Source organism: Erigeron canadensis, chromosome 2 (assembly GCF_010389155.1).
Source record: "Erigeron canadensis isolate Cc75 chromosome 2, C_canadensis_v1, whole genome shotgun sequence".
NCBI classification, from domain to species: Eukaryota; Viridiplantae; Streptophyta; class Magnoliopsida; order Asterales; family Asteraceae; genus Erigeron; species Erigeron canadensis.
In genome coordinates, this window is record NC_057762.1 from 23,733,386 (window position 1) to 23,805,474 (window position 72,089).

At 34.4% G+C, this 72,089-nt stretch overlaps 2 protein-coding genes, 1 long non-coding RNA gene and 1 pseudogene across 4 annotated transcripts; 1 reads left to right on the forward strand and 3 right to left on the reverse strand.

The window, feature by feature from the left end:
* The first annotated feature begins 23,547 nt into the window (after nucleotides 1-23,547).
* On the forward strand, nucleotides 23,548-29,581 carry LOC122589559 (annotated as a pseudogene).
* On the reverse strand, nucleotides 25,377-26,558 carry LOC122589560. The gene is made up of 3 exons (XR_006322285.1): nucleotides 26,461-26,558; nucleotides 26,017-26,136; nucleotides 25,377-25,733 (listed from the first exon to the last, which is right to left on the reverse strand). It is a non-coding gene; the product is annotated as an uncharacterized LOC122589560 (long non-coding RNA).
* A 12,288-nt stretch (nucleotides 29,582-41,869) lies between the features above and the next one.
* LOC122587911 (protein TRANSPARENT TESTA 1-like) lies at nucleotides 41,870-42,835 on the reverse strand. Its single transcript, XM_043760062.1, has 2 exons — nucleotides 42,437-42,835; nucleotides 41,870-42,253 (listed from the first exon to the last, which is right to left on the reverse strand). Exons 1-2 carry the CDS (start codon nucleotides 42,833-42,835, stop codon nucleotides 41,870-41,872), a joined length of 783 nt encoding a protein of 260 aa, XP_043615997.1.
* A 3,198-nt stretch (nucleotides 42,836-46,033) lies between these two features.
* On the reverse strand, nucleotides 46,034-53,899 carry LOC122589052 (RNA-binding protein 38-like). 2 transcript variants are annotated; one of them, XM_043761295.1, is made up of 6 exons: nucleotides 53,348-53,899; nucleotides 52,206-52,326; nucleotides 51,865-52,009; nucleotides 51,136-51,172; nucleotides 49,705-49,981; nucleotides 46,034-46,323 (listed from the first exon to the last, which is right to left on the reverse strand). In XM_043761295.1, exons 1-6 carry the CDS (start codon nucleotides 53,531-53,533, stop codon nucleotides 46,250-46,252), a joined length of 840 nt encoding a protein of 279 aa, XP_043617230.1. In that variant the 5' UTR covers nucleotides 53,534-53,899; the 3' UTR covers nucleotides 46,034-46,249. The 2 variants fall into 2 exon arrangements, with proteins under 2 accessions (XP_043617230.1, XP_043617229.1); XM_043761294.1 differs by having other exon boundaries at nucleotides 49,705-49,984.
* Nucleotides 53,900-72,089: the final 18,190 nt, after the last annotated feature.

The window sequence follows — 72,089 nt, forward strand, 5'->3', positions numbered from 1 at the left end:
TTTGAGTAAAAACATTCACACAAACTTTCTTGGTGTCTACATCAATTAATTCATTTTCTAAACTTTGATTTTGAGACTTGAGATGATCAATGAACTTACATGAAGTATTTATAGCGTCATAGTTGACCAAAAATTCAGTTTGAGGTATTTTCTCAACATCATCAGTCTCAAATTCGTCATCCAGTGGACGAATAAATTGTTGTACCATACCAAGGCGAAGAAATTTTTCATCATACAGAGGTTCAATTTGGTCTTTTGCCTTTTGTAATGGAGTGATATTCTCAAATCCCAACCCATGAAGAAGTTCCGATTTGTCAATTTTTGACTTGTTGAAATAGGCGGTAAAATCCAAAAAAGGGTTTTGTTCAACTTTATATAACTTCTCTTGATAGAAAAGTATATTCTTTTTGAATTCCTCAATTTGGTTTTTAAGATTTTCAATCTCAACACTTTTCAAAAAACAAGTATGATTTAAATCAGAAATCTTTCTTTCTAGGTTAATATTGTTTGGTTTGGATTCTTGAAGCTTTTTATTAAGAATATCAACATCCATTTGTCTAGCATTTGCCCGAAGCCACTCATTGGTCTTTTGAATTTCAAGATCTTGATTGGCTTTTTCAAGATCATGAATGGTCTTTTCAAGATTGTGACATTTATGTAATAACTTAGAATCAGGAGAGACATTCAACTCACATTCTTTAACTAACATTTGATCTTTGTATGTTTGAAAATCTTGTTTAATAGTATCATAATCAAAAAGTAATTTTGAATATTCTTTAAAGAGTTTTGAAAATTCACTTTTAGAAAATGAAATACTATTTTTCAACTTCTTATTTTTGTTGGTTAAAGACGTAATATGAGTTGTCAAATTTGATAAAGCTAAATCAAACGACTCTTTATCTTTAACTATTAAAAAAGCAGAGTGTAGATTTACCTCATTATCCGGGTACTCATCATCAGTGCTTTCAGCCTCAAGAGCTTTGTCCTTGGCCAACCTCGCCATGAAGCACACATTTGCAGAGAGATCTTCATCTTCATCATCCGAAAGCAACAGCCATTTGTCATCTTCAGCAAGCAATGCATGACCGGCTTCCACTTGCTTTGCCAACAACATCTTCTGCTTGTAGTACTCATAGTTCTGCTTACGAGGTTGCTTGCAATTAATAGCAAAATGACCAGGAATCCCACAATTGTAGCACTTTTTGTCTGATGTTTTCCCTTTCTCAACAATTGGTTTCTCAAATCCTTCTTTCTTTTCACCATGTTTTGATCCACTTCCTTCACCATGCTCATAACTCTTTGAATGATATTGTTCCTTCTTGGGAAATGCAATTGTGGAAGAAGTGCGGAGATTGTTGTTTGTTGACCTCGTTTTGTAGAACTTTTTCTTGAAGTGCTTGGTAACCGCAACAAAAGCTTGATATAATTCGTCAGGAACACCATCTCTTGGAGCCAACATATCATCACCCTCCTCATCAGACGAAGAAACAACTACCATTTGCTTTTTAAGAGCTTCAGAAACCTTCTTTTCAACAATCAATGCCAAAGGATCAGAAGATACAATTTCTGGCATTTTGTTTGATGAAGCTTTGTTTAGAACTTGATGTTCATTGAGTTTGAAGTATTCATGAAGATTATGGATGGAGAACTTGGCCAGATTTTGATGTTGCTTAATCTGTGTTCCATAATCTTCCCATTCAGGACCAAGAGCTTTGATGGATTTGATGTTTAACTCAATCTCTGATTTCTTGACATTGTTCTTCCTAAGTTCATTTATGACATTGCAAATTCTACAGTAGACAGCGTGTAGAGATTCATTTGGCAATTTGCTGAAGTTGTCAAACTCAGCCAACACATTTGTCAATCTAATTGTTGAAGTTAGGTCAGATCCTTCCATTTGTCTTGCCACCTCATCCCATATTTCCTTGGCTGTATCATAAGAATCAATAGAACCATAGATTTCATCTGGCAGTGCTTTGTATAAGCATGATCTAGCTCTGGTATCTGCAGTTGTTCGATCTTTTTGTTCAGCATTCAAGAGATCAAGAGTGAGTATTGCACCAGTGGTGGGATGGCGATGAACTGCAAGTCCATTAAGGATGGAATCTTTAAGAAGGTGACCATTTGGTTGACATTCCACATAATCAATGAATCTTTTCTTCCATAGTCCATAAGAAACACGGTAGAGAACTGGAGGTCTTGTATCAGAACCTAATGCCAATGCTTCACGAGAAGCCATTTGAAAGAGATTTGATTTGAAACTTGGAATGAAATAAGTGTTGGGAAATTCAGGAAATGAAACGATCTTGATGAAGATCGTCCTTGGTGAAGATCGTTTTGGAAGATCGTTCTAGAAGAAGAAAGAAGCAAGACAAATTGAAACAAATCGTCTTAGGTTCTTAAAAGAATGAGACGATTCAAGAAAGATCATCTAGAAGAACTTTGGATTAAATTTGATTAAGTATGGAATGAAAAGTGAAATTGAATGATGATTTTATCTTTTGGAATTTGAAACTGAAACTAAAAGAAAGTGATTGAAAGTTGAAAATTGAAACTGAAAGAATTGGAAATGAAACGATCTTGTGGAAGATCGTTTTGGATTTTGAAGAAGAAAATGAGACGTTCTTGTATAAGATCGTCTTGAAAGACTGAGAAATTTTCTAAGTATTTTAAGAAAATTTGGACAGAGTTTAGTTATGAATTGGTAGAAATGAATTTGAGCAAAACCAATCAAGAATGATCAGTTACCCAGGAAGTGTGTGATTCCCAATCACAACAACTTCAAACAATCAACCACACCAACTCAACAAACAACAGAGACTGAGACGATCTTGGTCAAGATCGTCCTAGAGTCAGTTAACTGAGACGATCCTGGCAAGATCGTCTTAGTTTTCTGCCAATAGTTTTCAATGTATTAACTTTGATTTTGACCAAAACCAATCCAAAAAGGATTAGTTAGTCACAACCAACACTTCACACCACAAACACTTGCTAGAACGATCTTGTGAGGATCGTTCTACAAGTCACAACACAGAAAGTGTGAATGAATAAAAATTCAAGCATTGAGACGATCTGCAGAGGATTGTCCTAGTGAGAATCGTTCTGATATCGTCTTCTTCATCAAACCAGTATGAACAAACTCCATTGATGACTTTTTAAAGCATCAATATCTTTTGATTTACTTGGAGTTAGAACCTGAAACCACTTGCAAAACGTTTGTAATTACGTCCGCAACAAATCCTTGAACAAAATTCAGCTACAAATACAACAAAATCAAATCCCGAAATTTGAGCGCCAAAAACTCAACATTCAATTTTGAGTTTTAGATCGAATTGGAACTTGAAACTTGACAAGATTATGTTTAAAATTATCAGGAATCTAATAGTGAACAAAAATTGATGATTTTATGTGATTTTTCTGGTGAAAAATGATGAAACAGTGACGGTATGAAATATGATTTTTGATATGAAATTGGATGAAAATTGAGATCAAAATCAGTTATGGATCGATATCAAAGTGATTTTATGCTCTGATACCAAATGTAATAACACGATTTCTGCTCTTGATTCGATCTCAACAATGGCGGTTCAAGTGTGTGTGTTCTTGGTGTGTTTAGTGTGTGTGATTTCTAGAGAGAGAGAAAGAGAGGATCTGGATATGTAAAAATTGGATCAAAAGGCTTATGATTTCTAAGGAATTGAGGGTATTTATAGTCTAAATCTACAATTAAGCTAATTTACACTCCTAGTCCCTCAACCTTAGAAATCATTTCACCATGTCTTAACAACAACAAAGTCCACTAACTAAAATTACAATTTATCATTATTTTTGGATTTCTAACAGTTCTAATCCCGAGCAGCCGGCCTCGTCTTCCATGGTAGCTTGGGTTTTGAATAATGTTTTTTGTGTTTAATAGGTAAATGATGAAACCGGAAACTTTGTTGGCTCTGATGCCATGTTAAACTGATTAAACGAGAATTGTATTGATTTGTGATGATTTTACAATTCTGAAATCAAGAATCTATAGGCTATTCTATGAACTAAATAAGGAAACATAATAAAGTCTTTTCTTTTGGTCCAAGTCGATATCTTCAATTTAGGGAAGTGATGACCAATTTCTGATCCCGTGATTACATCCGTAATTTTTTCTATTTCTAACACCATCAACCTCCCACATCATTTCTTTATTCAAAGATATGATTACTATTGGAATGATAATTGACACCATAGTTTTTTCATTAAAAATGAGAAAAAACTGTTTGTGTGTCAAGAACAACCCGTCCTGTCCCATTCCGACTTGTAATAGAAAATGACGTGTTTTCATACAAAAAATTCAGTTTGACCAAACCCACCCATCGTACCATATCGAGCATGGAGTAATATTATGATTTTTTCCGTTGGCATATGTTTGATGTCTTTTGTCTCGGGCTATGTTTGTGCACCTGGATAACATGGGAAGTCCGATGGCCAAACTTGTATTTTTTCTACAATTTCTTTCGTTCTTTTCAATACAAAAAAAAAAAGAGGGACTATGGTGAGCACCAAATAGATATCTAATTTACATGATTAAATGTACACAGTATATTTGAGGTGTTTAAATATTGTTTTACTTTCATGTACAGAGTATATTTAAGTGTTGCTTATCTCCTTTTTTATATATTATGCAAGTGCTTTAAAAGAAAGTATTGACTATGTAAATACTTCTCATGTGTGTGATATTACATGAGACGTGTAAGATGAAATCTAAAATCACCCATCACATAATTTTTTGTCTTAATGTGCATTGCACGGGGCTGCACTCTAGTAGAAATAAAAGTGGACTATAATTACTCAATAAATTAATGAACGAATTGCATTTTTAGTCCATGTGTTATCACACTTTTTGCAAGTTTGATACAAACATGTGCAAAGTCGCTAAAGACATCCCTGTCATATCATACCCGTTGCAATCTTGGTCCAAAGTTAACTTTTAGTCTAATTTTACCGTTAAAGACATCATGTGCCCCTCACGTGAGGGGTAATACTGTCTTTTCATATAAACGAGGACTATTTCTGCAACTAACCAAAATACAAATCTCATCATCCTCATCATCATCAAGATCTGTAAATGAACGTTTTTTGCAGGAAGGGTTTCTTCAACAATCACGGTGGTCAAAAGTACCACACAGCGGCCGGAAAATAATAATCACCTCGTCGGGAAACTTATAATGCGGATTTCTCACTTTTACATTGAATTTTCATTAATTAAAATTAAAAAAAAACATAAAAAAAACAGCAAAATTTTCTTGAATTTATTTCTTCCATTCTGTCTTCGTTTTTCATTAAATCGACCTGAAAATCACAAGAATTTACTCGCGATCGTGTGTTGATCATTCTCATCTTTTCAATTTTTTGATTCGTTGAGTTTTGTTGACAGTTAATTTTCCGGCGATTTGATTCCATTGTTGATGCTGATGGGAACTGCAATGATGGTGATGGTGTGGGTGCGGCTTTTGTGGCTCATTATAAAGAATTTCTTGGTTCACCAGGTATGGTTTCTGATCTTGATACATTGGGTTTATTCGTTAACAAACTTACTAACGAACAAGCTGATTTTATGGTGAGGCCTATTTCAAATTAAGAGATTAAACAAGCCATGTTTGATATGGGGGATGATAAGTCACCGAGACCTGATGGGTTTAGTGCAGATTTCTTTAAAAATGCTTGGGAAATAGTGGAAAAGGATGTTGTTGCGGCTGTTCGGGACTTCTTTTCTAGTGGTAGGTTATTAAAGGAGGTAAATCATACCATTATTACTTTATTGCCTAAAGTTGAATCACCAAGTAGAATAACGGACTTTAGACCGATCTCTCTTTGCAATGTGCTCCTTAAATGCATCACTAAGATTATTGCAAATAGAATTAAAGATTGATTAACTGATCTGGTGGGTTTGAATCAATCGTCCTTTATTCCTGGAAGATGTATTTCTGATAATATCCTAGTGACTCAAGATTTGATGCATAACTATCACCTTAACCGGGGCATTCCAAGATGTGCACTCAAAGTTGATATTCAAAAGGCATATGATACAGTAGGTTGGAGGTTCTTAAAGAAGATACTTATTGAAAGGTACCCTATTGTTGCGTGGATCGTAATAAGACGTGATTTGTTATGTCAAGAGTGCGGAATCCTCTTGAGATAACTAGATTGCTATTGCCTTCCGTCGATTAATGAGCAATTAACCAACCCAAGGAGATACACAAGGCTTGTGGTTCGTGTAGGAGATCACACGAAGGAACAATCAACCTTAATTCGTAGATTTTCCAAACGATTCAAAACGATTTTCTAAGATTAACCTAATTCCGTAGATTAGGTCTTGTATTTATACTAGTTATGTATTGGATCCTGTGGGCTTAGGCCTTAATTGAAGGATTAGGCCCGAAACAATAATCAATTGATCTGCCTCGTGCTGACGTCAGCACGAGGCCAGTCCTATATGCTGATGACGTCAGCACGAGGTTCGACCCTTTGATTCTTTGTTTTACTTCGTTTGGCTCGTACATAACATCCAACCATCGTTTAAGTGTTCTACGACACTTATAAACCTTGATTCTATGTTCTTGTACCTACAAAACAATATATAACACACAAACACAATACAAAACATAAACAGATATAATATTGAAGTTCAAACGTAATCATTAAATATCAACACAAGTTCTTATTCAAATGATTACAAACATAGTTTCTAAAACATAAACGATAATCAAATCTATGTTGCAATTGTCACAACGAATCTGCATCTACAGACTCCCCCTTGACGATTGAAACTAGATTTCTTTAAAGTCTTCGAACTTGAACTTCAAAGCTATCTATTGAACAAAAGTCTTGTGCTATTCGCATGAATTCTCTCTTGCAAACAATGTGCGAGAATGTTGCGATAGCGCCTTTCTTCAACTCTCCAAAATTCCACCGCTGAACAAGGTGTATCCAAAAGTCTTCTCTGATCACCTCTTGACAAGTTGACAACCTGCATTGGATCATACATGCGTAGCAACATTTGTTCCTATGAATCATCAAGAAAAATCTGTGCTTCGTCTGACTTGATATCTATTTGCCAAATCTAACATATCGGAATCACTAAGAGAGTGGAAATGTCTTTGACTCATTGACATATACTGGCATCCTTCTTTTCTCTTGATAACAAATAACTTGATTCTTTGATTATAAAACCAACTTTGTATCACTGAGAAATACTTAGGTGCATCCTTGTCTAAGACAAACTCCCAAAACATCGATGGCTTATATGTATCACGTATTACTAAACTAGTATGTCCTCTATAACCTGGAATCAGTCTATTAATAATAAACTCAGGATCTTGCTGCACCGGAGGTATATTAAATCTTCCAAGATCAACCTCTCGCGTAGCATCTATATTCCAGTATAACTTAAAAATATTGTCATGTCCTTCATCAATAGTGTTTGCAGATACAGCAAACCTCAAATTTGCTGCATTCCTAGGTTCATCTGGACTGTCTCTGATTGGATTAAGATTGAGATGTTCTACTTTAGCTATTGGTTCAACTTGAATAACTTCATCTCCATTAAAGACACGATCAAAGTCATAAGGTATATCAAGCAACCTTTTCTATCAGCTTCTGAAGTAATGAACTCTCCTTCTTCCATATCTTCACCATTGATACTTTCTAAATCATCTTCAGCATCAAGATCGTCCAATGCACCTATCCTTTGAAGCTTATCTGCAATTCAAACAATTTACATATACAAAGATAAAGAACATAAATCATAAGTCAAGACATAATAAAATAGTATAGATACATAGAAGAAATTAAAATAAATAATACTATATCATAAATATAATGCAACGATTACATTAATATTTATCTTATAATCTTTATCTATTTTAACTTGCAACAATAATATATATCATAAATATAATGTAACAAATTCATTCATATTTATCTTATAATCATTACAAAAACAAAAATCATTAGCACTAAGGTTCATAATCCGAATTTGACTCTGACTCTGAAGATGTATGAGTTAAACCTGACCGTTCTTTCATTTGATCCCAAAGTGATCCTGGATCATAATAATCATCATAATCCATAATCTCTGCTCTAGCTCCCATATGAGCTTGTGGATCATATCCCAATCTCTTTTCTAGTCTATGCACAATTAAAGGGTGCAAATCTGACTCTGTAGAGGTATTGGTAGTAGAATCAGTCTTAGTTGACTCACTATCCTGAGTAGATTTTCCTTTGCTAAGATTTTCTTTTTTCTATATGATTATGAGGATCATTCACTAGCTTTTCTCGAATCTCCCTTTCTATTCTATTAGAATTAGAATCGGAGTTACCTGAATTGGAATCTTCCTCATCATCATCATTTGGATCATCAGGATATGCATCTGGAGCAACCATCACAACTTTACCTTTATCTTGAGTCCTAGAAGTACTAGCACCAGCTGTACCAGCAATCTCTGACTCAGTTTGTCTTGGCGACTCCCCTTGAATATCTGCAGTCTCTGTATCCATAGCATCATTAGCAGCATCTTGACCTTGACTTCTATTCTCTGGCTCACCATCTGTTGGTTGTCCATGGTTTGGACCTTGAGCTGGATCTTGATCTTCATGATCATCATCTCTTGTCTTCTTAGCAAGCTCATCATCCTTACAATCATCTTTATCTCCCCCTTGAGCCAAGAATTGGTCAAGTCTAGAACCAAGAGACTGAACAAGAGCTGTCATCAAGTCCATCTCTTCTTGATGCTTGGCAGCTTGGAGCTTTAGCTGATTCTCCAAAGCTGTGACTCTCATCTCTAACATCTTCTTCTCAGAAAACAAACGACTCAGCTGCACGTGAACAGCAGCAACTAGACGTGATGTAGAAGCAACATTAGATGCAGAGGCATGAGGTGGCATCGTAGCTTCAAATGAAGGCATACGGGCACTAAAAGTTCCTGTGGGAGACATCTGAGGACGTTGCAAAGGAGCCAACAGACGTCCCATGACAGTAGAAAAAGGAACTGTAGCCTGAATAGGAGCAGAAGAAGGCCTAGGAGCAACAACTGTCAGCTCTGGCTCTTGACGAACTGTAGATTTCGGAGCAGTAGGAATCGTAACAGTTGTAGCCTCAGTGACAACTTGTGCGCGAGAACCAATTCCTCTAATAATAAACTTTGGTCTCGACCATCTCTCCCCAACAACAATACCAGCAGAAGTAGTAGACACAGAAACATGAACATCAACAACTGAAGCTCTTAAAGCAGCAACTAATGGAATAGCTTGAGATCTCTCCATAGCGGCTTGATATGCATCAAATTCTCTATCAACTTCAGCCTGAGATCGCTGAGAAGTTGGAAGTCTTTCCACAACGTCAACACCTTTTCCTTGTCTTCTTATTCGCTTCGGCAAACGTTCTTCCTCTTCTTCATCATCTTCTGAGTCATCACCAGCATTAACAGTAACTGGTAGCTCAGAAGGACCAACATCATCACCAACTGGAGCAGAGGTAGAAATAGAAACTCCAGAAGTTGGTGGAACAAGATTTGTAGGATCATCAATATCCTCCATAAGAGCATCCATATCTAGATCATCCTCCAGATTTCCAGCAAACAAAGGAACATCATTAAGTCCCTCAAACTGATCAGCTCGCTCTTCTTGAGGATTATCTTGAGCCTGATCATCATCATCAGCAACAACAACAGGTTCTTCATCTTCCCAACCTTGTAGAGGAGCAACATAGTCAGGATTTGATGTGCGAAATCTAGCTTTAAATTTATAACACGATTTACCGAAAAGTACTGATAACTACACTCTCACAGGCAGTGTACCTGATCGTATGAGGTATAGTGAAAAATGGTAAGCCGAGATCGTTCGCAAGGACTTAAACAAGAATTTGTAAAAACGTTTAATGATTCAAGTAAAATGGGGGGTTTTGTGGTCGAGTTGCCACGATGCAAGTAGTTAGTTGAAAATTAGTAATCCCAAAGGATTAATCGAAAAAGAGATTGTAGTTTAAAACAAGAATTTAAAGGTCACCCATCTTGATTTCGCTCAACAGAATGTTAGGATTGCACTTTTGATGAAGTTCAAATTCAATTTAGTGATTTAATGACTGAGACTCAAATCTATTGCCAACCCCGTACCCATCAAGTTAACAACTTATTTTATTCTCTTGTAATAACTAGTTTCATTATTAAGACCGGTACCCCGAGACGCCTTTTTATAACTTCCCTAGTTAAACAATGGTTTTGGTCATTTTAGATAACAATTTTGCCTATCGATTGTACCCAACCGTCAACCCGTTAATTCTTATCAAATATTGATTACCCTCTACCGTACCCGTCATAGAACCAATTGCTTCTAACTAAGCAATCAAAATAACTTATACCCAAATCCTAGTCGTCACTAAGCAATGAGCACAAATCATCCGCAATCAATAATTGAATAACAAAGAATTAATAGATTAAGTTCACGACAAAACGTTAAATCAAATCACTTGAATTAATAAATATTGTGCAATCCCTACATAATGTCTCACTCCATCAAGATGGATGAAAAGGCGATTAGCCACTCAAATTAGATATGAAATAACAAATCAAAACGAAAGAATTCATTGTTACCGAATACAAAAGATTGAAAAACGAATAACGAAATGATTCCGAACGAGTCTTTGATCCTCCATAATGATGAAAAATAAGATAAACCCTAGGAAAAGCTCTTAAAATTGTCTGAAAAGTGAAAGATAGGTTTTTGGAATGTTTATTGCAGCTATTTATATGCTGACTAAATTCAGCAGATTCGGCATGACACTGCGTCGCAGTCCCAAACTGCGTCGTGGTGTCTTCTTTGACTTTCCTTGACTTTGACTTTCTTTGACTGGCCTTCTGTCGTATATACACAAACTGCGTCGCAGTTTGCCTATGCTGCGAAGCAGTTTTAACCTCGACTTGGAATACTACGGCGCATTACCATACTGCGTCGTAGTGTCCTGTTGACTTGCGGTGACCATTTTGACCAGCTTTGACTTTCTTCGATTCTTTACCTACGAGCCACGTGAAACATCCGTAAACACCCATTTTGCTCCAGAAACTTAGTTTTCTGCAAAATATTGCTTAGGTACCTGTTTTCCACCTGAAACATTAACCAATACCATAAACGCACCAAATGTATACGAAAATGACTCGTCATCCTCGCTAATCGATACTTTAAGCTATGGGAAATGGGCATAAAATACGACATATCAGGATTTATGAGATGTCCGAACAATGGTGGATTGGTAACATTATCAGGAACACCATGACCTGCAAAGCGTTTCATACTCTCAACAAACACCTTATGAGTCAGACGACCCAAATTGAAAGTAGGACCATCAAACGGTAAATCTGTTATTCTGTGCCGAATGATTATCATCACAAATCTTGGAAACAGAAAAAATTTCTTATCGTTTCCAAACGCTCTCAACTGCTTAACGAAATTATCATATATGTACTGAGAAAAGCTATAGGGCTTGTTTATCACAAGAGCAACCATCTGAGAAGCAGTAAAAATGTTTCCAAACGCTCTCAATGACTAAGGGACCTCAATAAGTAGTAGGCAAGCAATCTCCATTTGCCTAGAAGACGATTCTTGCGATAAGGATGAGTAATATCACCAACATATCCCATACGCCTGAGAGCACCGTCATAAAAGCTTTCTTCAAACTCAACAGGACCTTGCTCCATATCATCAGTACCTAAGTCCAAAATAGTCCTTAAGTCTCCAGCAGTAAACTGAATGTTACGTCCAACAACAGTAGTGCGAATCATAGTATGATCACCAACTTGCACCAATCTGGCTGAGTTCCAAAATTCAGTAATAAGACTTATGACCAGCGGAGGATTCTCGGTCAAAGCAAAACGAATACGAGAGCGTGCTAGATACTGGAGGACACCGTGAAACTCTGGTGTGCATCCCGACTGCGTAATACTGAGATCGATTGCAGCATTATGTTCTTTGACAAACACGCGAGCACCTTATCTTGCCATACCTGCACAAAACAAACGAAAACGAAAAGTTAGAAATAAACCGAAAAAAAACAAAAATTAGGGTTTTTGGGCGTCTGCTTCGTGATGACGTCATCACGAGGAAGATCCTTTTCGTCGTGACGTCAACACGAGCTTCAAACGAAACCTAGATTTTACGAACTAAAACATCTTCATATTCATGTTAAATCAAATTAAACAACTTGTTTCACATGAATCTTGAACTTGTTTTATGTATAACATGCCCAGAAATCAAAAACGAAATGAATTCCATGAACACGAAGTTGGTTCGTGTTCTTCGTGTTAATAGTGACCGAAACACAATTTTCTTCAATTAATTTTGATTTCATACTTGTTTACTTAAATTTTTGTTAAATTTAACATGTTTAAACATTAGATAATCTAATTTTAAGTCCAATTTAAGTCCAAATCATCAAAAATTGAATATCTAATTCTTAGTTCGTTCGAGTTACTGTTCACGCGAAGGAGATTCAGAAATTGGGCATTATAACGACTTGTAATCGTTAATTCTTATAGTCAAAACATCAATCAATCATCCTAGATTGGAATTATACCAACAAATCTGGATGAATAACACGAAGAAAGAAGGAATCGATCGAAATAGGGGGCGGATGAATAGTAGCACGAAGGAGAGTAATTCATGTGATTAATTAGGGTTAATTTTCGATTAGGGTAAACTAATGAATGGTTAAAACCCATATTTATATTCGAATCCTCATGGGCCGGGCCGAAGGACAAACTTCGTGGGCTTTGTGATGACGTCAGCGCGAGGCATGCTGACGTCAGTACGAAGGACTTCGAATTTTATTCACACAAGCTTCATTCCTTAGCCAAATATCGTGAATTTTCCATAATTCTAAACAAGGAAAAATTACGAAAGTTCCAGAAACATAAACCTGGAGATACTCGTTACTAAAAACCTGTATCTACTCGAATATGCAATCATAGATTATCCGTACTAACTTGTCATCACAATAATGTATCAAATAAATCTTACATTATTATCTTGACATAAAATCGATCATTTCTTCATTGATGTTTAACTTTAAACAAATGCAAACTTACATCAAAACATATTTAATGTATAATGCATTACAAATACATCAAAATATCATATCAACAACCTGTCACATTACATCTTAGGTTATGATCTTGATAATACAATTATAACCTATCACACGAAGTCTTAGGTTATTAAATACAAGACAATCCATCCTTGTATCACAGTTCTTGTAAATTCTGAGCACCTTTTATTGTCCATCGCAATGCAATTCTAAAATCAAGCGAAAACAATTTTGCCTTCAATCACAATCTGAAATTTTTGATGCCATTTTCATGTAAAATGAGTTTATTATCTGTAACCTGCACACTTAACAAACTTCATCAATGCATCAAAAACAATAAAAATAGCATAAATATGCAAAACAACCAAAATTTTAACCTAGCAATCATTACAAGATCTAAGGCAAGTCCAATCTTTGTCAAGCATACTTATCAACAAAAAACAATTGACATTTCAAAAATTTACTTGAACCACATTCAAAAATATTTTGACTTTTCAATTTTTAAATCCATTTCATTTTCTAAATTAAACAACTTATGTATTAATTAGAAAATCCATCTTTTATACATACTTACCATAAGCAACAAGACTCATATAATTCACTAAGAATCATATAACTTTCTACAGAATCATTAGATGCTTATCAAATCTCTCGTGCAATAAGAACTAGTTTGACACACAAACTGACACTTATTAGTACACAAATAAAAATAAAAATTAAAACAAAATAAAAACTAAACTACTTTATTTATGTACAAGAAATTTTAAGTTTCTGCAGATTAGATCAGATTAGCATTTACATAAGTCTGCAAGTGAGAAATAATTCTCTTATTATTAGTTATGAACAGTGACCCAACCACGATTACCGGTATATTTGTCCTCTTAAACACTCGGTACTTCCAGTTCCTTTGAGTTATGACACTTTCGACATACCCTGGCCAAGGACAGTCACCATGTAACCCGAGTAGCCTAATATGCCATTGAATAGTTTGCGAACTTATGTGACCACATTCAGATATACTTCCGTAATCGATACAAGCACTAAGATAATAAATATTCAATATATATTCAAAAACATCCTTAAACAAATCATGAGACACTTTTTAGATAACAAAATTGAATTACTTTGTGATTTAACTTATTTGCTTTTGCATTTCTTTAGTTATAAGGAACCCGTGATTTTCTATGAGACCCATGTAGCGAACTTTCTGACAACCTATCCCAAGTTGGAAGCTTTCAGTAGGCTAGGTATACAAAGACACCCCTAGGACATACTTGTCCGAATCTCAAAGACCACATTAGTCCCTTAATTTACATTCATTTCATTTGCATAAACAATATCACATTTAACTTTCCTGTTCATGAGTTGTAGAGGTTTTTGCCTATACATTGAATAAATCCTATAGTAATGCTAGATCTTTCACAAAAATTTAAGGACTAGATCAATTCATTACTGAAAAGCAAGCATTCTCAGCCATATATCTGAATATGTTTCCAACAAGAACATTGTATAAATTAAGTTCAGATTAAGGAAACCTTGCTACTTTGTGTCTACCAATATATCCCAAATTGTAATCACTGAACTAAGCAGTTATATTACGATTAAGCAGACTTAAAAGCTAAGTATCCTCACTTCTAATCGTCTTACAGCATCAACTTAAATCTCTCCCATACTTTTGTCATTTTTCACATTTTTATGGGTTTTTTTATGACACTGAGAACTCTTTTTGTATTTTTACGACTCTAGCTATTTACAGACACAAACTTACAAAATTAGTTCCTTGAGAGATTTAATATGAATCAGCATTCTTCATCCCATTGAGAAGAATTAACTTCTCAAACCGAGTCTTATCAAATGCTTTGGTATACAGATCAGCTAAATTATCATCGGTTATAACCTTTTCCAAATGAATTAACTTCTTTTGGGCACAATCACGCAAGAAATGATGTCTAATATCAATATGCTTGGTGACCTTATGCATGACAGGGTTATTTGTAATGTCTATAGCTGACTTATTGTCTATTCTAATAGGAGTATCAAGAAAATCCATACCGTAGTCATGAAGTTGTTGCTGAATCCACAATACCTGGGAATAACAACTACCAGCAGCCATATACTCTGCCTCACATGAAGACTGAGCAACACATGTCTGCTTCTTGAACCGCCACGATACTAATCTTCCTCCTAACAATTGAAAACCTCCAGTCGTAGACTTTCTGTCATTGTTACACCTGCCAAAGTCCGAATCAGTATATGAAACAAAATCAAACGTTCCTCCCATTGGATACCATAGACCAAACCCATGGTTTCCCTTAAGATAACGTAGAATACGTTTTGCTGCAGTCAAATGTGACTCTTTCGGACTAGCTTGAAATCAAGCGCAAAGACAAACAGCGAACATAATATATGGACGCGAAGCAGTCAGATACATCAATGAGCCAATAATAGCACGATAATAAGTTGCATCCACAAGTTCATCTTTCGGATCAAGAACCCCTAAACCATGATTTTGCTGAATAGGAGTACCATATGTCTTGGACTCTAACATTTGAAACCTCTCCAAGATGTCATCGACATACTTAGACTGGTGAATAAAGAATCCATCTTTCCTTTGATCGACTTGCAGTCCGAGGAAAAATTGAAGTTCCCCCATAGCACTCATTTCAAATTCATTTTTCATGCTCATTTCAAACTCTTTGCACATCTTTATATTAGATGAACTAAAAATGATATCATCCACGTAAACTTGTACAATTAGATAATCTCGCTTCTTCCACTTGATAAACAATGTGTTGTCTATCGATCCTCTTATAAATCCATTTGTCAACAAATGTGTCAACAACTTCTCATACCACACTCTGGCTGCTTGATGCAATCCATAAAGAGCCTTATCCAAACGATATGCTCTTCTTGGATAGTTTGGATCTTCAAACCCCGGTGGTTGGTGAACATATACTTCTTCTTTAACTTCATCGTATAAGAAGGCACTTTTAACGTCTAACTTTGCCGGTCTGTTTGTTGTAAACCCGTCAAGTTGATGTTCCTGGTTTATAACCCATGAAAAATCCCTCTTCAACCTTTGGATCAAACTTTGACTGAGGTAGATACTTCAAGAAAGTACACGGTACACCAAATGGTTCAACATTCTGTAAATTCGGTTTCTTCTTATGTAGAAGCTCATAACATGTCTTATTATGACGCTTAACTACAGTAACCCTATTTAAAATATGACAAGCTGTATTCACTGCCTCCGCCCAAAACATAGTAGGAAGCCCTGAATCTGCAAGCATAGTTCTGGCTGTCTCGATTAGAGTCCTATTCTTTCTTTCAGCAACTCCATTCTGTTGTGGTTCATACGGAGAACTGTATTGATGTTGGATTCCCTTTGACAAACAAAAGACATCCATCACATTATTCTTGAATTCAGTTCCGTTGTCACTCCTAATTCTCTTAACACGAACTCCATAAATATTTTCAGTTTCAACAAAGAAATTTATCAAAATCTGCGGAGTTTCATCTTTCGATTTAAGAAAGAATACCCATGAGAATCTCGAGTAATCATCAGTAACCACCAAACAGTAATACATCCCACTAATACTTCTTACATTCACTGGACCAAATAAATCCATGTGAAGTAACTCGAAAGGATTGGCAATAGATATTTCTTGTTTCGGTTTATGTGCAGACTTTTGCTGTTTACCTTTCAGACAAGGTACACATTTGTCTTCCATTCCAAACCGTTTCATGGGAATGCCATTCAACCAAACCATGTCTGACAATGTCATTCATCTTTCGGAAATTAATATGTCCCATTCTTCTATGCCATAACAAAGATTCAGATTCGTTTGCTTTCGTTAATAAGCAAACAGACTCCTTAGGATCATCAACACCTAACACAAGGCCATAGATGTCTCTCTTCCTAGGAGCTTTTAGCAGGATGCAGTCTTCAGGAATAACATATCCTGGTTTCAATATAAGTGCTTCTTTCTCAGTAAAATGGACATTGTTACCCTTGTCACAAATCTGAGAAACACTCAATAGATTATGTGCTAACTGTTCCACATAATTGACTTTCTCCAGCGTAATCTTCCCATTGACAACATCACCTTGGCCCGAGATGTTGCTGCCCTTGGGACCTGCGAAACTAACATACGAACCATTTACATCTTCATAATTGGACAAAACATTCTTGTCCCTTGTCATGTGCCGAGAGCATCCACTGTCAACATACCAAAGACTGATAGGCTTCCTTGGTTCTCCCTGCACATCAGACAATAAGATGGTTAGTTTCTGAAGGGAACCCAAACCTTTTGAGGTTTAGGTTTTCCGAATTCATCTATAATGATCAATTCGGTCCAATATCCATCGCTCTGTAAAGGAGCCTTGGAAGAAGATGGTGTCATTGACTGTTTCTTAGGTGAAGTGAAACGAATCTTAGGAGGTGAATTCCTTGGTGAGTGAGTACCAAATCTAGGTTGACTCCCTAATCGATCATAGAATTTAGACGAACTATTAATTCTAGAAGGAGGAGATCGATTTTGTTGAGCCATCTTCCTAGGTGAATAACTCCTTTGAGGTATACGAGAATGACTCAAACTTACACTACTAGAAGTAGTATTCTGTGAAGGTCCCTGTTGTTTTGGAGTCTTAGATCTATTGTCATGAGCAACAATATCTGAGTCACTAGATCCTCCAGAGGACATACTCTTTTCTGGACATCTTCGTTTCCTATTTGGACAGCAACTATAAACATGTCCTACTTCATAACAATAGAAACAAGATTTTTTAGCTCTTGCTTTCTTAGCTTTAACATCAAACTCAGCTGGAGTCATGCCTAAACATTCCTTAAGTTCAATTGTGGCTGACTCTTCTTTTGATAAACTAGTTGACTCATTTTTATCGGAAAAATGTACCTTCTTTTGAGAATTCTTATGAGTCGTATATGGAGTTAAGGGAACTCCACTAGACGTAGATTTATCCTTATTCCATACTTTATCAATCTTGTCATGATCTATCTTTTCAAAATCAATTTCATTGGATGTAAAAACAGTATCACATCCCTTCATCGTAAAACATTTAATGTTCTCACTAACAGGACAAGTTGAATTCACTTGACTAGATCCTATAGGAGCACTAGCATCATACACTCCATTTATAGGATTTACTGGTTTAACAAAAGAACTTTCAAGCTTATGTTTCTTGTTTAGCTTTTTTATCTTATCAATCGAACTTTTAGAGCTTTTAGGGGTCTTGGGATCAACATTTTGTTTTTCTGAAACGATCGGACCAATTTCACCAATATTGACCTTTTCAGTAAGTTGTGTTAGAGACTCAGTATAATTATCATTGAATGGACCTCTAACCTCATTATAACTCATACCCAAACCACTTTTGTCTTTTGAATCCCGTGGTACAGGTTTTTGCATCTGCATTGATCTTATTAAATCAGATCCCCTAATTTGATCTAGTCTTGTATTAAGCTTAACTATCTCCAACTTTGCATCAACCAATTCTTTCTCTTTCTTAGAAAAATTTTCAGTTAGTTGAGCATATTGTTCATTTCCAACTTTTTCCATTAAAACTGACTCTTTTAATTCTTCTTTCAAGGCAAGAATATCCTTATCCGATGCACGAATCTTATCTTGATAAAGACTTTCTTGTTTCACCAAACCAGAATTTTTGGCGAACAAAGAGTCGTTTTCTTTCTTGAACATGGAGTTTTGACTAGTCAAGTTAATAACAGATTTATTCAGAATAAATACCTCAAGTTTCAAATCTGACACCATTTTACAAACGTCAATTATAGAAAACAAAGAACAAGATACCTTTTGATCTGCAGCCTTGCAATCTGCCATGTATGCAACAAAGTCTTCAGTTGTCATACCTTCAGGTATCACAAAGTTCTTCATTTGTTTTTCAATGCTCTTCATAGAAATGTCATCAGCAGGACTCGATGACTCTTCCTTTTCTTTAGATGCTTTCACTGTTGTCATAGGTTCACTCTCAGATCTTACAGTCTCAGCAACATTACGTACATTTTGCTTAACTATCTCAGATGCACTTTCTTCACTTGAGTATACAGCATAATCAATTGTTGCGGCTACCTCATCATATAATTCTACCATGTAGGCATGATTCGAGGTATCATCAGATTGTGTATCCCATTGATAAGTACCATCCGGATTCTGAACAACAACGACCTTTGACTCCGAAAATGGTGACAAAACTGGCTGTTGTGGAGTAGCAGGATATGTAATCATTGCTTGAGTTTTCTAATTACTTGGAGTAATACCGCCTTGATTGTAATTTTGACGACCAGCAACGGTATTATCAATCCTCTTAGGTCGTTGACACTCTCTTGCAAAGTGACCAAATCCATCGCAGTTATAACATTTCACCTTGGATTTGTCAAAGCCTTTAGTGCCATTACCTATAGGTCTCCTAGTTCTCTGAGTGAATCTTCTGACCTTAATAGTGAGCATAGCTAGCTGCCATTGTAGATCCATTTCTTCCAAATCATCAGGATCTATCTGATTGTAATCCTCATCAATTACTGCAGGATCAGTAATCTTTCCTCCCATAAACGCTTCATGAGCATTACAAAAGGCTGAGTAAACACTCATTCTACCTTCTGCAGAACTCATACTCATTGGCATAGAGTGAAAAGATAGTACATTGCTCTTGACATTCGTATGTGCATTGTCATAAGCAACATATCCAGTAATACCTTCAGCATCTACTATTGGTGTAGCTTCTGCACCACTTAGAAATGCATTGTTCCCCGAGCTAGAACTTGCTAAATGAACAGACTTAGCATGATACAATGATGGATCTTGAGTGAAATCCGAGTGAGTATCTTTAATTCTTCTCTTCATATCTTTGTTCTTCAGCTTGGAAACTACCTTTTCAAAGTCCCATGTACTATATTCCTGATCATCTTGAAGTTGATGAACATAATCAGTCCATGTCTTAGGTAATGAATCCAAAAACTTATCGACTAGCTCAGTTTGAGGATAAACAACCTCAAAATATGACAACTCAGTAGTCAAATGACTGAATCGAATAATAATCTCGTCAAGAGATTCTCCTTTCAGTCCATTGAAGGCTTCATACTGGCGCTTCAGAAGTTTGATACGATTCTTCTTCAAGGTTACATCGCCCTCACAATATCTTTCAAGAGTGTCCCATAAATCCTTTGAAGTAGTGTATTTTTTGAACAAGTGTACACTATCTTGAGGTAAGGCCATAGTAAGAATGGACAAGGCCTTTCCCTCAATTGCATACCTTTTTCGTTCTTCAATCGGCATATCAGCATAAGTATACCTACCGATCACTCCATTCTTCTCATACGAAGGCCAATCAAAACCTTGAGTTATCACAAGCCACATGTCCATGTCAGTGAGACGATTGTAGTCTTCAAAACGTCTCTTCCACATCCAATAATTTTTCATACGGAAAAGCTTTGGAGGTGTATTACCCCGACCAACCTCATGATCGTGCATGATCATCTGGCTGATGAGTAGGGCATTTGGTGAATTTGCGGCAGCTGGTATAGTAGTCATTTCGAATCTTTTGGTGACAAATCAAACGAAATAACAATGTAGATCGCGTGGCACGAAGTCACACGAGGAGTACGTGACACGAAGAACAAGAAGTCACGTGAGAAGCACGTGACACGAAGGACACACGAAGTCACGCGAGGAGCACGTGACACGAAGACATACGAGGTCACGCTCCTGAGCACGAAGATCAGTTCGTGCAGACGTGGCGCGAAGTTGACACGAAGTCAGGTTAGTGCTGACGTAGGCACTAAGCAAGGATCACCTCGTGCTAATGTAAGCACAAGGTCAGGTTGCGCGAAGTTACACACGAATTAAAGGAAAAACACGAATTTCGAACGAATTTGCAATCAATAGCAAATCAAACGATCTTACACCTTCTGGTAATCAACCTTAGGGCTCTGATACCACTTGAAAGGTACCCTATTGTTGCGTGGATCGTAATAAGACGTGATTCGTTATGTCAAGAGTGCGGATTCCTCTTGAGATAACTAGATTGCTATTGCCTTCCGTCGATTAATGAGCAATTAACCAACCCAAGGAGATGCACAAGGCTTGTGGTTCGTGTAGGAGATCACACGAAGGAACAATCAACTATAATTCGTAGATTTTCCAAATGATTCAAAACGATTTTCTAAGATTAACCTAATTCCGTAGATTAGGTCTTGTATTTATACTAGTTATGTATTGGATCGTGTGGGCTTAGGCCTTAATTGAAGGATTAGGCCCGAAACAATAATCAATCGATCTGCCTCGTGCTGACGTCAGCACGAGGCCAGTCCTATATTCTAATGACGTCAGCACGAGGTTCGACCCTTTGATTCTTTGTTTTACTTCGTTTGGCTCGTACATAACATCCAACCATCGTTCAAGTGTTCTACAACACTTATAAACCTTGATTCTATGTTCTTGTACCTACAAAATAATATATAACACACAAACACAATACAAAACATAAACAGATATAATATTGAAGTTCAAACGTAATCATTAAATATCAACACAAGTTCTTATTCAAATGATTACAAACATAGTTTCTAAAACATAAACGATAATCGAATCTATGTTGCGATTGTCACAACGAATCTGCATCTACACTTATTGAATTTGGTTTTCATCCAAGGATGGTACATTGGATTATGACTTGTGTAGCTACATCCTCTTTTTCGGTCTGTATTAATGGTACTCTCCATGGTTTCTTTTCTGGTACAAGGGGTTTAAGACAGGGAGATCCGTTGTCTCCTTATCTTTTTACGCTTGTGATGGAAGTTTTGACACTTATGTTACAAAGACAAGCTTGTGAAGCTGGAAGTTTTATGTTTCATCCTAAATGTGATAAGCTTGGCAATATTAACCTTTGTTTTGCAGATGATCTTCTTATCTTTTTACATGCAAATGTTAATTCAGCAAAGGTAATAATGAACACACTAGAGGAATTTAAAGCTACCTTGGGTTTGGCCCCTAGTTTACCCAAAAGTACGGCGTATTTTTGTAATGTCTTAAATCATGTTAAGCTCGCTATACTTTATGTTTTGCCTTTGAGGAGGGTACTTTGTCGGTTAAATATCTAGGAGTGCCGTTAGTTTTTATTAGATTGATATATAGAGATTGTCGTGAATTGGTAGAAAGAGTTCGAAACAGAGTATTAGATTGGAAAAAAAATTTTCTATCGTTCGCGGTTAGACTTCAATTGGTTCAATCAGTATTATCTTCAATGCATGTGTACTGGGGTACCATGTTTATGTTACTGACTGGGGTGATTTTGGAGATTGAACAAATTATCACATGTTTCCTTTGGTCACAGGGTATTTTGAAGAAAGGAAAATCGAAAGTTTCTTGGGAGGTTTTTTAGGTTTATATTTGATGATGAAACTAATGAAAGTGATGTTGATAAATATGTTCACATAATGAATGATGATATTAAATTTTATTTATTTATTTTTTTGCAAAAATGGTCCTATGGTCATTAAATGGATGAAACTACCCTCCACGTGATTGGCACATGGTGTCACTAACGGTGAAAATTAGATGGAAAGTTAACTTTGGACCAAGATTACAACAGGTGTGATATGACAGAGATGCGTTTCGTAACTTTGCACATGTTTGTATCAAACTTGCAAAAGGTGTGATAACACAGAGACCAAAAATGCAATTCGTTCTAAAATTAATTAGATAGGTAGGCAAACTAGCAAAATAAAAAGGTAATCAGTTTTATGCTATAAAAAAAACAAAATGCCTAACAATTGAAAATGTAAAAGAAGGTGTAACATGCAGAAAGTTAGAATAGTTTACTCCAAGTGAAAGAAAAATGTAACTTCTATAATCTAACCAATCAAAGTAGTAGCTCACTATATCTGCAAGAGCATAAAGTAGTAGCTCACTGGTGTCAGACGATTACAAATACAAGAAAAAAACCCTAAGGTACAAACTCGCGGGGAGTTCTATTGTTGGCGGTGGTAATTTTCCAAAACCCTAGAAAATGATCCGTACTGCAGACTTTATCTAACTTAGGTACTGCCACTTTAAAAAAGTTATAAATTAAACCTTTGAATTTGATAAACATACATAGCCCCCCTAAATTTTCATAATCCCTCCTACTTTACCTAAGATAGGTACCACATGTTTTACCTAACATTTACCCTTAAACTAATATATTGATAAGTAATGAAATTCAAACCAATATGTATTATGTGGTCGTAATAGTATTATGCATTTTATTCTATTGATAAACAAAATTAAAAGTTTAAGGATTAAACTGAAATTTTAGACATAGAAAAGGACTAAAGTGGACAACTATTGAAAATTGTGTCATCTTCCTTTTTTGAAAACTCTGCAACTTTATGTTCAGCCGACGCCACCACCCCAGGGTTTAGTAGACAAAATTGTGGACAACCATATCACATTTTAACAGATTTTCTCTTTCTTTTTTCATTTCGTTTATTCGAACCAACTGTTTTTTTCTTGTTTCCTATTTCGTTCTTTATATAACTATAGGGTTTATTTAGTAGACAAAAAAAAAAAAGAATGTCATCAGTGGAGTCAGTAATCCTCCAACTCCACGAAATCTCAGCCGTAAAATTCGGCAACTTCAAATTAAAATCAGGAATCTCATCACCAATATACATCGACCTCCGTCTAATCGTCTCACACCCAAAACTCCTCCGTCTCATTTCCGACGCAATCATTTCATCTCTTCCATCAACAACTACCTATGACGTCATCTGCGGCGTACCTTACACTGCTCTCCCAATAGCAACAGTCATCTCCACCACTTGAAACACCCCAATGTTAATGCGTCGCAAAGAAATCAAAGATTACGGCACTTCCAAAGCTATCGAAGGAGCATTTCAAGCTAATCAAACTTGCTTAATTGTTGAGGATTTAGTCACTAGTGGGACCTCTGTTCTTGAAACAGCCGCACCGTTACGTGCGGCTGGACTTAAGGTTACTGACGTTGTTGTCTTGATTGACAGAGAACAAGGTGGTCGGGCGAATCTTGAAGCCAATGGGATTACCCTTCGTTCTATGATTAAGTTGACGGATATGGTTCGGGTTTTGAGAATTAAAGGGAGGGTTAGTGAGGAAACTGAAGCTATGGTGTTGAAGTTTTTAGATGAGAATAATATGTCGGTGGTTCGGTCGGGAAAAATGTCGGGAAAAAGGTTTCGTAGGCTGAGTTGGCTAAGAATCCAACTGGGAAAAGGTTGTTTGAGATTATGGTAAACAAGGAAAGTAATTTGTGTCTTTCGGCTGACGTTAACACTGCTTCCGAGCTGTTAGCACTTGCTGATAAGGTGTGTCATTTTATATTATTGCTTATCTTTTTGATTTATTGTTTGTGATTTTTTTTATAGTATTGGTTATTGTTGTCTAGATGATTTGATTTATTGTTTTCATTGATGACAAGTAGATAGGATGTTACAAGGAAAAAGACAACATGTCGGTTTATGTGAATTGAATCCATTTAACAATACACGAATGGCGTTTTTATCCACTCTTTTGTTCGTTAGTTTTCTATAGACTAAAGGGCTTATGATTAGCGGTATGTGAGTTAGTCCACCAACCAACAAGTGAATGATAATGAGTGTGTTGCCTTTCAATAAAAATGAAATATTTTTTTTTGTATTTTCTAAGTGGTTTATCTGATTAGTATTCCTGGTCAATCCGCTTAATATTGGTTTCTCTGTTTATTTTCTTTTACAGATTGGACCGGAGATTTGTATGTTAAAGACTCATGTAGACATACTGCCTGATTTCACCGCTGATTTTGGATCCAAGCTTCGTGCGGTATACTTCTAAACTCTTGAAGTTTCTAAACTTTTGGATCCAAGCTTCTAAACTTTTGATCTTGTAAGGGCATTTTGAAGATGATTATGTGATATTGAATAATCAAATGCCACTACTACAGACATCTTAATATGTCCCGTTTAAAAACTTAATTAGAACCCGCTTCCCAACCGTGTCTTATGCGAGGGAGTCCTATTTGAGGTGATAATAGAACCCGCCGAGTCCTTTTAAACATCAACCAAGTTGTGATTGCCTAATAGGACACGGTTTTTCTGATGAAATAGAGCCTGCCTCTCCTGATATTAGTTATAGAACCCACTCTTTAACACAACCGGGTTATAATTTAGTTTTGGCTTTTCTTTTATACACACACACACACACACACATATATATATATATGTAGCTTTCTTCACCCATCAAATATACATTACAGCAAACTAATTCGTTTACAATACCTAATTGAGAGGAAAAGAAAATACAATAAGGCCAACTAAGAGCAACCATAGGATTCCAAGTTTAAAAAGAGAAAAACAAAGATTCACTACAATGCATTATAAACCAAATCACCCTAAACAAAGTATTGAAAGTAAAATATCTCAGATTATCATATGATATACAAGAATAATGGACCAAGTCATTAGCTAAACATAATTGATCCCTCCACGAACCGGTCGTCTACAAGTTTTGTACTTCAACGTTTCACTTCCGTTCATTCCACGTAGTTTAAGATGTGAACCTGAATTCTTGCTAGAATGGTTGTTGGGAACTCCTACCTGCATCAGATTAATATGATTTAACAACAGTAATACCAAGTGTCATTATTACAAGTAAAAACGTTGGAGATCTTAAGGTACCTTGAATTGTATGAAAGAACTACTCATCAATACGTAATAACTACTTCAGGTTCTATTTTAAATCCAACTTAAGACAATATATACATATGATCTAACATATGATTTAAAAGTTTTGTAGTTATTAAATGAACCTCGAATATATATGAGTGTCTCTGTGCGTGTTGACAAACCCAAAAAAGTAGAACGTTTAGCCATAGCATACCTGATAAACAACACTAACTGGTGCAATCGACTGAAGAAGCCACATGATCGGGCCCTACTCGCAGATACTCCTTGGAGATTCTGCCACTATGATCTTTTGGCATAGACTTCACTGTGGTATCTAAAATCCAAATTGCATATTTTCATGGTTAGAAGTAGCTACAAAAAATGTATACTAATTTAGTATTTTAAGGTAAGTCAGTCATATGAAAAGATCAAAGATTGCCTACTGATCATAAATTATTCAAAATTTGGTCAACTTTAGAATCTTGGGTTAATCACGGGTCAAATGGATGGAATGGGTCATACAAGTTGAACATCACTCAAAGTATTTCTTATTCATAAAACATTCTAAATCACTTCTTTTAAACATGATATTGTTACAATTTTAACATAAAGAATTAACTAAGAGAAAACTTGAGCTGATTTACAGGAAGCAACTCACATGCCATAGTTGTTTGTAAGAAAGTATCGCCAAAGAAGTTGATGTAGATATTTCACCTCCCAGGCTCCCACACTAAATCCTTACAAAAAAATCAAAAATTTTAGACGAAAAGGGCTTTCAATCTACCAATGTATAAACATTATTGCTGTAAGATTGAATAAATTATGGATTTAATAAAAGGTTGTATATATTTATACAAAACTGTAATTCTAACCTTTTCCAGCTCATACTTGTTATATAAGAGTCACCTGATGTCGGATCTGTCAAAGGTGTGTTCTCACCGTGAGCAACATTGGTAGGCTGCTCCTTGAGATGTTACCTTTTTAAACTCAATTAAGAACGCCTCTAGGAAAACTGGTGCTCTTGAGTAACACTGCATAACTGTAGTGCTGATGTTATAACTCATGCATTCTGATTCTTTTGATATGTAATATAATGTCAAGATATGTAACACCTCTGCATCTTCATTCTATCCAAAACTGGGGAGTGACTTTTATATGTTACGGACATTTAGTAAGCCGGGTTCCATTTGGGCTTGCGGGTTCTTTTTTCGGAGTGATTATAATATGACCTGTTTGTTTACAATGAAAAGAGAAATGGTTTTCAATATGACACGGTCATTTAACAAACCGGGTTCTATTTGAGGAGGGACTTTAATACGTCCCGGTCTTTCTAGTAAGCGGGTTCTATTTTGGGGGTCCTATTTAGATTTGTGTAGTAGTGTGCAGTAAACCTGGTTTTTGAAATGCTATTTGAACTTTGTAATAATAATATACTCAGATGCATGGCATTGTTGACAATTTTTGGTTACTTCATGGATTATTTTTGAAATGGCATTGTTTATTATTTCATGTGTAAATTAAAATCATGATTTTATTTTTGTTTTATCTTTGGTTTTGCTGACACTCCTTGCATCTACTCAAGATTGCAGACAAACATAATTTTCTTATCTTTGAAGATCGTAAATTTGCTGACATTGGCAACACGGTAACAATGCAATATGAAGGGTGAGTACATCCATGCCCTGAGTAACAAAAGTAACTTAATAGTAATCCTTCATATCGATTTAAAGCTTCCCACTCGCTGAATATATCTGATCACATTTTACCCTATAATTTATAAAATAAAATGTTAAATCACCAGCCAAAAACTAACCATCTCTTCAACTTTTGCAGAGGCATCATTCGTATATTGGAGTGGGCAGATATAGTTTAACTGTCACATTATCTCAGGTCCCGGAATTGTTGATGGGTTGAAATTGAAGGTTTGCATCTACATATCTCTTCATTTATGTCCACATTAGAAGGGATTGACAAATTTCTAGTACTTCTGATTGGTGTAGGGTTTACCTCGTGGAAGGGGATTGTTGCTGCTTGCAGAAATGAGTTCTGCCGGTAACTTTGCCAAGGGAGATTACACTGCTGCAGCAGTGAAAATTGCTGAAGATCATTCGGATTTTGTGATTGGATTTATCTCGGTTAACCCAGCTTCATGGCCCAGGGCTCCATCTAACCCTGCCTTTATTCATGCAACCCCTGGAGTTCAGTTGGTTAGAGGTGGCGATGATTTAGGCCAGCAATATAATACCCCAAATTCTGTAAGTTCTATGACTTTCGCTCTTGTAGAGGAAGTGCATCTTGTTCCAACTAGCCTGCAAAGTCCATATGCAAAGTTAATAGCATTTTTCGGTGAGCATGAGACCTACAAGTAGCAAAATGCTCTTGTTGGGGAAAATTGGTCCATAGGGTTAACTTAAAGTTCTGTTTTGTTCGATTTATCTTGGTCTTACACCTTTTTCCCAGATGTTTGAAGTAGAAGTGTTTTAGTTGACTATGAGTAACAAAACTATATTACGATAGTAATCAACTCTCTTTTTAATAAAAGGGATGTAGGAGGTTGTCTACTTTGAAATTTAATTCATGAGAATAGAAGACTTCTAGCTATTCTTCCGCTTTGCATTTTAGCCAACCTTTTTAATTTACTCTATTTGACTGTTTAAATAAATTAGAAGCATCCTGTATCAACCTATTAAATGCAATTGACTTGATATAAGCATCCCTAGACAGCTCTTATAATTCAAGGGCTTAAGTCTTGCTACCCCACCAGACAACTCCTTGAATCAGTGTTGCGTTTTGGTTTTAGTACTTAAGATTCGATTTTTGACAGCTACATGTTAAATTGCATATAAAATATCAACAATTTAAGAAAGGGGTCGGTGACAGTGTATATATGAAGCCATACATGCAATAGATTACACTTGAACACATACTTTCATGCAGAGGATTCTGCATTAAAGTCTTATCGAATGTCGTTGTCTCGTTCTATAAGTTATTCATATTCTGTTTTATCAAAGTTGAATGACAAGTAGCATTTGTAGATAAGTAGTTGTCTTTGTCAGTTGTAACCTTTGTAGTACAATGGTGGATCCTTAGGGGAATTTGAAATTCATTTAGCACCCTTTTATAATATAACGGTGGATCCTTTTAGGAATGTGAACTTTTGATATACATTTTAGACCCCTTTATAATATAATGGTGGATCCTTTTGGGAACTTGAATTTTCGTATACATTTTTACCTGAAATGCTTTAAATCTCTTTGTTGCATGTATGTCCTGGATTAATGATCTCACAAATGCACTTTTCGTTCTAGGTAATTTCTGAAAGAGGCAGTGATATCATCATTGTGGGTCGTGGGATCATAAAGGCAGCTAATCCTGTTGATGCCGCTCGGGAATACCGAATACAAGGTTGGAATGCATATTCAGTTAGTTGCAAGTGAGTGATTTTAAATGAAATTGAGATCTTTCTGTGATGGTTATGATCAAGTGTTTAAAATTATTGTCATAAATTTATGTGAGGTGCTCTATAATGCATCACAAAATCACATGAACCTAGACCTTTTGCAATTATATCAGGTACACTTTCCATCCCAGGGAATAATTTTATATGACCCATTCTCCAAAATAACAACCCCGCTTGCGAAAATATCAGGAACGTGATTTTTTAGAGAACAATTCGACTTCTGCATTAGACTGTAGAACTCAAGCTGTAGGGTCAAATATATGAAAGATAGCTTTTGACCACGAACAAGATATACCTGTTAAAAATGTGAAAGAGAGCATTTTTAAGAGTCCTCAATTTATTGAGATACCCTTGTTAGGAACAGTATCATTGAAACTTTTGAGTTAGAGATGCTCGTATTAGATGGAAGTAAGTGACGGGGGAATTTTGAATATGCATTTTGAAAAATTGAAAGTGATTATTGTGTTATTAGAATCAAGTAATCAGCTGTAACAAATGGACACCAAAAAATAGTGTTTGAATGTGCTTCGGCCTTTTGAAGTCAAGAACTCAAGGTAATCAAATAGTTAGATGTTTATGCATTGAGAACTTCTGCTTAATGTTAATAAATCTGACAAATTTGTAAAAGTAGGCGACACATTCTGTAATACAGGGGTGAAATTCTATCAGATTAGAAACAGTAAGAAAGTGGTAATCTTTATTTACCCTCAAGTAATCAGTTTTGTTGTATCTGGTATGGAACTGAATATCCGATAAGTCCCAGAATGCAAATCGATACACACACATAATGGATTACTAGAAACTTGGAGGAAGAATAGAATCCACGTCAACAAAACTGCCTCTAAACTCTTCATCGTATAAACAAATAACATGTATATATCATAATGGCTTACAGAATTCCTACCTGTGCCAACTGGAAACTTCTACTAATAGGCGGGCAGAGAAATATTATGAAAGGGTCATAGTTCTTCCAAGCAACTATGCAAGTGTACCATTTATGGTTATTTAATGCAATACAAGCACCCCGCCATTCCACTGCATATATGCCATACGAATTATCACCTTATAGTAATAAAAAGGCAACCTTTCATGTTAAGTTAAGAAAAAAATCTATACCTTCTATAATACATCTCTTAGTCCAGATTTCCCTATCCAAAACTTCCACAGCCAATCTCTTAATTCTCTCTGTCCAGTACGATTACTTGTGCTCCATAAGGCAATATGATGGTCTCTCTCTTTGTCCAAAAATATGGTCAGAAAATTTATACGTACAAAAATTCCATATCAGTTTCCCCATTTGTAGCAATTTTACAGCTTGATTCCTCATGTGTTCCATCAATTTTGACTCGGTATATTCTCCTCATGTATGATACAATAGCACCTTATTCGATTAATAAATTAAATCAACTTTCAAATTTTGACTACCATATATCTACAAACAAAGCAAATTTCTAGAACCTACAAACACAGGCGTGTGCAAAATTCCGAGAAACCCAAATTCAAGAACCCATGAGATGCAAAAAGTTAAAAGCTATCAGTCCAAGTGTTCCATTCTATTGACATGTATGTTCTGAAATGTTTCTTTCATTTGTTTCGTATGTTTGGTACATCAAAGTTTGAGTAGAACTTTTCTAGAGCTAAGTGAGCAGATATGTTGACTAAATCATTGTTAAACTAATAATGTTTATAACAAAGTTTACGCTACTATTTACAAGTGTATTATAATATCTTCGAAATAAAGCTAGGCGTAAGAACATACAGGTCATTATACTCACATGGCTAGATAAGATATTCGTCTGACTTTGCAACCATCATCACATGATTTTCTTCTCCCAAAAGGAAGTCCATAGCCTTCAAGAAGCAGCTTCAGGAGCTGCAAATCTCCACGAAATATGTCTAGATGAATAGGTATCGTATCCAATATTGGATCGCCTGAAATATATAAATTCAAGTCTAATAGCAAGGTTCAAAATTATAAACTTGTGTTCATGGATAACATCATAACAACAAGTGTTGAAGACAACTACGCAGATTTAATAATTGGCAAACATTGTATCTCTTTCTGTCCCAATTCAATTGAAGTTCTAATGTATATGCAACCAAACTACTATACTAATCTTGATATGGTCAAGTATCAATTCAATAGTTTACAAGCTCTCAATATAACTCAGGATTAGTAATATTACACAACACATTTTAGTTATACACAACACTGGATGCATTATATAGTTATACAGTACAATCCTATAATACATATATTTGTTGTGAATAGCTAAAAGGTGTTGTGTAGGGATCGTTGTGTGTTACCTTGTACAATGTACAAGATATAACCAGCATAAGAAAACCAGATAAAGGAACTATATATACATCTGATATCATATATACTATATCTAATCTTGATATCACTTTTGAATATTAGTTTATCTGGTATTAATTCAAATCATGAAAACTAATGCAGAAGTCTTTTTATGTCAACATTAGTTGTACACTAAGCTCAAATGATGATACAGAGAATTTGAGTTGGAGAATAAGAAGAAATTGATTTATCACACAAATTGAGTTTATTGATATGATAATCACATATATATACAACTTTGACTCATTGACTGGCCAAAATAACCGTCCAAACAAAATTTATTCAAAAACAGACACAAACACCCCCTGACTTATTTGTATATTACATATCAAACCCAAAACTAAAACAAAACTCATATTATACGTAACAAACGCCCCCCCCCCCCCCCCCCCATAAGGATTTTTGCCCTAAAAAATCAAAACCAGGGAAACGACATTTCAAATCATCCACATACTCCCAAGAAGCCTCCTCCAAAGACAACTCATTCCAATGAATCAAGACCTGCAAAGCAGACCTTGACCCTCATTTTACCACTCTTCTATCCACCACTGCTCTTGGAGAAAGTATGAACCTTGGACCCTGAGGTAGAGGTGCAATATGAACTGAGGGACCATGAGCCAATTTGAGCAGAGAAACATGGAATGTATGATGAATTTGGGCAGAGGCTGGTAAATCAAGCTTATAGGCCACCGCATCAATCTTTTCCAGCACCAAGTAGGGACCAAAATATTTGGCAGATAGCTTCCTGTTACGGTGAGACTTCAAAGATTGTTGAGCAAAAGGGTGCAATTTAACAAACACCCAATCCCCTGGTGTTAACTCCCTTTCAGTTCGATGGTGATTTGCAGACTGCTTCATCTGATTTCTTTCTGCCAAATGTTGTTTAAGCCTTTGAATCATACCCTCTCTCTGCCTGTGCACCTCCTCAACTGAAGCCAATGCAGTCTCTTTAGGAATAAATGGAATATGAGTAGGTGGCTTAATTCCAAACAAGGCTTCATATGGAGACATTTTAATAGTTGAGTGCCAACTAGTATTGTACCACCACTGAGCTAATGAGACCCATTTTACCCAATCATTATGGGAATCAATCCACATTGCCCACAAATAAGCTTCTAAACACCTATTCAACACCTCTGTTTAACCATCTGATTGAGGATGGTAGGCAGAGGACATGGCTAAGTGTATACCCTGCAACCTCATAAATTCCTTCCAAAAGTTGCTAACAAAGATGGGATCCCTATCAGATACAATAGTGTTAGGAGCACCATGTATCTTGAACACATTGTCCATGAAAGCCTTGGCCACAGTAGCAGCTGAAAATGGGTGACTTAGAAGTATAAAGTGACCAAACTTTGTCAATCTGTCTACTACCACAAAAATAGTATCTTTGCCTTGAATTTTTGGTAACCCAGAGATGAAGTCCATAGAAATGTCAGTGAAAATGGACTAAGGAACTGGGAGTGGCTGCAATAATCCAGGATAAGGAACCAGCTCATATTTTTATCTTTGACAAATGTTGCATTCTTTCACAAATTTCTTAACATCTTTAGCACACCCCTTCCAATAAAATAGGTCAGAAATTTTGACCTGAGTAGGCACCACCCCTGAATGACCTCTGATGTGCTAAATCAGGTTCAAAAATTATAAACTAGAAATATCCAAAAACTCACTACTACACACTATCGGGCAGCGGACCCATTCGTATGCAATATAGTTAAGAGATAAGTCCGTATTCATTCTCGGGGATTGGTTTGAACTAGTTGTTTAGTAAAATGGTTTGGAAAACAGGGTGTTGCTTAAAATCTCACTTGGACAATTAAATTAAAGTAATTTTAAAAGACATGACATATAAAAGTAAAGAAAAGTTTCAGACATTATTAATAAAGATCATCCACCTTAAATTCACTAGACTTCAAACATGATTTCATTCAATTAAGAACAAATTCATTTGAGTTGAAAAGATAATCGTAAAAGGATTAAGGTGCTCACGTGGTACCACCAACCGTGAGCAAATTACCCGATCACCTAAGTTGCTAGTTAAATTACCCAAGCCGGTACCACCAATGCCTAGACAACCTTACCAACAATTAGTTTGTTTGACTATCGAATTAACAATTGTACCTATGTAAAAATAACGTGGTACTACCAACCATTATAAAACACGTTGACAAAATGACTCCTTTTATTAAAATGATATTCACTATCATACCATGAACTAGTGATAATTGCTCATAGACAAACAATCATTTGAAAGTCACATATGCATCCAACCCTAGTACCACTAACGAATAACACACATGCCACCAATATCATAATAATGTATTAAAAGGAATTAAATCATCAAGATCTCGGCACAACGACAATTGAAAACAACTCTTGAATTAAAACATATAGAAATCACAGCATTCGTCTAGTTTCATCAAGGTGGATGATTGAATGTTTAGCCACACATGATTAATTGAAAATAACAATCAAAATAAAGGAAGAACATGATGTACCAATCGTTCTTGAAAAGTAAAATTGCAAGACAATAATTTAGATACGATCTAAGTGGGTGCCCGTGAATCTTCAATGAATTGGAGGATGAAAATCAAGCCTTTGATCCTTGTAATATCCCTTGTAGAGCAGCTCTTAGAAAGACTTTAAATAATCATGGAAATTAGGTTTTTTTCTCTATTTATACCCTCCAAAAATCTGATGCAAAAAGCTGCCAAAACCCTTCAGCCTCGTGCTCTCACTACGGAGCAGTGAGCGAGTGATGCCCCCACTGCGGCACAGTGGCAATTAACTGACTTGCACGCTTGATCTTGAGGTCCACTGCGGCGCAGTGGGCCTTGTTTCCCCCACTGCGGCGCAGTGGCTATCCTTTGACCTGGGCTCGTTTTCACCTTGTATGACTACGGCGCAGTGGGCCTTGGCCACCTCCACTGCGGCGCAGTCTACCTTTGGTCCAGCACACTTCTTTAATCTTAAAAACTTGCTAAATTTTTCTATCTTTTCCACTTGAACAACTCTCGATCTCTTGAATCAACTTCTAGGCCTTAAAATAATCCGAAATCACATCAAATTGACACGTAACCTGTTTAGAGCCTGAAAACACTAACAAACACCATAAACGCGCCAAATGCACACAAAAGCGACTTAAAACACTTAATAAAACGGCCAATAATGATGTGGGCAATAGGTATAAATTGGTCACATCAACCTCCTATTGCAGAAGCATGAAACAAAGAAATGATATCTTGTCCTAACTCAGTTACCTTGCCAACCACAATTTTTCCCTTCCTTTTTAACAACTGTCCATCCCAAGACTTATGTGGCACAGTACCTCCTTATTGCAAGGTCTCAAAAACTTTTTGAACCTCCAAATCTTGCAGCCAAGATGCTTTAATTCTTTCCAATAATAAAGGATCCAATGTGCTAATACACATTTGAAATAAAGAAAGCGCATGGATTCTGGATAAGCCAGCAGCCACTACATTATCAATTCCCTTCTTGTAAGTAATTTCAAAGTCATATTTCATCAATTGTGACAACCACTTTTGTTGCAAAGGTGTCACAATGGACTGCTTAGTGAGATATTTCAAGCTATGGTGATCGGTCTGAATAATGAAATGGTTGTTTATCAAGTAATGATGCCATTGTTTAACTGCCATAAGAATTGGTAAGAGCTCTTTCTCATAAACAGACCAACTCTGTTGCCTGGCTTTACTCATGAAGGCAATTGGGTGTTTGTCTTGTATCAACACTGCTCCTAAACCCTTGCTAGAAGCATCTGTTTCTATCACAAACACCTTTGAAAAATCTGGTAAACTCAACACTGGTGGATTACTTAATGCTTCCTTAAGCTACACAAAAGCCTCTTCAGCTCCAGAATTCCAAGAAAAAATATTCTTTTTGGTTAATTCTGTGAGAGGTTTGGCAATTATTCCGAAGTTCCTTATAAACCTCCTATAATAGCCTGCTAACCCTAAAAACCCTCTTAACTGCTTCACATTCTTTGGGGCAGGCCAATCCACAACAACTTTGATTTTGTTTGGATCAGTTGCAACCCCTTCCTCATCAATAATGTGACCCAAATACTCAATTTTCTGCCCTGCAAATTAAATGCACACTTGGATTTCTTTGCTTTTAAGTCATTATCCCTCATAATAGATAAAACCAACTCCAAATCCTTCATATGTTGTGATCAAGATTTGCTATAGACCAATATATTATCAAAAAAATACCAAGGTGCTTCTCTTTAATAAGGGTTTGAACACATTATTAATTAAAGACCGGAAGGTGGCTGGGGCATTAGTGAGGCCAAATGGAATCACTAAGAACTCAAAATGACCAGCATGTGTCTTAAAGGTTGTCTTATAAATGTCAGGCTCACACATCCTTATTTGGTGATACACTGACCTTAAATCTAATTTTGAGAAGATGGTAGCACCTGTAACTCATCTAAAAGCTCCTCACTCGATGGAATGGGGTAAACATCCTTAATTGTGGCTGCATTTAATTATCTGTAATCAATGCACATTCTCCAAGTATCGTCCTTCTTCTTTACCAGAACCACTGGAGCTGCAAATGGGCTACTACTATGCCTAATAACTCAAGTATCCAATAACTCTTGGGTCAATCCTTCTATAACATCCTTTTGTGTCTTAGGATATCTATATGATTTGAGATTGAGGTTAACATTATCATCCTTCAGCACAATTTTATGATCACAACTCCTACTTGGTGGCAATCCTTTTGGCACTTCAAAGATGTCATCAAACCTGGTTAATAACCTTTCTAATTGCTTATCAGTTTGACATCCTTGAAGCAAAGGTTGACACATTGTATTTTCACCATTAGGTAATGCCAAGGTTACTAATTCAGCCTGTACTACCCCTGTATGACTAAGCATACTGTGTAATTTTTCCATGGAGCACAAACTAACCCCTTGCTTACACACTCCTTTAAGTTCAAACTGTTTGTCTCCCAAAACAAACTTCATTTTCAGATTCTTAAAATTCCACACTATATCATTAAGAGTTGCTAGCCACTGAACACCCAAAACTATATCATAATTCTTCAATTCCAACAACAACATATCTGCAGTAAACCAATCCCCTTGTATCATCCAGTAAAAACAAATTAGGCTTCTTTTAATAAACTTTTATACGAGCAATTTATAACTAGGTGTGAGTGTGTGACCATGGGCCAATAACCTAGGTACTCGATCAGGATAAATAACGTCGACGAATCAATACTCAATAGCCGTGCTCGTACTTGCGACCATGTCCTGATAAGGTGTCATAAATCTAACTAAAAAAAATCGTCCTCCTTAGTTAATTCAGATTGGTCAAACCTTATCCACTTATATGTTTTATCTCAACATAAAACTAAGCAATATCAAAAATTTTAACGAAACATCTAATATGATTACATAGGAATATGAAATTATGCACTACAACATGTAACATGTTACCAAGTACGAGTATAGGAATCTCATATACAATATGTTGAGGCACATATAATATCTTAAAAAGCTAGTGATGATAAAACTAAATTTCATTCAAATGGAAGAGATAGACACCACAATTGTATGCTTCGTGTACATTGCGTACATTATATTTGTTTAATATTGTCGTGTATATTAAATATGACCTCGGGTTTCATATATGTAAAATGAAACAAATCACAGGACAAATTTGTTTGTAATATTAGCATTGCTTTACATTACAAAGTCTTCCACGTCTTTCTTTTAAATGCATATTGTCGGTGCATTTCCTAGTGACAACGACATTCGTGAAATGTAGTTTGAATCTTTAGTTTATGTAAAGTCGAATGTTAATCATTTGTTTAATAAAGTCAACCTTGACTGTTGACCAAGTCAAGCTCGACCAGTTGACTAGGTCGAGCTCGATCTTTGACTTGGTCAAAGTTGTGTGGGCTTTGGTCCATGATATTCTAGGTCCGTTTAAGTCCATTAGTTTTAGTATAAATAGAAGATTAATCCTTATGTTCAAGAGGATCTTCTGGATATTGTGTTTTTGTATTCTCATGTTTAGGAACTTGGTATTTACTTGTAATAGTATTTACTGAAGTAATATACGGTTCCAGTTTATTCATATTCGTGTTCATGTTTCATATATTGTGTTGATTGCTAGTGTATAAGATTTTCCGCACTTATACATTAGATACTTAATCTCGTGTGATTCGGTGGCAGAGGGAATTTCAATTGGTATCAGAGCCACTAAAGGTATTCTTTTGGTTCGGGGTTAAGGTTTCAACAACGATTAAAGTGTTTACACTCGATTCTCCAAGGTTTTCATTTTAGTCAAGACTCTCACGCTCTACTCGAGCTCGACCTAGTCAAGCTCGACCTATCAAGCTCGACCTCGACCTCTCAAGCTCGACCTCGACCTCGTCTGGAGCTCGACCTAGTCAAACTTGACCTAGTCAAGCTCAACCTAGTCAAACTCGACCAAGTCTGGAGCTCGACCTAGTCAAGCTCGACCTAGTCAAGATCGACCTAGTCAAACTCAACCTAGTCAAGCTCGACCACTCGAGCTCGACCTATCCAATCTCGACCACTCGAGCTCGATTGCTGAAAATCGTCCTGACTTTGTTTTGGCCATAACTTTCAAACCGTAACTCCGTTTTTGACGATTCAAGTGGCCACGAATTTGTAAATGAGTCTACTTTCCAATGGTTATGGAAACAACACTTGACCTCGACCACAGTTGGAGCTCGACCTTGACCAAGCTCGAGCTCGACCTCCCTAAGATCTGGAGCTCGACCTCGACCTTTCTGGAGCTCGATCTCGACCTTTTCTGAAGCTCGTCCTTTTTTTCCTGTTCGACTATATAATCAGATTTTGTGCTTCAAGTGATTGGTCTTTTTAGAATTTACAATCTTGATTATGTTTAGGTTCTAAACTTGTCTGAATATTGAACTTGTGAACTCTTTTGAGTTTAGTTTTGATATCTGTTAATCGAGTTTTGGACTTGTAAACTTGATCAACTTTAGATTCTGATTAATCACTTTTCGAATTGTCAAGAACTTGTAATCTTGATTTAGTTTTGGTCTAAACTTGTTGGAATATTGAACTTGTAAACTCCTTGAGTTTTGGTTCGATTTCTGTAATAAAGCATTAGACTTGAAAACTTGATCAACTTTAGGTTCCAATTTTAGACAACTCGAATCAATGACGGCTAGAGGTCTATCCTTCATAGAAGATTCCGTGTAATCTTAGAGGGAATTCAATACCAAGAAAAAAGGTTGTTGTAACAAGGAGCTACTAGTTATATGAACCGTGTCATGATGTTGTTCTGTCAATGAGCTACTGGGTTGCCTCTTGATTGTATATGTGAACAATTGTGTCATGATGTTGTTTTGGCAAGGAGCTACTGTGTTATCTCTTGTTTGCACATGTGAACACTGTGGGATGAAGAAGAGAGATGTGTTGTACAAAAAAAATAAAAATAAACATATAGGTTGTTTTAAGAATTTTGTAGAGAAAAGGGGGGGATAAAAAATCAAAGCTTCCATGTTTTCTATGCAAAATTATTGGATGTTCGTAGCAATGAAGATCATGGTGTTTCAACAGGGTTTAGTCATGGTATCTTTTTGGTTTTGAATCTGAGTGACATGTGTCCGACCTAGTTTTTGGATCAAAGGCGCCTGATTTAAGATTAGGTGATTCAAATGAATCAGATGAAGATTGAAGATCGTGATTGAAAATCCGAGTAAACTGTTCATGATCTTTGCTTAACATGTGTTTGGGATTTTGTCGAAAAGCTTTTGTGATAAAGTTAATCATTTGCAGCCGAGTAATTGAAAATCAAACCTTTATTTAATGCCAATGATGTAGAGATGATTAATCCGGTGACTAGTGAAGAGGTTGCAGATTAAGTGGTTCTCTATTATTTTAGAGATGCTTACCTTGAGGGGGAGATTTGATATGAAAGACTTCAGGTGATTGGTGGATTCATGAAGATACAAGACAAAGTCAGACACTATTGGTTGAAGACATGGATCTTGTGAGTGCTGCATATTTGAAATTCAAGTCACAGAATTTCTTACCGTTGTGAGAGCTGATTAAATTCTATGCTGATTGTTGGAGATTCAACTTCTTTATCATATGTCGATTAAGCTTGAAGATCAAAATAGATTGAGCGATGTTATTTTGCATAATATTTGGAGTGATGATATCCGAATTGCATGAGGAGGCAATGATGTCTGTATTACTTTGAAGTGATGATGTTTGGCATGATAATATTGCTTGGAGCTTAATTTGGATGTTATTGTTCAGGGGGAGATTACAATCTGAGTATTGGATTTGTTAATTGTCATAAGGATACAGAGATTTTGCAGTTTGAAGATCAGTGTGCAGCGCATAAAGATCAAGTCTTACCAAAAGAAGACATAATATTATTAGTTAACGAAAATTTGTTGATTGCAGATTTTTTAACTAATGATTGTCATAAATGATAGCGATAGTCAAGGAGTGCTTGATTGGGCATTTCTGTTACTATTTCCATGCATTACAAGTGAAGACTTTGAAGATCGATGAAAACTTCTAAATGCTGATGTCAAGGAGGAGTTTGTTGGTGCATTTCCTAGTGACAACAACATTCATGAAATGTAGTTTGAATCTTTAGTTTATGTAAAGTCGAATGTTAATCATTTGTTTAATAAAGTCAACCTTGACTGTTGACCAAGTCAAGCTCGACCAGTTGACTAGGTCGAGCTCGACCTTTGACTTGGTCAAAGTCGTGTGGGCTTTGGTCCATGATATTTTAGGTCCGTTTAAGTCCATTAGTTTTAGTATAAATAGAAGATTAATCCTTATGTTCAAGAGGATCTTCTGGCTATTGTGTTTTAGTCTTAAATTTTTTAGTCTTAATAAATGTCAAAATTTAATTAATATCAACCACTAATTGGGTATTAATTGGGTATGATAAATCATTTATTCTTTTATCTGGCGTTTAATCATATAAAGCTTTTCACATAAGGCCAGCTTTGAAAATTCTATTTCTGCTGTTTAATTAGTACTATCTTATAAGTGCCAAATCTGTTTAATTTTTTTTATAACATCATCAATATATAAATATCTTGCATATGAAGTTTTACTAATAACAAATAATATATACGAGTACATCATATCAAATAATCATTCTCAAAAAACAAAATCATTTAACATCCTACAACTTTCTCAATTTGTGTGTGATAATAAATTTTCCGGTCACATATTTACTTATTTTAAGTTTCTAATTAATTATAAAAATAATAAAATATTATTGAGGCCTTCAGAAATTAACTTGGGCAATAAAGCCCTTGTTTTACACTTATTTTGAAAGTAATGAGCATATATACACTGATGGACGATCGAAAATGCATTTACACATTTTTTACATCGATCATGAAAAGAAAACAACTTAAGCTTTTAAAATCGATCCATTCACGGTCACTATATATTACTACGTACCAAGATGGATGCACTACCAAAAGCAACCTACGTACGTGTGATTCGATGTGGCAAGTTTTGGAACGAGCTGACGTGGAAGGGTGTTGACCGTGCTGGACTGCATTCTATTCATATTTAATGGAAAGAAAATGAATTGAAAGAACTGGATATATAGATGGAAGCAGTAAAAATAAATTAAAACCATATATATCATAAATATAATAACTTATATATATATATATATATATATATATGGGGACAATTAAATAAGAACAGTTTTAAAATGAGAACGGTGATAACATCTTAAAATCATCATTTTAATGCATTAAAAGTTCATAAAACTGACATAGTGCATAACTAATTATCATTATTTAAGTGTTTAATAACACATTGATTCATCAAAATCGAAAAAATCACGTTTTTTATTGGATGCATCATTTTGATGAATATGCATCCAAGATGGATGCACAAAACAAAGAACATGATTATTTCGATTTTGGCGGATGAATGTGTTGTTAAACACTTAAATAATGATAATTATTTATGCAATATATTAGTTTTATGAACTTTTAATGCATCAAAATGATATTTTTAAGGTGTTCTTACCGTTCTTATTTTAAAAGTGTTCTCATCATCGGAGTGTTATTATATATATATATGTCAGTTTTACACGAATCAAAAGCCAAATCACCAACGATATTTGAAGCTTATATGTATGACCATAAAAAATGAAACATTTCATGTACAATAACACTTACTTAATTTACCAATATCTTCTTAATTTCAATCCACAAGATGATTGTCTATACCGGGCGATAAGATGCCGGAGCATGGCCAACGCCAAAAGACATAATATGGTCTTTAAGCGATCTTTTGTGCTTAAAATCGGAACCACAATCACACAACCACCGTTTTCCACAGTTCTTCTCATGCGTCCGCCAATCTCCTTTCACAGCAAAGCTCTTGCCGCATTTTCTACAAGAAAAATGTTTCGTCCCATGTTTCCTTTTGTAATGTGTTTGAAGTGTCCTAAAATCTTTAAGTGGCTTACACCTTGGATGGTTAATATTGTTCTTACATTCTTCTTCACAACAATAACATGGCACCCCTATCATTGCTCGTGGTTGTGAACCGCGGAGCGACTCTGCTCCTTTTCTATATTCTGATCCATGACCCCACATGTGCATCTACAGCCATATATGTATCCACACATGTTAGATAAATAATTAAACGTTACATGGTAATTCGAATGTATTAGTTTACGTGTTATGATTACTATGAACGTAAAACATGTATAGAAATCCTTAATTAGATAGGTTAATTAGGAGTAGTGCGATCACTTTGAATGAAAAAAGCTGGGAATTATTTACCTGAAGATTGTTATAACGAGTGAAAGTCTTATTGCAAATATGACAAGAAAAGTGAGTAAAGCCAGCAAGTATTTGACCTCGACTAGGTATCCAGTACTCGGCATTAGCTGACATGCTAACCGCCATTTCATAGCTGTTGTCGTTACCATCGTTATGATCGTCATCTTTATTAACAATCGTCTCATCCTTTCTGATTGGAATCCCAATATGCAATGCCACATTCACATTTTCTTCGCCCTCAACTTTATTGCATGAGCTTGAATTTCCTTCAAACTTGCATGGTTCAAAAGGAAGAAAGCTGTAAAAGGGTATCTTTTTCGTTTCATCGTTGTTCTTGAAAAAGTCGAATGGCTCTGAAACCGCAATATATGGCTTACTTGAAGAAGCAAAAAGGTCCATGTTAGTGTTGTTGCAAATGAAGAGTTTTCTTGGTGAAGTAGATGGTAGCCGGAGAGAATGAGTTGGTTGGAATAAAATCTCACATATGATGATGTATAGGATACTATATCCTCTATAAGGATGTAATAAATTTGGTATACTTTTGCAAGATTATTCTATTTTTAGGTATGGAAAGTAAATACCTTAAATATCATGGCCCCCATTTGTAATTAGATTTGTATAAGGGTCAAACTCTTTGGCAACATTTGAGTTTTCATGTATTCATCATATTACAAGAAAAACTGAGTAAATAATTACTGGCATCCTGCTAACAAGATACTACTATATCACTATAATTTCTTCAATTCCTCATACTGATAGTGATAGACAATTAAAACTATTAAAAAAGCAACATATATGCAAGTAATCAGTACTTTTAGTCTACACGTGCTACATCAGTGTCACATCATTTTTCTTATTCCACAACGAACACACCACTTTTATGAAACTAGCTACTTTTTCTTTTATGTACGATAACGAAAGAAAGAAACTGCCGCCATGGCGTCTAAATGTAGCTCAACTGATCAACAGTCTCCATGTCAAGCATTCTTGTGTCCGCGCAAACCTGATCACCCACGCAGCGTGGGCCATGTAGGCACGTCGAGCATGCTAAATCAGAAAAACAAGAATTAATAATGAATTTCATCACAACAACATTTAATTTTACGATCAGTATATATTAAGGTAGTTGTTGTGTACAAGCTTATTTACCAATTAAGATATATGGTCGGTCATAAAATACACTTTAATAGTCAAATATTTATTTCGTGTTTGATCAATAATAGTTCGTGATGAAACAATTGCTTTTTAGCTTGCATGTCTTACACTTATATATATTGTTAGGGTGCAGATGTAAAGCGTGTTGGTTTTAGGGTTTTAAAATGAATAACCGAAAATGAAATTGGTTGTTAGTGTTTGTTATACGAGTAATTTCTTTTTGAAAGGTAATGCCGTTATGGTGTTTGTTATAATTAAGACAACAAAAACTCATGAAATATTACCTCGGTACGTTAGTGATGGGCTCTGCTCTTTTTCTAAGCCCAGCACAAACAATGTAAGGAGGTAACATTCTTTTAAACGGGGGCCTGCTCTCATATAAAAATCTTCAAAAAGTAGACTAGTAGAGTAGTAAAGAAAAAAAAAGGTAACGGGAGAAATCTAGTCCCGGTATGGATACTCATCAACCCATCTCGTATGAGTCATATAACGGTGGTAAAATACCTTCATTGTAATACCCACATGATCTGGCCACCCCGAATAATCGAACCCAAATATATGAGCCATATAACGGTGGTAAAATACCTTCATTCTAATACCCACATGATCTGGGCACCCCGAATGATCGAACCCAAATATTGAAACTTAACATATGGGTCTAGGCGTCATTGGTAACGGGTACCTTAAAGGAATTATTTTTTGTTCCTAGCGAGGATCGAACCTGAGACCTTAAGGTCATCAAGTGTTTGCCTTTCCACTAGGCTAATTCCTTTATACTTCTTACTTGGATCTTCATGATTTGCCTTTTAACTTCTTTTGTTTTTAACTTGGATTCAAAACTATAAATTTGTTAGATATATTTAAGAGTGAAATTAAGGGCTAATAATGTTCAAGGCTAAAAAATTTTAAAGATAATAATTTTGAAGGCTAAATATTGAAGGATGAAACACGTATTAATGTCACGTTCCCAAATTTGAGCCCTTAAGCTAAAATAAAAATTTTAAGCTAAACACTTTTATCCCTTGTAGTTATCGCACATGTACATTACGTAATCGTATTCTATTATAATTAAATTGGAATGATATTATTACTTAGGCCATCATACGCCTACAGATATGATGATGGTCAGACGTGTCGCTACTCGCTATCTTATGATTCGCAATCTCCCGTAGGTATAGTATATCATAAAACATTCGTAAGTGCATTGTGATTGCGCATTACAAAAAAATTTTCATTTGTTCATACTCGGGTTGTGAAAAAATTATGAATTTAATCACATATAAAAATATGTAGAAAAAAGTTACATTTAAAAGTGTAAATAAATTTCAAAAGTTATAATTTATTTACACTTATAAATGTGTAAACAAAATGTTAGCACTTAAAAGTGTGAACAATTGTCAAATATTAGTGTGAAAGTCAATTTGTAACACATGATTTCTTCACACCCTCCATGTGTGAAGAAAAAGTGTTACAAATTAACTTTCACACTCTTAAGTGTGAACAATTGATATATTTTTACACACTTAATATTGTGAATTTTTTTTTCCACAACTATAACTGTGTAAATATTGTGATTTTTTACCCTTCTTCACACTTTGAAATGTAATTATTTCTACACACTTTTAAATGTGATTAAATTAACAACTTTCTTCACACTTTTTAAAGGTATAAAAAAACAAGTGTAAAGAAATGACATATTTGTTGTAGTGGCGACATCCAAAAAAAAAGTTGGTTTCTCGGTTGGAAAGAGGCACCGAAATTAAAAAGAAGACAAGAGGGTTTCGGTGGCGGTTGATATAGGCGAATTGAGGGTTGTAGTTGAAAAAATATCAGTGATTAACTGGAGGGGTGAATTTTATTTTTTTTTTCAAGAAGTGACTGATATATGTGGTTAAAAGTTGTTGGAAATCAGGAAATGTACAAAGACAAATTGATATACTGGGAAATTTATTGTCGTGAGTATTATAAACTCAGTAGACATTTATTTTTTGAATTAACATAACAAAATTATAATACTTAAACCAAAATTCCTTTATGAATTGAAAACAATATCTTACCATAGTCTTCAATCTTCATGTAATTGAACTCTACGCATGGTTTAAATTGATTTAGCATTTCTTGTGAAAATACATTTAAAATAAATTATTAGTTCTCACATAAGAAGCCTATATATTTAAGAAGGCCTAATGAAGAGACCCAATAGCACGTTTATGTAACTAATGTACGTCGTAAAAGACTGTCTGTCTTTCAAGAGATGGCGTAGTTATGTTTAACGAGGGCATTATGGGAAAATACTTTTGATGAACAGAATGAACTCAAAATTAAGCTCAAATAAAGCGTTAGTTTTTTTGGACAATATTAAACCGAGATATATATTTATTTCGGGAAAAATTACAATAAATTAAAGATGAAGAAAAGTGAATAAAAAATAAGTGGGTAAAAGAATTATAACTCTCAATGTGAGGAAAAAAAGAATTAATCAGCATGAAGCGTTGGAGACTTGGATCGGTCCATCTTTGTGACCAAAAGAGAAAATTATTTATGATTCTTTCAGAAAAATTGAAGAATACAGATAGTTGAGGGACCATTGATGAACATCTGTCAATATTGTTTTGTTTCGCTTTTTTAGCCACCATGTGTGTATGTTTTTCATCAGTTTTAGGTGTTTGGACTCTCTGAAGTTACTGCACCACCTTCTGTTTCAGTTGTTGTATTTTGTGGAGTCTGGGAACCTGAAAGCAATAACACATATATTATTAGTCAAAGATGCATCTTTTTGACTTGTAATGTACTAGCATTGACCCATAATATACAACTCTATATTGCATGGGACAAAGAAATTCTTGGGAAGTGGTCACTCCTTGTTTTAAACAAGTGGGTCACAATGTAACATACGTACATTACAATATTACATACACAAAATATTTAGATCAAAGAAAAATAAAAATTCTTACTAATATACGAGTTGTTATTTAGGGATTTTTATAATTCTATCTTAATTAGCTTATTTACCAGGTGATTGGAATTAAGTAGTTGGAAAACTTACTTTTGAATACAGAAATTAAAGGTTCTACACTTCTATCATGCATAGTCAGAATGAAAATCTATTTCTACCTTTGCTATAACCCGAAAATAGTTTATCTATCTTAAATAGAGATAAAATTGTCTATATCTCAATTTTCTCAATACACTCAAAAGACGATAATAGGTCCCAAAACCCATAGAATATGACATTGAGTGTTACTTAGGCTTACTTGGAGAGTCAAAACTTTGGCTCCGATCGATGTACATGACTTAACTAGGTTCTTACCTTAACTATCTTCTAAACTACTCACCAATTATAATCATCGATCTCAATGTATATATCGAAAGAGGTTTTGGATTTGAATTTTTTGATTTCTTCTAACGGTTTTACACGCTAAAGGGTGTATAGAGTCATGTAAATTGTGTAACCATCTATCAGTTAAGTCTTTCCATTTCTCAGAAAACTAATCAATCGCTGATTTATAGTATTTGCTAAACATTTATATACATCAATTAGCAAATTATGGTTGAACTTGAACCCTATGAGTACAAATTCAGAAGACATATTAATATGAGATCAGAAAGTTAAAAAGACCAATCAAACCTTATTACACACCCTCCTACAAAAACAAATGGATCTTGAATTCACATGGACTCCAACTGTTTGACTGTTTTTGGTTTACTCATTCTGAACATCTGGCATCATTTTTTTCCATTGACCCCATTATGGGCCTATGACCATCACCCCTTACAGCTCATCTCACATGGTTTGTATGGGCCCCACCATTACCATATACAAACCTATGTATATATTTAATGTACATGAATTCCTTTGGTATCTTCACATGCATGATTATATTTGTAAATCTAAATTATACTATCAAATGAATGAATATGGTTGCAAAGTGTAAGTTCATTTGTAATTCAAACTAGTTAGTACAAATGTATTGATGTTGATATACTAGATCAAGATCAATTGACATTAGTTTATGATACTATTGGTCCATTACGTACATGCATGGACATGTATAGAAATACACAAATGTGTTGTCTATATAGTATAACCTAAAAACTTAGAGCATTTTTTCTGTTAACAATGTGTCATGATAGATATCTAATGTGCTACGCGGGATAGGGAATTCTCTCCTTTATTCTTTTTCCCTATCTGTGTGTACATCAAATATATGTATGCAAGAAGCATATAACATAGCAAATGATGCTTGTTATAGGTTGAAAATTGAACTTCTTTTCTATACATTTATACATGTGTAAGGTCATAAGTTTGGGCCCTATGACAAGCTGTTCAATAATTGTAAGCAATAAAACTACGGTACTTAAAGATTCTAACATACATATTGTGTGTCTAAAACTACAACACGATCAGTAGACAACATAGTCCGTCGTCAAACATCGAATGATACGATATATAGTTTGCAGTATGTGGGACAACGTTTATACAAATTTGTGACATGTACGATCAAAGCATATTAGTTAATGTGTGCGATTCGTGTGGCTTGATCTATATATATGATCAGTCGGGCCACTTGAAGCTAGCTTTTGTTTAAAACACAATAATTAACTAAATATATATAGCTATAATATATAGATATGATGTTGCTATTGGTCCTACAAGTTAGTTGTGTATGAAATATTGCTTTTCCTTAACTGGTGCTACTCTGTGGTTCTAATGTGGTAATGTGCAAGTGAATATATATAATATATAGTTGAAAAACTATTTTTATAAATATATGTACAGAATAACTGTATTAATTATAAAAACTGAATGCAATACGCATGGCACATTTCGAAAGACATGTGGGGTTATATAAAAAGTGGGTACACTATAAAGCAGGAAGGGTTCGCAATTCGATGAGTATATACGGATATAATAGTCCTAAAAGAATTTGTTTTTTATGTGGTCAAGTCGCTATAAGTCATCAAATGACTAACTAGTCATATCTACGGGATACTCTACTTCTCTTCCTTAACCAATGGTAATTCACGATTCCAATATATATTTTGTGTCTCTATGATCGAGACTATATATATGTTGGCCAACTAATTAACTAACTATCGTTAAATTACTTCTACACAAGTAGTAGCAAATTTAAACGGGAATTGAAGTTTTGTAATGATACAAGTACATTAGTACATATATACATATACATTACAAATATATATATGATCTATGATATTAATTATTGCATGTATTAGTGTCTTGGCCATTATGATTGTAGTTTTGTTACAACTTAATCATTATGCTTTAGATATAAAAAATTCATTAGAACATATTAATTCAATGATTAATCATTGAATATAATAGAGCTTAATCATTGAATATATTAGACCTTATATATAGGTAACTTTCAATTACGCCTGGTGTATCCCAACCTAAATTTTTGGTATCTCGACCATATCGCTCCAAAATAGTGTGGCCCCCCTTGTATGTAATGGCAAATCTGGTAGAGTAAAAGCGGGCCTCCTGTCATTAATAATCTGGTCGGGTTACCAAAAATATGGTCGGGATACCAGGCGCCCAATTATTATAAACTAGTTAATAAATGTGTTCCTTACAAAATTTCCACATGTAGTTTCCAGATCATCGAAACTTTTTTTTTTTTATTTCTTCCATTTTTTCAAATATGACTTGGTTTTGGTAAGAAACCAAATGTGATAATAAGACTGATAACAGCATTACTCACAAAATGGCGTAATATGAGCACTATTAAAAGGAATTGAAATTTTTTTTCTATGATCCGCAAGGAAAAAACAAAAAATCTAGCCAAGAAAGTGAATAAACATGCTATAACATAAAGCAATCAATATCATAACATATCGAAAAAGAAAATGATATATATATACACAAGAGAGCATTTAGCCAACATAGCAATGGTATGATTTACACAATTATATATCGTGCAGTATTGTATTATGTGCATATATGACTATATAATTTTGTTCAAAATGTGCACCCATATATAAAATATTAAAAGAGATCATGGTATATATTTAGATTGTGTCATGTCTCTAAAAATCTTATTAATAATTGTAATGGGAATTAAAAATGAATAGAGATATGAAAAACTTACCCGTAGGGGAAGGAGAAGGAAATGAAGGATGCCTTGTTGTGGGGAGTAACAAACGTGGAGGTGGTGGCGTAAGATAGCCAGGAAATGTAGAAGGGTCCATTTGAGGATGCGTAGGATAGTAAAGATAAGATGGTCCTTGGATACGTTGCGCCTGAGGATGAGGTAATGTTCCTCTAGGTGAAGGAGCATAATAATATGGTGTGGAGACCGTTGTTGGGCCTGTGGGCCCATATACTTGATGATAGTATGGTTGCTGAAGTGCTGGATTGTACATTGCCTGCTAAAACACACTCACACACGATTCTTGTGTTATTATCACTTGTACTTTTTTGTTTCCTCTGCTGTAAAACTGTAAATTAAAAAAGTACTACATACAATACAACTTCAATAATATACAATTATATATACAACTTCAATTATATATGTGTACATTTATAACTTTGTGATATAAAACACAGACATGATTTAATTAGTTTTTAAGAGGATGTTTAAAAGTTCCATATCTCTTTGAAAATGACTAGATGACATAAGGTTCCATCTATTTAGTTTATGTTAGAAAAATTGAGTCAATTTTATTCAAATGTTTAATATAACCTTATTAAAGTGTCCGTGATTGTTTTCAAACCTAATTGACCATCTAAAATCTTACCTAAATTTTCTTATAATTTTTTTTTCTTTTTCTTTTTTGATATGAACCGGCCAACCACGGCATTTGAAGGTTATTAAATTCATATATTCAAACAATAATAAATCTAACTTATTATTTTTGTTCTAAAAAAATAAATAAATGCAACCTCTTATTTCTTTAAAAAAACTATATAAAACATAAACATGTAACCATTCCAAATAGAAACCTTTTTTTTTTCTTTTAACAGAAATATGAGCCTAATCATGTAGTTGTCAAGCATTAATAATGACATTTTATGCAAGTATTTTGTAGGTAATATGAATTTAATTATAAACTACTTGTTTCTAGACAACATGACAAATAAATAGATTTTGATATAAAATGCATATATTTGCAATCTAGTTGTACCAACGTAGTACATCAACATATTCAAAGAAAGTAGGACGATATTTACACTCACTTAAATTATGTCCTTGGTCCAAAAGTAAAGATAATTAAGTTGACATACACTACTTATCGTTTTATTATGCAGAATATATAATGTTTTCCTTAAAGACAACATATTATGAAATTAATAGAACCAGCTAGCAATATACACATGAATGAGATGTTAAATGTTTCTTTGATGAAAAAAAAACTTGCATGTATAATTAAGAAGCTGTACGTGCATGTAACTTATGTACATATCCATCATTTTCGAATAATATTCTTTTGTATTTAGTTATATTTCATGTTAAGTGAAAATAATATTAATATGATATGATTTATTATTTAAAATGAGATAATTATATAGACGGACTTACTTGTTGGTAAGCGTAATCGGGTGCATATGTCGTGTATCTGCAATTGTAAAATAAATAGGAGCTTTAACAGAAATACTCGTAATATATGCATAAATATTAATTTCTTTTTAAAATAAAATTTATGGGACCATTTAAAATCTGTAAAAGCTGAAGGTTGTCTGGTGTTTTATGCAAGCCTGCAATGGCAGCCAACTTGGCAATAAAGTTACATTTTCTTGCTATTCCAAAAAAAAAAAAAAAAGTTACATTTTCTTGTACAAAAATATATTTGAGTATCAAATTCAACATAATATTGTGTTAAATTATTTTAGCTCTACAAGTTAAATTTTTATCAACTTTTTTCAATTTTTCAGTAGTTAATTAAATAAGGTAAAATCTGAATGTGGAGTAAAAATATTATAAAGTAATCCGTGCATGGTATCCTTCTATATTTTGAAAATTTATTATGTCACTATTTTTAATTGTATATATTGAATATTTATTTATATATTATATTAATATTAATATTAATATTAATATTTACAATATATTTCTAAAAGTCAACACTGTATGTAATTGAAGCACTAGAAAAACTTTTGCCTAGCCAACTCATTTATTTATAAGTATATATTTGCCCCCACACCCACTTCTTCTGTCAAAGACCAACTGTCCTAGAATTTACAAATGTTTTATTGACTTCATTATTTCTCTAAATTTCATTAAAAAAAGATAAATATGAAAGAAACTCACCCATACGGCGGATACATGACGGAAGGTGGTGGAGGTGGTGGCGGAGGACCTAGCGGTGGTTGTGCTAATCCACTATAAGATGATGATGCACCTTGGCCCATTGTATTTGTCCCTTGGAATGTAATATTACTACCTTGATTTCTTCCTAGTGTTTCAATAATTAAAAGAATAAGATCATGTTACTTATTTATTTATTTCTTGGGTAAATAAATCTTGTTTTACGAGTAATAAATTAGGACAAAAATTTTGTAAGTACCAAAAAACATGTTAGATAAGATCACAAGATAAAGATTTTTTTTTTAAATATAATATATTAATTAATTAAAGAAGGTAACAAAAACCTTGAGGAGATGGTCGAGGTCGCCCAAGAGATGCTATATTACAATTAGCTCTTCTACCATCTATCATAGGGTTTGGATCATCACACGCCCTTTTTGCGGATTCTGGATCTCGGTAAGTTACCTGATATTATTAACAACATAAGACAAAGTAGAATATTATATATGGTGAGTAATGCACAAAATAGATACAATAATTAGACATCGGTTTTATTAATATTTACTATTATAAATTGAATTTAGATAATAATAATTTTATAAGGATATATAGTTCATATATAATCATCAAGGGATTCATAATGAAAGTTGCATTAAATGAGTTTTTCATATTACTCGTATAAAAGTCAAAAAAATTTAATATATATAAGGTCGAAAAATTCTTATTTCATTTCTAAATTAAAGAGAAAAAAAAAAAGGAAAAGAAAGTTCCTTTCACTTTGTATATTAAATGTGGTTTCCCCCTCTTATCTACTTGAAATTTTAAATGGAGAAAAGTATATTCCATTTTGAAATATATATAAATATATTTGTTTTAACAAGAAAAAAATGAAACTTGTAATCCAAAAAAGTCATGATTAGAGAATTTAATTTAATACTCGTGATATTTTAAAAAATTATAATTTTTTATATACGGATTTATGACATGGCTTCAAGTTTTCATATATCCCTTTAAAGATACAAATAATGCCCTATATTTTTTTATTTTCTATTTTTGAACAAAAAAAAGCCATATTAAATGTTGATACCATTTCAAAAAAATAAAATGTATGCGTTATAGATAAATCCCTCTAAGTTAATTCAAAACAAAAAAACAATGATAGACAGTTGTCATATAAGGTTTTGTCCAACTGTTTTCTTTTTAACAAATACTAATTACTAACGGATTATGCTTTTGTGGATTGACTTTTTAAACTATCTTTCTTGACTTTTCTTATATGAAACTAATCATCCTCTCTCATGGATTCTTAAGCAAAATATATGACTATATTACAAGAAATCATAAGTATTTTTAAAATCCAAACATATATCCACAGCATTACTTGCACACATTTGGTACAGAAAATGAATATAAATAAATAAGTTAACCAAAATAAAAAATGTGTATATGAAGAATGTATATATATTTTATAATGTAAAGGACTTACAAATCCGTAACCCTTAGACTTGCCGGTGATTTTATCAGTGATGATAACAGCTTCAAGAATTTCACCAAATTGTTCAAAATATGTACGCATTTCATCCGTTTGTGTCTCCCACGCCAGCCCCCCAACAAATACTTTAGTTAATGTTGTATCACCAAATGGCGATCGATAATGTTGGTACGCCGCCATATTTTATAATATTTGTAAAAATATATATTTATATATAAATCTTCTTCTTTAATTCTAGAGTTTGTAGATGATCAAAAAATATTATAAGTATTCATGCAGCAGAATCAAAACTAATAACTTTTTTGAGTTTTTGACAATGATCGTCAACTTCCATGAATATAAGAAAGAAAAAGAATGTGGGTGGTTTTTCTGGTGTGGTTTGATGAAAAAGGGTGTTAATAATAATAATTAATATAAAATGTAGAAAAAGAGTGGTGGAAAGAGAGAGAGAAAGAAAGAATCCGACAGTTGCAAACTATTATTTGCTGTACATCAGAAGAGAGGGGGGTGGGGTGAGTTTATGGCTTTGTTGTAACAATTGACAGCTGCTTAATTCAAAGATATATAGAAAGAGAGATATTGTATATATATGCTATACATATATATGTGTGAGAGAGAGATATGGAAAGTATTTTCACATAAATGTGTATGCTTATAATTAATTGTGTTATTTGAATATTTACATATGTGTGTTATATAATACCAATATATGAATTTATTTATTTTTATATATAAGAAAGATAGAAAGGGGGAATAGTGTTTGATTGCATCCTCACTGTCTCAACCATTAATAAAATCTTATATATCCTCATCTTCCCTTGCTGGCTTTATATGCTTACTGTTTTTCTCTTTGTATTTTGGAGTCTCCTCAAGATTTTGTTAAGATAAAGATGCATATGTACATCTAACATACACATGTACACATACATATATATGTATGTATATATACAGATATACAGCCATATATAAGTAAACAAAGAATGATTCATGGCGACCTGATTAACTCGTATATATTCTAATGGTACTTCCAAAATGTTTCCAACCATCCAAGGATGTTGCGCTGAAATGGTTCATATCGGAGCATTCTTTAAGACATCCATCTTACCGGTCCATTTTAGAGACAATTTATTAGATTTTAGCTTAATAAACAAAAATTAGTTTTATATCACTTACGCTCTCCGGAGCAAGACGTCATTTTTTACTTTTTTTTGGTTCCGGAACGTCCAGAATATTGCCCCGAGGGGAGTTCTGGAGTGAGAAAGAGGGTGGGGCGTGAAGAATGGGACGGGTGAAAAGGGGTGTGAAGAGGACCTTTTGTTTCTGCTCATTCACACAACCACTACTAGTCTAGCCCACAAAAAGACAAACTTGGCCCACAAAAAGGGTTTCTATTTTAAAGCCTTACTCCAACAAAAATTGAAAGAAAGCCCCTTGACAAACTTGGCCCACTACTAGTCATGTGTCGCGAGATGCCCTAAGAAAGGCTTTAAAAAGAAGCCTTGCTCCGAATAATCTTAATATGTACAGGTATTATATATCCATTTAAAGCAAACGAACGATCCCAGATGTACTATACGTAGCCAATAAACTACATTAACTTAATTAAACAACATTTATACCTATGAATATATATGAAACTCATTTACACCATATTTTTTTAGACGTATATTACTAAATATTTTTAAAGTATGGTACTGTACAATTATATGAAAGTCCGACCACGATCCACATTATGTTTGTTTCTATGTTTTTGAAGAAAAAAGAAAATTCAAAACATATCCTCACCAACTATGATGCACCGAAACTTCAAACAGGTAGCCGTACTCGTTTCCGAAACTCTATGTAAATGTTTTTGCATACGAAACACATATGAAACATTCCATTGAATATTTTCTATAGATACTAAAACATTTCTTTGAAGTTTTCATACGGTTTCTAATTAATGTCAAAGTTTTAATGGACTTTTTGTATTCCCCAAACCCAAACAGGTTATATTATATATAATTTGATCAACATTAAATTTTTTCTATTCTAAAATCAATTATTAAACACTAAACATTCAATGAGTGATCACTGATCAAGTATATATTATGCAATTATATATATACAATTATACATAATCTCTAAAGTCTAAAGTATTTCTCTATAAAAAAATTGATATAATTTATACTTGTATATTTTTTATTGCCGTACCCGTAGCCTTAAAATTTCAGTTTTACCGTTTCCTGTTCCCGTACCCCTTTTCCGTACCCGTTTTGATGCTACATGGATTAAAAATTAACTCAAAAAGTATTCAAGAACATAATTAATTATCCACATTTGTACATAAAATCCTCAATAGTTTAAAAATTACACATCATGATAAACTAGTTTAAAACTTTAAATAATCGAGTACTAGAACAAAAGCCTTGGATGTACATGCATTTATACCTTATAAGATATCGATCGTAATGCATACATGAGTAGTATTTAGATTTTGTATTTGTTTCTCATACCATGTAAATATCGGAAGGTCTTTTTATATTATTTAGATGGAACTTCTAATCAGCCTGTCTACCTAATTAGATATAAGATCTGTTTATATTTTAATCTTTCTATACTCCGTCAAAATTTTGAGACACAAATAAACTTGGGGAAAGTTCCTGTTTCCTTTTATATTTGCTCAAAATGAATATCTCTCACAAAAGTAAGTCTTAGATAAGAAAAGCGGTGAGTTACATATAATCAAGCACATGATAATGAAAATCCCGTAACCATGCTACAAACGATTAAAGTGTTTAAGTCGAGTCAATAGTTTGTCCCTTCAATTATATTCTAGGGCTGCCTCCACGTATAGTGTGTTTGGACATCATGAAGAACAGTAGACCGCAAGAGCAATTTACATTATATCTCTGCGACTGCGTTATATTTCAAAAACTATCAAAGCGATTGTTAATTACCTTTTGCCCTCGAGTTTGTGATTCTCTATATATCAAACCGACCAAAACTTTTCTACACCAAGATAACAATGATCATGTGGACCCACGAAACTAGAAAATAACTTTTGTTAGTTTGTACAATTATACCAACTCATATAAGCATTTTTTGGTGTCTTTTAATTTTAATTCAATTAAATAAAAAATGGTGATTTATGATAAGTAACCTTTTGGATTTATTATATTGATGATTAGGTGGCTTTGATCTTCGGTTAATATTTGGACAGTAGTGTGTAGATTCTTTATTATTCTTTCTTTTGTTTTCCAATTTGATATGCCAATATTCTTATACACATGCTTGTCCTAGCGTCCTAATAACTATTCCCATCAACTTGACCTTTTCTACGAGTATGACATCGAGGCTCGAGCTACACGTACATATATAAGCGGATCCAAATAATTACTCGTACAACTTTGTGGTAAAAAAAGTTTTTACTTAAAAAGTTTGACTCACCATAAATCAAAAACATGATAGTATAAATAAAGAAAAAAAGAAAGAAAATTGCTCGGTGTTGTTTTTTGCGGATTTTGAGTCCAATACCTCGACGGTGTATGAAGGAGGTTAAGATGTAGACAGACATTTACCTCTCACTACAAAAAAATTGCAATGTAAACGTTTTTTCTCCTAGCAACATGTTTGGTGACATCTGGTTTTCTGTTGCTATAAACGAGTTGCAAATTTTTGTGACATTCTTGATTATGTCGCTATTGTTAGAGACAGAATTTGCAACAAAATGTTGTATGTCACTGATTTTTGCGATCTCAAATGCAATGTTGCCATGTGTATCTCAATTTTTTTTGCGACATACTTAACAATATTGCTAAAAATATCGCTATTTTTAGTAACATGTGTAGCTGTATTGCTAACTATGTCGCATTTTTGAGCCATGTCACTGTTTTTGTTGCTATAGTTGTCACTATTGTTATCCATTAATGTAGCTAAATGTTGCTAGCCATTGATTTATAATAGAAAATACTATTATATAATGTATACACTATCCAAATAATAGATGTTAATCTGCCCAACCATTGATAATAAATAGAACAAAAGCCTTAAAGATTTTCAATGTGAATAGGTGTTTCATACTATAATCAATCATTAAATATCCAAATAATTTCTACATAAAAGTAAATATCAAAAAGTCTGATATATCATTCTACTATTGGCCACTTCAGAGCACCATTTCCTGATGTCAATTTGATGAAGCATGTAATTAGAAATTCACGGTATCTTTGATTGCATCAAGTATCTGCACAAGAATACTAACATTAATTTGGGCAAAAATCTAAAACTAAAATTAGCAAACATGGTAACAAAACTAAGAGCATTGAGTAACAGGGCATGTAAAAGGGCTCAAAAACAAAAGGGCATGAAGTGTCCAGACCACAAACTCTAGCTACAGGTGTTTCAAACTGAAAATTATCAAATTATTAAGCTTTCTGCATGATATACTAGTGCTACTAGCTATAACAAGTGTAAACAATGCATGAAGTAATACCAGGAGTCACCCTTAAGAAACAACATTCAACTATCGACCCATAGATCTCATCCATGAATCTTCTTAGAACCGGAGCTTCATCACTTATCTACATACGCAACAGATAAAACAAAGTAGGTAGTTAAGATGAGAAGAAAAGGGCTAGTCAAGGTTTCTTATTTCATTAAAAATAATAAAAAAAAAGAAATTGGTGGAAGAACATGTTTGACAACCACAATGCTAATGATGGATATAATCACAATGCATGATAACCACAACTACCAATAGTATACAGTAAGAAAGGAAGGGTAGTGTTATTGTAAATGAACGTATGTCTGAAAAGTATTTAAGCCTACAGGGTTATACGTTCAACACGAATGTAAATATAATTGATTAATATAATAAATGTAATTTATTAATTAATTATATCACGTAAAACTAACAATCGTCAGTTAAAAGGGTTAATAGTTAACGGTACTTAACTAACGGACTTAACGAAGGAGAGTTGTAATTAGGAAACAATTAGGAAACCCTCTAGAATATTCTAAGGGGGGGGGGGGGTCGAACTAGGAGAAGGAAAGGGCTTCACAAACCTTAAACTTGGTCATCAAGTAAACCTAATCCTATAAATATAGGCCTAAGTTAATTGTTTTCAATACACAAATCTTAAGGTTTTCTAAAACCCTAAAAATCTCTCTTTCTCCCTCTCTCTTGGTTTCGTCCGATTCTACCAAAAACAAAGGGTTTCGGGTTTTTGTTTGGTTCGAATTAAAGGGTATTAACAAAGGGTTGTTCGGTTCGTGATCAAGTACTAGCATACATATATTCTAACGTTGTGTGTGCGATCGTAGAGAGGTTTAATTTTAAACCTTATTTTAAAGTTTCTTACTTTATTCTCTCCAATTTAAGGTACACATTTTCTCTCTTGGTTAATTAAATAACTACATAGAATTTGTATTCCGCTGCGTGCTTTGTGATTTGATTTGATAATAGTTATATAACCCACCAGTAGTATCACGAGCCTACTATGTATGTTTCTTGATTACCAATAAATCAAAACTTGAAGGGGGGTTAGGGTTCTTGATTTTTAAAATTTTCGGCTATATATATATATTTAAATTGATTTTGTAATTTAATTACATTATTTAAATAAGAGAAAGGTTTTATATATATATATGGTTCGAAATTTTTCCAGAAAAAATATTTAAAAAAATTGTTTTTTAGGGTTCCTAATCCAAGTTTTGATTAATTGCATGTTTATGTGATAAATTGCATGTATTTATATGGTGTACCTTTATTTCAAATTGTTAAAAAGAAGTAAAAATCATGAATTTTTCATGCAAATCATTCATGATTCTTACTTAGATATATTGATATGAAATCTTGATCATTAGGGTTAATTATGCTAGATAATTGGATAATTAATTGTGTGACTATGTGAATTTTTCGTGTGATTTTTCTGCTTTGCGACAGTTCACTAACAAATTCATATCTTTTAATCCGTAATGAGTTAGAGGTCGCGCATTGAACTTTAGATTCTCAACACATAGGGCTAAAACGTTGTAGTTCTGGTTGAAGTCTGAATCGGACCAGAAACAGGTCTAAACAGGTCGTGAAGCTGCTGGAAATTTCCAGTGAGCAACTATGTGCTTATATGATAATTGATTGTTTTATATATGTTTAAGGCTTACGCAATCAAGGAAACTTGATGCATGTGGTCCTCTTCTTTGAAGGGGGAGCCGACTTAGACATAATTAAACCATAGTGACATGTTTAGATTGTCTACCATAACTCGTTGCATGCTTAATAGTTAATAGTTTATTATTTTGCATATTTATTGTGATATAAATTGTGATGCAAAATTGTTTTTGAAAAAATATAAACTTGACTAAGCAATATCGAAATAGAGTTTTTTTAATGAAATTGGAGTCTTACAACCTTGAGATACACCGGCTCACCCATTTGAACAAACTCTAAGAGAGGTATAAGTCGGAGTGCGTTAGCCTTCTAAAAAGGCGGGTTTTTAATTGCATCCATCGCAAACCTTTGCCCTTGCGCTTCTTTGTGCATTCAAATGGAGCTACTGAGATCTCTTATGTTGTTAAGACTATAAAAATGATTTTATTAAATATTATGTTTAGAAGATATGCATGAATCTTCGAAGCATAACTTTTTGATCACACATCAAATTGAATGACCCAATAAACTGACGTCATTTGCCATCCAATTTGTCAAAGACACATGGGGCTGTTGTTTTACTCACTGGTACACAATGGTGAAATGGCAGTTGCATGGCAAAACCCATTCACTGGTACACAGTGGTGGTCAATTTTGTGCATTCTTAGTTGGACGACTTAAAGCGAGTTAAGCGGTGAGACCTTGACCCGTGGCAAAAGATGGGACAAAATATGACTACAAAAGATCACTTGACGAATCAAGTGTCACACGTAGGTCCCATACTTACTAGGAATTGCACTTGTAATGCAATTACTGATCGTCACTTACCTTTTGAGTGCAATCATTTCTAGCAGATCAACTGATGAAATGGTTGCATGTCAATTGGATCCTAGCCTTAATGAAATTAATTGTTTATTTTGTAAACGTTAGGTAATTAATTTCTTAAGGATTTATTATCGAAAATACCGATAATTGAACTTGAATCTGTTTTGTAAAAGGCAACAAATCCTTCACAAAACATACACCAATCGGCTTTTAGGTCGATACTAGAAAGAGAAAACTTTCTGAAACCAATTTCAATGACTGTTTTGTCAATAGAGAATTGTTCTAAGAGTTGAAAAGAAAACTGATATCATTTGAAACTCAGATACTGCTAATCCTGATGCGAATGCCACTGCATTGCAGTTGGTAGCATAAAATACTCGGTACAATAGACAGATTGAGGTTGCTTATTTGATGCTAGAAGCATGTCTCCTGAGCTTCAAAAAGCAATTCGGATTGCAAAATCCGTGTGATATGATCAAATAACTCAAGTCTATGTACGGAAAACAAGTTGGAGTTGAATTACTTGAGCTAATTGAGTCACTCCATAACTTGAACACGAGTATGGGAAACCGGTAAGTGCTCATGTACTCAAGATGAAGAGTCACTTTGAGCAATTATGGAAAGGTTAAAACTATGCATTTCTTCTGCCGATTCTTATGGGCATAAGAGACAATTACAAATTTGCATAGCATAGTTGGACTTCATATCATGTTGATTGAGTATGAGGAAAACCTTCCTACGAAATCTGAGATACCCCAAGTTCTTATGATCACGGGGGGAATGGTTTAGAAAGCAAAACAACCGTAAAGCTAAAGGCAAGAACTTAGGTAAGAGAAAACAAAGTGTTTAGTTTCAAAACCTTAAAAGAACCTTTGGAAAAATGAACATACGGCTAAAGACCAGTCTTGTCATCACTATGCTAAGGTGAGACACTGGAAGAGTAATTGTCCTAAGTATCTAGCTGAGTTGAACAAGAAGAAGAAGCAAGTTGGTTTAACCAGTTCTTCAAGTATCTTCTTAACTGAATTATAAGTGTTGATGATATTCAAATGATAATTCAATAGCAAAAGAGTCAAGTTAACTTGGACTCTATCTTTGACATTGTCATCTTGTTTAATTTTTATCAAGAAATACATTTAAAGACTTCCATGTGAAGATATCTTACAAATCAAATGATGAATCATTTGATAAATGCGTGTCTTCGGCATTATCATTAGCAAGAAACGCATTAAAAGTCTTCAATGTGAAGAGATCTTACAAATCAAATGATGAATCGTTTGATAAATGTGTGTCTTTTGAATTACCGTTAGCAAGAAAAGCATTGAAAAACTTCAACGTGAAGGGATCTTACAATCAAATGATGAATCATTTGACAAATGCATGTCTTGTGTTTTCGGCAAGATGACAAGGATACCTTTTCCGCATAAAACTGGAGAGGGCTAAGGAACTACTTGGACTAATACATATCGATGTATGTAGCCCTTTTAGACATATGTCAAGGAAAAATGCTAGCTACTTCATTATTCTATGTATAATTTCAGTCGTTATGGTTATGTTTACTTGCTTAAACATAAACATGAAGTGTTTGAAACATTCAAAGAGTTTAAAAATGAAGTAAAAAATCAACTCGGCAAAACCATCAAGATTCTTCGTTCGGCTCGAGGTGGTGAATACTTAAGCCAAGAGTTTAAGGATTATCTTAAAGCATGTGGAATTGTCCCACAGCTTACTCCTCCATACACTCCTTAGCATAATGGAGTGTTTGAAAGGAGAAATCGAACCTTGCTAGACATGGTGAGATCTATGATGACCTTTACAACTCTCCCATTTTCAATTTGGGATTATGCTCTAGAGACTATTGTACGCATTCTCAATATGGTTCCAACCAGGAAGGTTGACAAGACTTTGTAAGAATTATGGCATGGAGATGTCCCTAATTTGTATTACTTAAGAGTTTGGGGATGTGAGGCACTTGTGAAGCGCGATACGCCTGACAAACTTGAACCCAGAATTACTAAGTGCATCTTTGTCGGATACCCTAAGGAAACGATCGGTTATGACTTCTATGATCCCGTTAAAAACACTGTTCGTGTTGCTCGATATGCTGGATTCTTTGAAAAGAAATTAGTTCAAGAGAACAGTGAAAAGAAATTAGCTCGATATGTAGAACTTGATGAGACTCAAGAGGAAGATGTGTCACCTTCTGAAACTCCTAGCAATCATCAACTTGGGGGGGGGGGGGAATGTTCAAAGTGATGAACCTCAAGTCGATGATAATGAAGCGATTCTACTTCGTAGGTCCGAAAGGACAAGACACCCTACCGAAAGACTATGTCTGATGGTAGAAGAAGACGTTGTTGGAGATCTCGATGAGTCTCCGAATTTAAAAGCTGCATTATCAGATCCGGAATCTGACAAATGGCTTGAAGCTACGAAGGTGGAAATGAAAACCATGAAAGACAATCAAGTCTGGAGCTTGGTTGATCTTCCACAAAATGCTCAAACTATTGGGTGTAATTGGATCTTCAAGAAGAACACGGACATGGATGGAAATGTACACACCTATAAAGCTCGTCTCGTGGCGAAAGGTTATACTCAAACGTTTCGCTGTTGATTATGATGAGACCTTTTCTCCAGTCGCGGACATTAGAGCTATTAGGATTCTCTTAGCCATAGTTGCGTATTATGACTTTGAGATATGGCAAATGGATGTTAAGACTGTCTTTTTAATAGGTTACTTGGATGAAGAAGTCTATATGGATCAACCTGAAGGTTTTATTGATCCAAAACATCCCAACAAAGTATGCAAGCTTCAAAGGTCCATTTATGGACTAAAGCAAGCATCAAGAAGTTGGAAGAAGCGGTTTGATGAAGCAATCAAAAACTTTGGTTTCATTCAAAATCCCGATGAGCCATGTGTATATCGCAAAGCTAGTGGGAGTAGTGTTACTTTCCTTATCTTATATGTTGATGACATATTGATCATAGCAAAACACATTCCAATGTTGCAAGATGTTAAATCCCATCTTGGAAAGTGTTTTGCCATGAAAGATTTAGGAGAAGCGACATTTATTCTTGGAATCAAGATTTACCAAGATAGATCGAAGCGGTTGTTTAGATTAAGTCAAAGTGCTTATACTGATAAGGATCTTGAAGCAATTCAAGATAGAGAATTCTAAGTGTGGGTTTACACTCATGCAAGAAAGACTTAACTCATCTAGAAAGAACAATGCTTCTACACCTAATGAGGTGGAGCGTATGCGAAAAATCCTTTATGCTTCAGATATGGGATTTATTATGTATGCGGTAAGATGCACTAGACCTGATATTGCATTCGCGCAAAATATAGCTAGCCACTACCAGCAAAATCCTGGAAAGGATCATTGAATTGCTGTAAAGAATATTCTTAAGTACATGTGTGCTACTAAAGAATTATTCTTGGTGTATGGTTGAAATCTTGATCAAAAATTCAAATGGTAATAGAATTTGTGCTGTTGGATTTCAGACTGATAAATATGATTCAAAATATCAGTCGGGATACGTCTTCATTATTTAAATGAAGGCACGGTGGAATGCTATGAGCTAAAAACCACAGTTTCCATATCTGCAACAGAGTCTGAGTACATTGATGCCTCAGAAGCTGCGATGGAAGCAGTCTGGATAAGGATGTTCATTAGTGGGCTAAACGTGATCCCCTCAAATGACTTACCCACTGATATGTACTGTGATAATACTGGTGCATTAATCATTGCCAACGAACCCGGAGTTCAGAAAGGTGTCAGACATTATTTTTAGACGATATCATTATGTTCGTGAGCAGATCGAACTAGGGGAGATCAATTACTCAAAGTTCACACAGATTTTAACTTAGCTGATCCTTTCACAAAAGATTTGTCTAGGCCCAAGCTTGAAAGGCATGCCGAGGCCATTGGACTTAAATTAGCTAGTTATTTCATGTAAATCTGTTGTTTCGGTATTTGGATAAGGGATGTTAAACAATTTATATTTTCTATAATGAAATAAAGTACTTGATATGTTTGATTTCATTTAATATTAAATTGTGTCCTATATTTGCATGTTTAATCCTTGAATATTTTATTAAATATTAAATATTTTATTAAATATTGAAAGGACTAGACTCGATAAACCGAAAACGCCAAAATCTTTTTTTTATTTACACCCCACTGCGCCGCAGTGGGTTGAGCACTCCCTACTGCGCCGCACTAGAAAGCCTCGGCACTGAAACAGAAAATGCCCCACTACGCCGCAGTATGTTTGACACACCCCCACTGCGCCGCAGTGGGAGAAATAGAAATTCTTTACGTGGGATTCCACTGCGCCGCGGTGGGCAAAACCACCCCCACTGCGCCGCAGTGAGCCACCTGATCAGCAACCCTAAACCATTTCAACACTTGAACAAACTAGCAACCTTCACAATTCAACATGAACTTCATAAAACACATTTCAAAGATGACCAAGAATAATATAGACACATTTTGAACAAATTTACAACATCAACTAGTTTCAAAACCCATGAACACCATCAATGGGTCAATTACCCAGTTTGAAGCTATTTTCGTCCAAAGTGCAACTTCACAATGTACTAAAACTTTACACTTGATCATTTACACACATTTTAACAAAAGCATGGCCAACAAATCAAAATGTACCAAGAGCCATAAGGAGGGGGATTTTTTAAGCCTCTAAACCAGAAGTGTGTCATTCATCCAAGAATGACCTAATACCTTCAAATGTCTTGCGAAAGTCAACTTCAAGCTCTATTGAACTCTTTCAATTCAACACCCTAGTTCCTTCTTCCGGAACTACCTATAAAAGGGTAAACAACTAAAATATAAGCAAAGGCTTAGTGAATATACTTGCATACATTTACGAGTACGAAGGAGGGCAAAGTACAAGGACTTTTACATGTAACCTATGACACTGTCATCTCACATTTACATGTTCACCTTGCACACTAACAACACATATATGGATCCATATAAGCTAAACAATCATAATAATCACATTTATCGGGATTCTTAGGCCCCGGAGGTTCTTAGGCCTTATATCATATCAACTATCGGGATTCTTAGGCCCCGGAGGTTCTTAGGCCTCATAATCACAATGCCCCACATGGGCTCATGCCACATCAATTACCACACATAGATTTAAAAATTTCAACATGAAATGGTCAAAACCACCATGGACGAAAGGCTTCAACATGATGTGGTCAATTGATCCAACTTATACATAAAGGTATGCAAATATACTCACCTCCTCCGCAAAAAGGACAACAACGCTAAAACGAAAAACACAAGCAAGCTTCAACCTATAATCATATCATAAAAGTGCATAAGCTTACATTCACAACTTGACTAGCTCAACCTAGTCATACTCAATCACTAGCCTTTGTAAACCCAAAACCCAACCCATTTGTCATTGAGTTACTTTCATCTATAACAACAACATTAATCCTACCATTTTCATCCACATTTCAATAACTAACAAAATTCATCTTTTCTTACAAACTCAATTTATCACATTGAACTCATCTATTTCAAAATCAAACACATCGTATAACTCAATGACAACTAGGTTAATTAAGGAATTGGGGAAAAATTAACCATAATTCACATTCTAGCAAAAACCCCCAATTTGGTTCATCCATGAACCCTAATTTCAAAAGAAAGATAAAAACTAATTTAAGGGGTACATGAAGGGAAGAAGAAAAATAGGAGTAGGAGATGACTCATAATCAAATGGATGGTTGGCACTTTGTGAGGATGCCACGACCCATCCCACTTTTGTGGGTATTTTACCCGTTATCAGTTAAAGTTCCAACTAAATTAACACTATATCCAAAAATAAAATACTAGGAACTTAATTTAATGTTAAAACTATAAAAAGGGTTAATTTCTTTTACCTTAAAATCTTTGAGGTGTTACAAATATTCTAAATTGTCCATTGTCGATTAGTTATATGGGAATATAATTAAATTAAGACAAATCTGAATGATTGGTTATATTCTTAGAATATATAATGGATGGTCCCACCAAACTCACATGATATCCATAGTTGATGCATATCGGACTACCCCACTAACGAATTATCACTTTATGGATCGACGTCATTAAGTGAAATTCGTAAATGGTTACTTTTATTGATCCTTTGACTTGAGATACAAGTAGGTCAGCATGTATGAATCGCACTTACTAGATATAGTTCTAACTCTTCTGCATAAGGGAGTACATAAAGGGCTATTTTCAGAAAGTGTCGTGAAGTATGATGACTGACACGTGTAGTCAATACAAGATTTGTTCCTTCAATTTAAAAGTTGAACTATGATACCATTGGCGCCCTCATTAGGACTAATTAAGATGTTTTTATGACCGTGCCCAAATAAATCCAGATGGTTCTCGATTATATTTGGTAATCATTAATTAGTTATAAAATGAGAAACATAATCGTTAAATTATGAAATGACCTTGATCCATATTCATATTTAACAAGGTATCTGAACAAATGGATAATAAATGCCTTAACCGTTTAAACTGTACTTAAATGTTTTCGGGAGCATTGGCGTGTTGCTAGACACTAACCAATGTTATTACATTCATTCATTACGAGCTCAAGTGGGAGCTGTTAGAATATGATCACGTAAAATGAACGTATGTCCGAAAAGTATTTAAGCCTACGGGGTCACACGTTCAACATGAATGTAAATATAATTGATTAATATATTAAATGTAATTTATTAATTAATTAGATCACGAAAAACTAACGATCGTCCGTTAAAAGGGTTAATAGTTAACGGTACTTAATTAACGGACTTAACGAAGGAGAGTTGTAATTAGGAAACCCTTTTAGAATATTCTAAGGGGGGGGGGGGGTCGAACTAGGAGAAGGAAAGGGCTTCACAAACCCTAAACTTGGTCATCAAGTAAACCTATCCTATAAATAGAGACCTAAGTTAATTGTTTTCAATACATAAATCTTAAGGTTTTCTAAAACCCTAAAAATCTCTCCTTCTCCCTCTCTCTTGGCTTCGGCCGATTCTACCAACAACAAAGGGTTTCGGGTTTTTGTTTGGTTCGAATTAAAGGGTATTGACAAAGGGTTGTTCGGTTCGTGATCAAGTACTTGCTTACATATATTCTAACGTTGTGTGTGCGATCGTAGAGAGGTTTAAATTTAAACCTTATTATAAAGTTTCTTACTTTATTCTCTCCAATTTAAGGTACACGTTTTCTTTCTTGGTTAATTTAATAACTACATAGAATTTATATTCCGCTGCGTGCTTTGTGATTTGATTTGATAATAGTTATATAACCCAACATAGCTAAGTAGAGAGACTGCTTCTATTTTCTATCTAATTAATAGAAAATACCCTCGAACCTTTGCATATAATGGGTATGAACTAATGACCTCTGTCTTCAGAGGCTAAAATGTTTATTGTTGGTCTAACCATGCTGCTTATATATGAATATGATAATAGCTGTTGAACCGTCGGGAGACCATTGCACCGCTTCTTATACACGACTACACGAGATCCGCCCATGTACACAGATATACAAAGACAAGATTTGAAATTGTATTCAAGGTTTATATTTTAGATTTTTAGTTACCTATAGCAAATTAATTAGCAATGGGTTTTTTACATTCCAAAATTTGTAATGAGAATGCATGTTGACTATGACCCGGCATGCTAAATAATCGTGCATGTAACTATGCGAATTAGCAATGGCTCAAAATTCGCTTTATAAAATCAACTTCTGAAATGTTCATTTCATGTAACGAATCCAGAAATTGTATTAAATCAGTAATGTATTATTTTATTGTGATCGTTTATGATGTATGAATTAATTTATTTAACAAAAACTAGGCAAACACCTCATACTAATTATCATATTTTATTTTACATCTAACATTATTTAAAACATTCCTGATACGTTCCACTTAAATATTGCCTTTAAGAGAGGAGGCTTCAAACGCTAAGGCCCCTATTGAATAGGGTGACGTTGTACCAAAAACAGAAAAAAATAGTTTTTGGGCGTAAGTGCAAACACTTTTCAAATAAATATACCCTCCGTTCTATTTCAATGATCCTATTTTGGTTAGTCTAAGTTTTTTATTTTGAAAATATCTTTGTATGTGTTATATATTGGTTGATAAAAGTTATATAAATGAAAAGTACATTTAAAACTCAATCAATTCATATATATTATAACAAATGTTATATAACACAGTCAAAATTGAAAGAAAAAAATTTCAAAAGTCAAACTATGACACTTAATATGGGACGGAGGGAGTATTCGATAGAAGCAATCAACAAAATTCAAAATTACACTCAGTAATAACTTTTTAGATTAATATAAGTAAAAAGCTTAGTATTATTGCCCAAGTGCTCAACTCACTAGCTTCCATCTATAACGCCCATCAGCCCTCTTTAATACCATATCTATGCTTTTTAAGACCAACTCTCTACCTCTCATGTAGAAAGCCCATCAGCCTTCATAATAACATATGTAGACATGCATGTAGTTACATTTCCCTTATTTGTGAGTTGTTGTCTAATGTCTTAGTAGATCACATTATTATTTTTCATATTTGTTTCACAAAGCCCATCAGCCCTCCAAATACCATCTGTATCATACTCGTAAACTATTATTTCTTATGGTCCAGGGTCTTTTTATTGTGTGTGTTTAAAATAGATGGCAAATACGGATGACGTATGGTTGGTAGGGCATGTTCGTACAATATTTTTGAACAAAAAGTGATGTGACATTGTAAAAATGCGATGAGAATGGTAGAGTATTGCGGGATACCCCCCATAAACCTCGATCACAATTCACAAGTTAAACTATTATGAGAGGTATTAACAGTGCATAGCTCAAAACTTAAATTTAGATCGATCAAATTGCATTTCTTCTTTACATGTGGGAGGGCTCTGCATGTCCTTGTCAGGACTATACACATCCGAAACCTGATGAAATGCTGCACAGGCCCGTCCCATGAATTTTAGGTACCCTGCTCGAGAATATGAAGTAGTTCCCTATGAAACGTCAAAAAATTTCATTTAAAATAAATTAGCCACTAAATACGTATTAATTAAAGTATCAAAACAACTATGACAATAATAATGTCTAAAATCAAGTTTGAACAATGATTTACAATTTTGGCTCTTTGTGACCTGCTCGTCAAATTAACATCAAGAAATATATATGTTCGGTATGAGATTATTATCATTATCATCTTATATGATGAATCGTAAATTAATCAACTGATATAGTATATATTTAAATGTAATTACATGTGACCTGCTCGTCATATGTTTTTTTTTTTTGAAAGGCAAATGATTTCATATGTTATATGTAAATTGATGATGATATAGTATTTAATACATAAAAATTTAAGACATAGGCTTAATAATTTAATAACATAACATACACATCATTAATTTATTGTTACTGGACTTTGATTATACATTCACATTGACGATTAAATTAATGTATACTATCTCTCTATCACTCACTATATATTAATATATACTAAGGTATGGTTGAAAATTTTGGTGCCCATGAATTTTTGGTGCTCCGCTCAATTGAGCCGATTGCACATGTTCTAGACTGGGCCTGGAAATGCACAAGCTCTAAGTTCTCTACACGATAATGGGACAGTTCTCATATTTCGTCCAAAGAATAAATAAATAAAACCATGATCCAAGATATTAAGAACCACAACTTAAAACTTATAAGTGGTATGGTTACAAACTCCACTTAAATTCATCATGTCTTCGCTTACCCTACACACACCATCATAATGACTATCTGAGGAGATGTACCAGCAATCGAGCATCAGCTCACTTCACCTCAATTGGGCCGCCACTTGATGCCATATGTAATATCATAAAGCCCAAGGTAGTGGGCTATATCAATTAATCAGTTATGTGGGATAACAACTAAAAGTCTAAAACCATTGTTATACTGAATAAATTTGAATATTCATAATTCAGTGTAAAAATTGTTACAATTTACAAAAACTTTAGGAGCTACATGATATGTTATTCCTTTTATTCTTTTAACATTAACATAATCAAGCGTCATTGGTGTCGAGTTGATGATAATTATGCCAATGTATTGAGATACCAAGAGTCGTTATACAGTACATATAGTAACCGGTTTGAAATCTAGACTGAATTTTGTGAATTTTATGATAAAGTTAAATGAAATGGATCAAGAAATTAACTCTGATAACCTAACGACTTATGGAGATTTGGAGGATTTTGTATTTTTGTCCGTTCATTGAAATATTAGCTACAAAAAGGTATTTATCGATATTATGTTATAAAAAAAAGTTCTCATGTTGAAAATTACATGGAGAAATGTTTAAATTACCGTTAAGGATTATATTACACTATTAGTCCTTTATTGTAACACCCGTCGTTTAAAAATATGGATTTCCAAAAACTTTCGCCTAACGGCGTCAAAGAAAGCGGAATTAAACTTTAAAAGTCCAAACCAGCAAAATCTGTTTGGTTTATTCATTAAATGGTGTTACTAGCCATATCACCAAAACAAATCTAAATGGAAATCCATCGGTTGCCAAACGTTAAACAACCGACATCTTCAAAACAAATCTAATGCGGGTAGCCACTATGGGTAAACTACAGCCAGCTTCAAGATCATCTACCCATGCCTCACATCTTCTCACATCTACCTGCTCACTATATTTGGACCCGATGGCACAACACATTTTAAAAGAGCAAGTATTAGCTAACGAATTAGCTAAGTAAGATAACACATATTTATAAAACGTTTGTCCATTTAAAACATTATATAAAAGTCATATTAAGTCGTTAAGGCACATCATCAAACATATCATCTCACATACATATCATAGCATCAACATCTTTCATATTAGGATGACTCATCCTAAATGTGCCTAGTCGTCTTTTTGCATCTTCACATATAACATCTAATCATCTTTATAGTTGTGACATAAGTCACGCATCTCATATAACATATACATCTTTATAAAGGTGACATAAGTCACACCCGACTAGATGAACAAACCTTACGGTTTTACATCAATGTCGTTAAGGAATGGCAAGCCAATCCCTGAGTAATCCGTATGTTCAAGACAAGTGGGGCGGGTCAGACCTCCCGTATTACTCTTCACATCTTTGACCATGTTGCAAGGAGCCACCCAAGCAACCACATCTACGCACCCGTCGGGCAAGGGTAAGTACGAGTTAAGCTTAAAACTTTCACATCTAAATTACGAGCTCGATTTTCACATCTCATATAGTTTAGGTGTCCACGTTACCTAAACATCATCACATGATCTTTTACGTTTGGGCCCTTAAACGTGCATGTGTCATGGCAACTTAATAAGTCCAGTGAACTAGATGAACAAGTCATGTAATCATGCACATATCACATATCACATATCATCAACATATATCACATTTCAATTCATATCAAAACATTACATATCATTTCATATCATATCATTACATCTTATATCATTGCATAACATCTCATAGCATATCATTACATCTCATATCATTGCATAACTTCTCATAGCATATCATTACATATCATCTTTCATTGCATAACATAGTTCATCACATAACGTATTTCATAATAACTCAAAGCATTTCATATCATATCATAACATCACATATTTTTGGGGTAGCATTTCAGGCTTCAATATGCATATACATAGCTCATATCACCTCCTGTATAATCACGATTAACCATAAGTAAACAAGATATCAAT

What these genes read in the sequence shown, in the direction of transcription:
- LOC122589052 (XM_043761294.1), bottom strand. Translation starts at nt 53,533, where the DNA reads ATGGCGGCGTACCAACATTATCGATCGCCATTTGGTGATACAACATTA. An exon ending in ACCTCGACCATCTCCTCAAG is followed by an intron (nt 52,010 to 52,205) that starts GTTTTTGTTACC and finishes TTGAAACACTAG; the next exon opens with GAAGAAATCAAGGTAGTAAT. An exon ending in GTCATGTATCCGCCGTATGG is followed by an intron (nt 51,173 to 51,864) that starts GTGAGTTTCTTT and finishes TTACAATTGCAG; the next exon opens with ATACACGACATATGCACCCG.
- LOC122587911 (XM_043760062.1), bottom strand. Translation starts at nt 42,835, where the DNA reads ATGGACCTTTTTGCTTCTTCAAGTAAGCCATATATTGCGGTTTCAGAG. An exon ending in CTCGTTATAACAATCTTCAG is followed by an intron (nt 42,254 to 42,436) that starts GTAAATAATTCC and finishes ATATGGCTGTAG; the next exon opens with ATGCACATGTGGGGTCATGG.